General features: G+C 32.6%; 6 protein-coding genes across 9 annotated transcripts in view; 4 read left to right on the top strand and 2 right to left on the bottom strand.

Annotated features, from left to right (window-relative positions):
• The first annotated feature begins 7,302 nt into the window (after positions 1–7,302).
• On the top strand, positions 7,303–10,191 carry LOC11417969 (phosphoglycerate mutase-like protein 4). Its single transcript, XM_003629538.4, has 7 exons — positions 7,303–7,550; positions 7,696–7,774; positions 8,709–8,759; positions 8,872–8,982; positions 9,319–9,450; positions 9,542–9,617; positions 9,899–10,191. The coding sequence occupies exons 1-7, from the start codon at positions 7,516–7,518 to the stop codon at positions 10,075–10,077; spliced, it is 663 nt and encodes a 220-aa protein (XP_003629586.2). The 5' UTR covers positions 7,303–7,515; the 3' UTR covers positions 10,078–10,191.
• Positions 10,192–14,356: 4,165 nt separating this feature from the next.
• Positions 14,357–19,542, top strand: LOC11406747 (phosphoglycerate mutase-like protein 4). Of its 2 annotated transcripts, none has more exons than XM_039829437.1 (7): positions 14,357–14,659; positions 14,816–14,825; positions 15,864–15,914; positions 16,185–16,295; positions 17,251–17,382; positions 18,781–18,856; positions 19,120–19,542. In XM_039829437.1, the coding sequence occupies exons 1-7, from the start codon at positions 14,613–14,615 to the stop codon at positions 19,341–19,343; spliced, it is 651 nt and encodes a 216-aa protein (XP_039685371.1). In that variant the 5' UTR covers positions 14,357–14,612; the 3' UTR covers positions 19,344–19,542. The 2 variants fall into 2 exon arrangements, with proteins under 2 accessions (XP_039685371.1, XP_003629588.1); XM_003629540.4 differs by having other exon boundaries at positions 14,358–14,659; positions 14,744–14,825.
• Positions 19,543–21,458: 1,916 nt separating this feature from the next.
• On the top strand, positions 21,459–25,638 carry LOC11408294 (CDPK-related kinase 5). Its single transcript, XM_003629541.4, has 11 exons — positions 21,459–22,128; positions 22,216–22,346; positions 22,706–22,747; positions 22,901–23,009; positions 23,164–23,242; positions 23,328–23,624; positions 23,703–23,815; positions 24,245–24,352; positions 24,432–24,494; positions 24,592–24,759; positions 25,055–25,638. Exons 1-11 carry the CDS (start codon positions 21,631–21,633, stop codon positions 25,190–25,192), a joined length of 1,746 nt encoding a protein of 581 aa, XP_003629589.2. The 5' UTR covers positions 21,459–21,630; the 3' UTR covers positions 25,193–25,638.
• Positions 25,639–28,399: 2,761 nt separating this feature from the next.
• On the bottom strand, positions 28,400–34,590 carry LOC112417553 (uncharacterized). Of its 3 annotated transcripts, XR_003008145.2 has the most exons (9): positions 34,349–34,590; positions 33,869–33,911; positions 29,810–29,984; positions 29,572–29,725; positions 29,364–29,474; positions 29,184–29,265; positions 28,994–29,089; positions 28,786–28,900; positions 28,500–28,631 (listed from the first exon to the last, which is right to left on the bottom strand). XR_003008145.2 is itself a non-coding variant. In XM_039828675.1 (8 exons), exon 2 carries the CDS (start codon positions 33,512–33,514, stop codon positions 30,275–30,277), a length of 3,240 nt encoding a protein of 1,079 aa, XP_039684609.1. In that variant the 5' UTR covers positions 33,515–33,555; positions 34,349–34,590; the 3' UTR covers positions 28,400–28,631; positions 28,786–28,900; positions 28,994–29,089; positions 29,184–29,265; positions 29,364–29,474; positions 29,572–29,725; positions 29,810–30,274. The 3 variants fall into 3 exon arrangements, 2 of the variants coding, with proteins under 2 accessions (XP_039684609.1, XP_024629630.1); XM_039828675.1 differs by lacking the exon at positions 33,869–33,911 and having other exon boundaries at positions 28,400–28,631; positions 29,810–33,555; XM_024773862.2 differs by lacking the exons at positions 29,364–29,474; positions 33,869–33,911 and having other exon boundaries at positions 28,400–28,631; positions 29,810–33,555.
• An 8,779-nt stretch (positions 34,591–43,369) lies between these two features.
• Positions 43,370–45,888, bottom strand: LOC11406748 (very-long-chain 3-oxoacyl-CoA reductase). Its single transcript, XM_003629542.3, has 5 exons — positions 45,454–45,888; positions 44,999–45,264; positions 44,836–44,929; positions 44,585–44,696; positions 43,370–43,958 (listed from the first exon to the last, which is right to left on the bottom strand). Exons 1-5 carry the CDS (start codon positions 45,581–45,583, stop codon positions 43,802–43,804), a joined length of 759 nt encoding a protein of 252 aa, XP_003629590.2. The 5' UTR covers positions 45,584–45,888; the 3' UTR covers positions 43,370–43,801.
• A 10,842-nt stretch (positions 45,889–56,730) lies between these two features.
• The window catches only part of LOC11405197 (uncharacterized), an 18,135-nt gene continuing 3,343 nt past the window's right edge, over positions 56,731–71,522 (top strand). Inside the window, exons 1-22 of the mRNA XM_003629543.4 lie at positions 56,731–57,123; positions 58,662–58,771; positions 59,608–59,773; positions 59,875–59,975; positions 60,092–60,164; positions 60,269–60,404; positions 60,557–60,717; positions 60,975–61,099; positions 61,188–61,287; positions 62,635–62,731; positions 63,370–63,421; positions 64,357–64,458; positions 64,543–64,689; positions 64,823–64,985; positions 65,072–65,302; positions 65,445–65,605; positions 66,550–66,678; positions 66,787–66,904; positions 66,986–67,181; positions 69,990–70,101; positions 70,180–70,334; positions 71,471–71,522. The exon at positions 71,471–71,522 is cut by the window's right edge and continues 1,365 nt beyond it. Of these exons, the coding sequence (XP_003629591.3) occupies positions 56,991–57,123; positions 58,662–58,771; positions 59,608–59,773; positions 59,875–59,975; positions 60,092–60,164; positions 60,269–60,404; positions 60,557–60,717; positions 60,975–61,099; positions 61,188–61,287; positions 62,635–62,731; positions 63,370–63,421; positions 64,357–64,458; positions 64,543–64,689; positions 64,823–64,985; positions 65,072–65,302; positions 65,445–65,605; positions 66,550–66,678; positions 66,787–66,904; positions 66,986–67,181; positions 69,990–70,101; positions 70,180–70,334; positions 71,471–71,522 (2,820 nt within the window). The 5' untranslated portion in view covers positions 56,731–56,990. The remainder of the gene's footprint in view (positions 57,124–58,661; positions 58,772–59,607; positions 59,774–59,874; positions 59,976–60,091; positions 60,165–60,268; positions 60,405–60,556; positions 60,718–60,974; positions 61,100–61,187; positions 61,288–62,634; positions 62,732–63,369; positions 63,422–64,356; positions 64,459–64,542; positions 64,690–64,822; positions 64,986–65,071; positions 65,303–65,444; positions 65,606–66,549; positions 66,679–66,786; positions 66,905–66,985; positions 67,182–69,989; positions 70,102–70,179; positions 70,335–71,470) is intronic.

A 71,522-nucleotide genomic window follows, 5' to 3' on the forward strand; every position in this document is an offset into this window, starting at 1 on the left:
GGATGGAAGTTACCCAACTAAAGGGGAGAATTTCACCTTAGGGATTAGAGTAACAAAGTAAGAGGAGAAACTCTTCGAAAGGTTAACATTAGCAAATAGTTCTCAAACATAACCCCAACCTTAAGGATGAGAAGTGATCAAAACCTCTTCAAGAAAACAAATTTAAACTCACATGGGCCTGGAATTTTATTACCATATGATTCATAAAACCATCACCTCTATCTCTAAAGGACAAAAGGGTGCGGTCAAGGCCAGCTTGTCTTGATCTGAAATCTGAGTGTTGTCTATCGTTGGCCGATCATAAGCAGTTTGGTGAGATAAAAATCGCATAATCTCTTCCCTCACCACTCCAACATTTTCACCCACACGAATAGCGAAGATGGTGTTTCTCCTGCACCTAGATAGATCATTAGATGATCTGAGAGTTTCTATGCATAAGGAGTGCCAACAAGTCCGTAAGCGGGATATTACGATCTCTGAAAACATAAATTACCAAACACCTCCTTATTTCAGCTTTTAAGATTGTATTTCAAGACTTTAAGCTTCTCTTTAAGGATATGGGTCATCTTGTAATGATCATATTTAAAAGAAACATAGTTTGGGGGAGAAACATATAGATTGGAGTTGATAAGAAGGTGAAGAGCTCAACATTTTTTCTAACAAAAAGTAACAACTACCTATTAACATTGACCATTTAAAAAATGAAATAAAATTATATATATATATATATATATATATATATATATATAGAGGTTTGCTAACTTAGATCAATAAAAAACATGAAGGTCCAAGTTAGCAAAAGTGCACATTTTTATTTGGACAAAAAACCAATATCCACTAGTGTAAATCAATTTAAATTAAAGGATAGTTTAGTAAATATAAAATAAAATAAAAGTGGGTCTAAGTTAGCAAATTGGTGCAAGTTAACAAATATGTTTTAATGAAAATTACTAAAGTAACCCTCAAGCTATTTGTAATAAAATAAACGGATATTTTAATAATTTATCTAATTTATTAGTGGATACAAATATCAAGAGACACATGTACCATCAAATCTATATTAATCTATAATATATATAAAGAAAACAATCTCTTTCAGCTCTTTTGATATATAAAGAAAACAACCCCTTTTAGCTCTTTTGGGTTGGATTTTTCTTTTCAAAAATGCCCTCAATTTTCAATCCAAATAACACATGTAATAAATAAATCTATACTATATATAAAGAAACTCCTTTCAGCTCTTTTGGGTTGGATTTTTCTTTCCAAAAATGCCCTCAATTTTCGATCAAAATAACACATGTAACAAATAGATAAGAATAAATTTAAATATTAAAATAATAGTGTAACAAACACAAATGTCAACTGTTTTTCTTTATCATTTAAAAAGTGTAACAAACTAGATGAGTATATTTGTACTTCTTTTTCATTATCCCAATTATAACCTTAAACAACAACTTTTTCTATAATAAAGATTGTTGTTAGTGTTATTAAAAAAAATAAGAATTTAGATTTTTTTGTTAAATTATTTGTTTCATTGAAATAGATAATCATGATTAATTTGATTTGTTATAATTTGAAAGCAAAAAATATTTATATTTTTACCTTTAATCAAGATTAAAATTTTATAAGAAAACACCGTTCATAATTTACAAACGTTAGCGTAAGAAAAATACCGGAATGACGGGCACGTGAGTGTCCGTCTTTTCGCTAGTATTTATAAGGTAACAAGTGGTTAAATATCCTTTTATTATACATGTGGATACCCGTTAAACTACCCGTTCCCTACCTTAGAAAACAGTTAAGAATTTTATAAATATTAAGTATTTCTCAAGAAAAAATAAATTTTACAATTTTGAAAAACAAATTGACATAGTTTTTAATAGAATATTTATATTTTGGTACCAAACATTTGCTTTTATGGCACATTTTAGCATTTCGATTACTCCATAGAGGTTAGTAAAAAAAAAATTACTCCATAGAAGTTAACCAAATATTTTGGAGTATTTAATTGATATATTTGTAAATAAAAAACAATCATTAATTGTGGAATGAATTAGAGAACAAAAAAGATCGGGTCAAAATAAAACTAAACATATGTATAGTATTTTCCAGTAAAAAATAAATATGTATTAAAATATAAGTATAATAATTTGAAACATTTTGCGATAAAAATATTTAAAACATCTTGCGATGAAAATATATATATATATATATTTTTTGAACAAATCAAAATGAGATAAATTATGAAACCAACGGTGATACCTCCTGTACAAGGTGTTCAAAAGGAGAAACACCGAAAATATTTACAGAGTTAAGGTGCCAAACAAAGGGCACCAACCAAAAGACAAAAAATTACATAAGAACACCCATACAAAGAACAGGGTGTTTCCACCAATCGTGATAAGAATAAACAAAATTCGGTTGCTTAGATTTAAGCCAAAGGAAGGAGCGATGAAAATATTTAAAACATTAAATTGGCAAAATACTACTTCCCCGTCCTATATATAAGAGAAAAATCTTTTTTTAGGTTCATTGAATAATGGTTTAAATATGTCTTTAGTCCTTGCACTTTCATCAGATTTTGACATTGGTCCCTACACTTTTTTTTGTTTGGAATTGGTCCCTGCACTTTGTAAAAATATTGGTATTGATCCCTCTATTAACTTTCTATTAAAAAAAAAAAACACAAAACTATTGGTATTGGTCCCTGTACTTTGTAAAAATATTGGTATTGGTCCCTGCACTTTGTAAAAATATTGATATTGGTGCCACGTGGCACTCCGTTGGTTTTGTGTTTTTTTTTAACAAAAAGTTAACAGAGGGACCAATACCATATTTTTATAAAGTGCAGGGACCAATGCCAAACAAAAAAAAGTGCAGGGACCAATGCCAAAATCTGATGAAAGTGCAGGGACCAATGACACATTTAAACCTTGAATAATTTATGTATATAGACTATAATATAAACTAAATACATCATTTATTCAATGAATTTGAAAAATGAATCTTCTCTTATATTTAGGACCGTATAATGAAAGACTACGCATAATGATTGACAATAAAATGATTTGATAATACCCGTGAGTTTAGACACCACACTTCTCCACATTTAATATGTGTGAGTTCTAGCCACTAAGCTATTTAACCCAAAAAAAAAAAATTGATTTGATATCTTTTACATGGTAACTTGGTCAAAAAAATATCTTTTTTTATGGTAATAAAATAATGTGATATTAAAAGCTTTTTATATTGCATTAAAAACATTTTATTTTAACTAATTAATATTAATATTTGCAATGTTTAAAATTAAAAAATGTCACTTTCATTAGTTTCAACAATATATATAACAACTAGTGTCAGTGCCATCAGTTAAAATATTGAGCAAGTATGGTGATTTCATTCTCCAAAATTGTGTTTTCAATTTCCATGTTGCTAACAATTTTTGTTGCTTTGCAGTTTCAGGATGGTGAAAGTAACCCGTTCCGTAAAAAAAGAGTATTTGTTTACATTACCAGCAACCTAACCGATACCGAGCTCGGTCTTCACTGCAAAGACAAAGACACTGATTTTGGGTATCACACACTAAAATTTGGAGAAACTTACAGTTTTTCTTTTAGGCCTAGGATCTTTTTAGAAGCAGAATTATACTTTTGCGGATTTCATTGGATGAAAGAAATTCAATACTTTGACATTTATGTTGAAGTACGAGATGACAAAACTTGCAAAGGAGATTGTCATTGGACAATAAATAAATCAGCACCATGTAACGTAAGGGATGGTGATACTGAATGCTTTAATTGGAATCCTAAAAATGCCACAGAAGGAATGCAATTTGGTGAAGACAATGGTACTCTTAAAGTATAATTTTTTTCAAAGGATGTGTAACTTGTTCAATACAGTCCTTCAATGAAATTTATGTAGAAGGAAGAATAAATATAATGGAAGAATGTAATATAAGATTTTTCTATATTTTCCATTGATCATTATAAATTGTGAGTTTGATCTTCCTTTCTATCTCAACACTCTTGTTTTCTTATACAAAATCTGGTGAATATTACATCTCTTATCTATTGTGAGAAATGAAAACTATCGATGACAACAATTAGATGAGTGACCTTATAATAATAACCTTCCGCCTTGTAATAAAGTTGTTTAACCGCTCCTCCTTCCTCTTTCGGTTTAAAGCCGAGTATTTCAATGTCGAATGGCCTGACTTATCAATCGAGTCTCTTAATCTCTACCGCTAATAGTGATCTAACTGTAGATGACAATAATTCCCGTTTTTCACAATAGATATGCGTTCTCATTTGATACGCTTCCTATTTGTATCTATCCATACAATTAACATAGCAAGACTTGCGTTTGAACCCTGACACCCCACTTATTCACCTTAAGATGAATTCTACCCATTAGCCTACCTGATTAAAAAAAACATAGAAAGACTTGCAAAGTATATTTTTTATTTTTTTAACAAGAGTTACAAACTAAGTCGGTTAATTTACTAATCAACATTAACTCCTTTTAAGGAAATGTATTGTGCGCATCGCTTTTCCTTTCACAAGGAATGGTTTCTCTGTGCATAAAAGACATTAGTTAAGTTCGTGTTATTTAATGCTAAAAATATAAAACAGCTGTACATTTGGTAAAAAAAGTTTGATAAGAATGAAATAAAATACTCATACGCTTTTAAATAAACCACTTAAACTTCCTTAAAAAAAAAATAATAATAAACCACTTAAACTATGTATTTTTGGTATGTTTTAATGTGTAATAATGATTTTAATTGTATTGGTGTTCTACACAAATACTAATACAAAATAATGAACCTAATTCGCATTTCCGTCCAAATGCATTAACTTATACAATATTTAAAAAATACAAATCAGAATATCCCTTACCGTAAAAAAAATACAAATCAGAATATTCCTTGCCGTGTATTATTTTTTTTTCTTAATCAAACTAAACTAGAGATCGGCGACCTCGAGTTTTTTTTTTTTTATCAAGATGAGTTTTTTTTTTAATAATAAATGTTATTGATTAGTTGTTAGATTATTTTTTTCTTAGTCATTTGGGTTTATATCTTAAACCCAAGACCTCCAAATACTTAAACTCGGCCTCGAGGGTGAGTGATGATAAGAAGAGGTTGATGAACTTATACAACAACTCTTCATTCTGTCCGAGAGAAGTAGTGATTCTGAAAACATATTGACAATCAAGTAAAAATGTGTTGATGTGATATTTTTTAGGGTAAAAAATTGAGGCTATGTGTTAGTCTTTATAGTAGTGAATTATAGTTTTGGGTTCTAATTTGGACAACTCTTAGCAGACACATGTGATCATATTATAACAACATGCCCTTGGATTCGAAATAGACGATCCAAATTGTCTTGAGCGAGCCCGGTTATTATATGCATTTAGATCAAGTTTATGTGATGATCTGTGTGAGAACTAAGGCTAAAATTAGGGAGAACGCAGTGGTGGATGATGCTTATAACTAGGATAACCTAAAAGTATGTCGAATACATTTGGCATAGAGGCCACTTGAGGCAGTAAGACACACTGGCATGCTACAAGTTCCTCCTTATGGATGCACTTTGCAGTCGAGCAACATGTCTTACGCTGGAGGATACGCATGCGGCTCAGTAGTAGGAATTTCACTTCCAGTTCAGGACTATTCGATGGAGCAACCATGAACATGTTTTCCACCTAAATCTAATGGTCCTGCAACATATCTGCCACAACCCGATGTGTCTGTACCAACCATGGTGGGTTTGATGAATCCTTAGCTAGCAATTATGTTGGTGAAAAGCCATGAATCATGAGTGCACTTCACCAAGCGACTTAATGGAGAAACGATGGCGGGCTGAGCTTAGAGCAGCCATGGGGGATTCATCCACGTCAAGTTCAGGCATAACAAGGTTTCCCAAAAAAAAAACCTAGAAAATATGTGGCGACATCCAGTTGTAGTCGAAGCAAGACCTCCAAGACAACAACTATTGGATCCCAACCTCATAGCCAATACAATCAAGAGGTATTTCATGATAAAACTTAAACTCATGGATATATTTATGTATATGAAGCCATATCCCAATTGGGTAGGCATAATGGTGCCATTAACCATGTAAGACTCCTGACTTTGCTACCTTCTTGAGGGAAAATGGAAAATCAACTACGGAGCATATCGAAAGATTCACTGTATAGTGCGATGAGGGGAACCAGAACGAGTTCCATAAGTTGCAACTATTCCCTTTATCATGGATAGGAACGACCTTCTCATGGTACTTTTCCCTCAAACCAAACTTGATCCAAACATAGGCAGACATGGAAAGGTGTTTCCATGTCAGATTTTATTAGCCAAATCCAAAAGTAATTGCAATAGATCTGATTAATCTTAAAGAACAAGTGGATGAATTGGTTGTTGACTTCGTTGAGCGGTTAAGAAAAATTGTTGAGAAACGTTTCATCCAATTTCTTGACGCGGAATAACCATCAATGGTCATCAATGGCATGCACCTACAACTCATTTCAAGTTTATTCACTCGTTCCTCTATTATGCTTAGGCAAATTGGCAAGCCGAGGCGACCAGCCAAATCATCATCGACATAATCAAGAAAAACATTATAGATCAACCAAAGAAGTGGCGTGAAACATTGGAGGAAGTGTTATAGGATGTAAACAAATTCTAAGGCGGCTACCACTAGAAATTTATGTGGCTTCATTAAGGGAGCTCTACTCCTTGGATGAGAATATACAAATGGCGTTAGGAAAGATAGAGAAGTCTAAACAGAAAATGGTCATATCTTACAACAAAGAATATTGTCTAACATAATAAGAAGGTGACATGAAGAAGGGAGGTGAGGTGACAAATCGTGGATATTTCAAATGAGTTTTCACAATTTTATTGTATGCAAAAAGATATCTATCACCATTCTCCAATGAAAATGATCTATTTTGGGTCTATATGTTTGACAAGAGAGGGGTTAATATAACATATCTAGATAAATCTTGTAAGAAAACAAACATAAACTTATGACAAATACTTGCAAAATTTTCTGCCCAATTTATGGGATTGTGTCGATGATATTGTTTATGTTCCTGTGAATTTTAATTGTTGTTTCCACGAAGTAGCAGTTTTCTTTTTGTTGATAGATAAAATGACAAGAGTCATTGAAAACTTAAACGCATAAGTGAAGCAGTCGGAGTTCAAACCCCAGTCATTGAGATGGTTGTTGTACTCTTTTAATAATTTTTTTTTGGAAAGGAGTTGTTATATAGTCTTATAAACTATACAATATACTATAGAGTATGTCAACCAAAAAATCATATAATATAGTCTGGTGTGCTGTATATATGTTATTACAAAAATGTAAGTAAGCCAAGCAACGAGGAAATAAATCTATAAATTACATTCTCCTTCCTCTTGTTAATCACCATTCATTGGTTCCTTCTTGCTTTTCAAATTCTTAGTTATTGTAACCAAAGCAAGACCTTAGGTCAACTCTTCACTCACTTAGAATGCCCGAGTCTTTCATCACCGATTCTCTATCCAGGTTATTTTCATTTTGATTAATTAATTACTTGTGTTGTGTTCTTGTGATGATAATTGATGTAATTAGTTAATTTTGATTTGCTTTTCCTAATTCTGTAATTAATTAATTAGTCATCAAACTAATTGGAAAATGATGTTGGTTATAGTTATCCTCATCCAGATTATGCTGAGATAGTTGTGGTTCGTCATGGTCAAACTATTTGGAATGCTGCAAAAAAAGTTCAGGTATTTTTCTTAAATGAAAAAAACATAGCATGTAAATTTGTTCTATTTTTATTAAAAAATAAAATTATGCAAAGTGGCTTCATGTTTTATTGATTTCTTTTATAAAATGATAGATGCAAATTATATCATATATGTTCATATGTAATTGATCAACAACTATGTGCTTTGGGATTAGAAAGTGTGTAGATGTTACACACACTTGCGTTGAAACCAATCAAAATATAACCTCTACCCACTAACTATTTTTTACAACTTTTGTGACAACTTTCTCTTTTATACTCACATTATCTTTTTATTTTCTCTCTCTATTACTTTGGTTTTTGTGTCACTACCTCATTTCCTTTGCAAAATTTTGATTGTCACAAAAGTTGTCACATGTATGGATGTTCAAATAACACAACTCTAAGTAATGTAGTTGTCACCTTAGAATTAGAGATGATTAGAGAACAACATGATGACTATCTTTTTACCGTCTATGTTGTAGGATTTAGGTTTCATCTGTCCAATGAAAAAACGATTAAAGGAAATGTTAATAAGTGTTTTAAGACATTTGAAAAAAGGTTTAAAGTAAATTTTTTTTTTTTTGAAATTTGTGTATTCAACATATTGAATCATAAAAAACAATTTTTTACATGAAAATTATCAATTGTTTCCATTTTTAAATCTTTAACAAGTGTCCTTACAAAACCCAACAATTAAATCGATAAATTAATGTCCTCGATCACTCGAGCTTAATTGAATGATCCAACCTATCACGGTTCATTTAAAACCAAAACTCAAACAATGTATCAATAATTAGTGTTTGATAACATTCATTTCTAATACAAATATATTTTTTCTTATAATTCTTTTTTTTTTTAAGAATTCTTGTAATTCATTTGTGTACGTCCAATATTAATTAAAAATTCATATATATACTTGTATATATAAACAGGGACACTTGGATGTTGAATTGAATGAAGTTGGAAGAGAGCAAGCACGTGCAGTAAGTTGTTTTTGTTGAAATTTCTCATTCTTTATATACGAACCAAATTTTGCTCCTTAATTTGTTTGATTACGTGATCATTACACTAATTCTTGTAATTTTTACAATGAAGGTGGCTGATAAACTATCAAGAGGACCAAAGATCTCTGCCATATATTCTTCTGATTTGCAACGTGCTTTTGAAACTGCACAAATAATTGCTTCTAAATGTGGAGGACTAGAGGTTTGATTTATATCCATAATTTTATTTTATTTTTATAACAAAAACTTATTATAGAAAGTACAAATGATCCTCTAGCTATCCCAAATACAAACAATTTACCCCATTTAAGTAATTGGACCGACGCAAAAGTTATTGAGCAAGGAAATCAACACGAGTTAGCCTTCTTGTAAGTATGCTTCACGATACACTTCAATTGGGAAGATGAATTCGACGAAGAATATTGAGTAAGAGGGGTTGAAGGGCCGCATTATGAGTTGAAGTGCACTAAACAATCTGAACAACATCTTGAAAATCAATCAAAATGTTAATTAAACTTACGTTCGATGTGAATCTCAGGTCGTCAAGGATTTTGACCTACGGGAAAGACACAAAGGAGATCTTCAAGGCCTTCCTCATCATGAAATAGAAAAGACTAATCCCATTAGTTACAAGGCTATGATGTCTGATAATGAAGATGAAGAAATCCCAGTAAGTACTATGGATATACTATACAACTACGATTGCTTTAATTTTGCATATACATAACACAAGATGCATAAAAACTATTATATATGTGCAGGGTGGTGGAGAAAGTATTACTCAACTTCTTGAACGTTGCAAATCTGCATTTCTGAGAATTGGCAAAAAATATAAAGGTAGCTCAATATTGATATTTTCTAAGATCTTTTTAGCTAACCCAAAAACTTCATTCTCATATATGATACTCAATATTGGTACCTACTTCCTCCGTTTTAAAATATAAATAAATTTGACTTTTTAGGTTCATTCAATTAATGATGTATGTTATTCATATTATGGACCACATACATCATTAATTGAATGAACCTAAAAAGTAAAATTTATTTATATTTAAGAACGGAGGGAGTAACTTACAAGAACATAATGATGATGTTATTTGTTCTAATTATTATTGCAGGGGAGAGAGTTGTTGTTGTCTCTCATGGAGCATCCATTGAAATACTATACAAGTGGGCTTGTGTAAATGGATATGAAGGAAAAATACACAATGCATCTATCAGTATTTTTCATTTGTATGATGATGAAAAATGGACATTAAATATGTGGGCTAATGTTAGCCATTTGAGCCAAAATTGATTTCTCTACAATATACTCTTGGGGTAATATAAATTCCGGTTAGGATGTAATGCATGTTGTTTCCTATCCAAAGTTAATAAAGAATTAAAGAGAGCAGAGGAAAAGAATGTCAAAGTGGTGTTAGTGTGTTACTAAATATCTTAATATATAATACGAAGGTACATAATGCATACCCTATTTGATCAAACCCTAATTTCTTGGGCGGGAAAAATGCTCATTAAATTTGAAATTCAAATCTCACAACACCTTTTGCAAAATCCCAAAGTACATTTATATCTTTGTCTCTCACATTAATTTCTTTTTCATTTTTCAAAGAAGCAAATTTTATCTGTGTCATCTCTTCAACTTCAATCCACCATTTCTTCATTGTTCCATCTCCTTCTCTCTCTTCAGAAACCCTCTTTCTAGATCCTCTCATCCGTTATCATCATCTACACATTTATATGCTTCTACCTTTTTCAACTACTACCGATCCATGGCTCCGACCTCCGAGTCGCTGCGGGTCGGCCGTCGTCACTTTGCCGCCGGAGTTACAATCCTCCTCACTCTCTCCCATGGCTTGAAATCGAGCAGCGAAGACAACAAAGTAAACACATTCCATTTTGTTCTAAAAAAACAACTGAAAACAACTGTCATCTAAACACGTTGTATCCATACGTCATCACTAACCAACCATCATCGGCATCACCGTTAACAAACCATCGCCGCCGTCAACTTTCATCATGTCAACAATGCGATAGCAGGGCTCAATACGATTGGTCCGGTTGAACCAAAAGCAGTTTGGGATGTGGGTGTGAGACTCATGCGCTTGACACTACCACCCAAAAGTAAGTTACTTTTCTGAGTTTAAAGTTTTAAATGATGAATTGTTGTCTCCAAAGAAATATTGTTTTTGAAAGTTCATCGTCTCCAAAGAAATTGATGTGGGTGATGTTGGCATAAGTCCATCTATGAACAATAGATTGCTTTATGCTCTTTCAAGGAAGTTATAGGGCGGACCAATTTAAAACTTGCCTAATGTTTTACCTGAGATCTGCTAATACTATTATTAGTCTTGATTCAGGATCATCTATTAAAAAATCATTATATAATGAAAATGTAGATAAAACCTTTTCGAGAAAACCTTTCTCCGAGTTTCTCTTCTAGCTTTCTAGTGCTCATTGTTTTTTCTGAGAAAACTTTTTATACCTGTACATGATTTTTTTTTATTCTATCAGGCACCAGACAACTGGCCATTGAAAAGGTTGGCAATACAATTGTTTAAGACCAATTTGGTAAATTCAAATTGGGTTTCTTATTTTACTACAGAAGGCCATCAACCAAGAAGTATGAGTCCAACCAGTACCCGCTTATATCCTATTTCTCTATATATTCTATTTGAATCTATTTTTTTCTATTATCGAATTCATTATTCTTATCTAAATGAGTTCATTTTTTTAAAGAACAATTTAGTCTTATTCTATTTAGAATAATTATTCTAAATATATTCTCATATTCTCTCTCATATTCTCATAGATAGAGTCTTTTTTAAGAGTATTTTTTAGGATCCGACTTCTATCATTGATACTAATAGGAAATGAACCATCATGGCAACGAAAAGTTTGATTGAGAGGGAGAAGAAGAGGCAAAAATTGGAACAAAAATATCATTTGATTCGAAGATCTCTAAAAAAAGAAATAAGCAAAGCTCAGTCGTTAAGTGAGAAATGGGAAATTCAGGGAAAGTTAGAAGCACTACCCAATGCAATGTGAATTTTTCCATTTTCATGTACAACAGCAACCTCAGGGAATGCAACAGTATTTGATTCTGGTGCTGCCGCTACATCTACAACTACTCTCGTATCCGCGGTCCATGAAACATGCTGTAATATTTTGCAAAAAGATACGAATATTGATGACACATCAAAAATTTTGATAATGAATGTCTTAAAGGAAAGGGACATTATGAAGAATTTCGCCACGTGTCCTGCAAACTTAAGGGGGGCATTTGTCAAAACAATAAAGGATATTTTCTCTTAGAATTCTATTATAAGTATTCCTAAACTATTTCACAAGGAGGATGTATCATATGAGAATGAATATCTTATATGAGAATGATGAGAATAATAATCAACCATTAGATTAGAAAGGGACAGACAACAACAACAGCAGCAGAGTAATTGTTTAGGAATACTTATGAAATTAGCAGAACAACAACAACATCAACGTAAAATCATAGAATAGTTCAACAGCAACAACAACATCAAAGTAATTGTTTAGGAATAAGATTGTTAAAGTAATTCTTTGTTTTTTTTTTCTTCTGAAAATTGCAGAGGGAGCATTAAGAGCATGTTTGATTCACTTCGGATAAAAACTAAAAACTGGAGAAAAAAGAATAGATCTATGGATGTGTCTGGATGTTGTTTTGTCAAATCCGCTAGGATCATATCAGATTTCGGGTCACTTTCTCAAAACCAAAACAAACCGAACCACAAAAGTAAATATTAATACTTATTTATTATTTTATTTGCATTATTGCGATACTTGTTGGTATTTATTGTTATACACTACATTAATATAATGTATATTATTATTATTATTATTATTATTATTATTGTTAATTCATATGTTTAAAAAATAATCGATAATTTTCATATTTTAATTTTAATTTTTTTAATATATTTTGCATCAAATCTATTATTTTACCGTGTTTATGTAATATTAATCTTAATAAAAAAGGATAAATAGTGATTTACCCCTGTAATATATATCATTTCTGAGTTACCCTTATAATTTTATTTTTAGATTCTATCATTGTAACTTAAAGATTCTTTGGTTTTTGAACATTCATGTCATCAAATTACAAATTTCGGTTTACCCCCAAGTCATATCATCGATTTTATACAGTTAAAATTCACGAAGGAGGTAACCCAGAAATTTTCAAATTACAAGGATGAAATCTAATTTTTTTACAGGGGTAAACTAGAAATCATCTATATTACAGGGTATACTTGGGATAATCTGCCTCATTAAAAACCTTATCAGGGTATAACTGAAAATGATCTACATTTGTGTCTCCCCCTCGTAAAGACAATTATATATGAGAAGAAGAAAGTCAAAAAATCATTTATGCTAGTTACCCAAAATCTTTACTTGACGGTGACTATATAGAAAGATTTGATATATCTCCACGCTCTTCTCCAAATTAACATTGATTAAGATATTATCTTCATATTGAGTTGTTGAAAGAGCATTCTTATAGAATAAGAAAACTCTTAAGTTTTTTGTATGTGTAAACTCGTAATCCTTAATAAAAGAGCATCTTCCACATCCATGATGTAATGTTAACATTTCTAAATGATCGGATGATATTGTTGTTTCTCTAAAATACAAATTATAAGTTTGCCTTTGCTCCAATATCTGTGTTTACTAATACTCACAAATATAAAATATCACGATATATATATATATATATAGTTAGCAAAACACATTTTTTCGAGGACATGATATTTATTCACATCAAGTGACATTGTAATCATTCTCGTACATAATCGACTTGATTTGTCTAACACACTAACTATATAAGTTTTTATGCATAAAATCTAATTTAAATAGTAATAAGTTTACATATTATATTATTTATTTGTGCGATGGAAGCAAATATTATTGTAAACCAGAAGTTTACAAATTATATTAAATTTATCGTTGACAAGATCGGTTGGGTTATCCCGGATCTATTATGATGCATAAACTAGTTAAAAAAAATATATATATTGAAGAGCAAGAAGATTATTCAATCTATATTTGGATTTTAGATATAAATGTTTGTTGCTTTCAAGTTATAATAAATTAAACTAATATGATTACTTATTTCAATGACACCAACAATATAACAAAAAATATATATATATATATATATATATATATATATATATATATATATATATATATATATATATATATATATATATATATATATATATATATATTATAATGACACCAACAACTACCTTTATAATTAAAAAAAAAAAAAGTTGATTAATATAAATATTAGTAGGAAAATGTTAAGGAAAATGTTAACCAGTGTCCCCGAGTACTGGTTTGTTTTTGACAAGTCCCGGGTACTGGTTAAGGTCCTAAGAATATGAAAAAGGAAATTATATACTAGTTAATGCATTGAAATTGTGTAATTAATTTATAATAAAGTCAAAAATAATTTTATTTTATGGTATATTTAACTAGTGCTTCGGGGCATCGATTAGCTGGACCCATATAATAATTATAGTCATTCTCTCCCCCAATCAATTCACGTTCTCACTCGTTCAGTCGTTGTCTCTCCTCAGCACTTTACGTTTTTTTCATCTCAACGACAGCGATTCCGTTCCGGCCATCAACAACTCTGATTTTGTCCATCTCTCTCTCTCGGTCTCGTTCATCTGCGTTTCGATTGAGTATTTTCAAAATCGGAATATTGATCACTGGGTTAGATTCCTCTTTGCAGCTCCAATTCCCAAAGCCCTTTTCACTAAATCGCTCTCTCACAGTCACAGCATAACAATGGATGACTTTTCCAGCGACGACGAATCCATCAATAATAATTCCAGGTTTCAAAACTAACTTAAATCAATTCATTCAATTCTTCTTATCCAACTAACTTATTCCAATTATGTTTATTATTATTATTATAGCTCTCCTACTCCTTCAGATTACGCTGAGATTGTTGTTGTGCGTCATGGTGAAACTGCTTGGAATGCCATCAGTAAAGTCCAGGTTAGGTTCTTTTGCTTTTTTAATCTTTTCAGCTTCAGCTTGCTAATTATTTTCAAATTTGTATCAGTTAATCATGTTAGTTTCTATGATCGAATGTGTTAGATATAATGTTAGCTTTGCCTTTTAAGTATTTTGTCTAGATTGTTTTACTTTAATAATGTTAGCTTTGGTAGAATCCTTCGATCTTGTTGGGAAAATTACTTTGTGCTTTTCCTTCTAATGGCTCATTGTTGGGAAAATTGGATTGTTGCAGGCAATGATCAAAGTTATGGAATTCAAATAAAATTTTACCATAAAAATTGTAACTAGATTATATTGAGTTATGCTGTGACATTTATGTTTGGTACTAGTTTGGAACTGGAGACAATAATCTGAAGCCATGTCACTGGCATAGTTTTGTATGAATTTCTTTTGGTAGTTCAGCCCATGAGAATTTGAGTCATTTTGAGTCTGGATTTTGACTTGTTTTGCATTATCTCAGTCTTGTGTTTTGTTTTTGTTGTGTAATTAATAGAGTGAGTCAGTATAGCTAATAGAGTGGCTGGCGGAAAGAGGCTTATGCTTGTAACTGATTGTAGGTTTAGATCAGGTTAAATAGGTATAAATAACTACCTACACTTGTCCGGGTTGCATCTTTATAAACTCTAATAAGTCCTTATCTTTATTCAGTGCGGGACTTGGGTTTTCCTCAATAATATTGAGTGGTAGCTGAACTGTAATGTGTTCTTTTAAGTAGTGCAGGCTGTATGTGTATGACTTTGTGGGATAATCTCTGTACTTGTTAAACTTTGGCTCAAACAAACAATATTGCAAGTGACTCGTAGAACCTTAGACTTTACGATTAAATAGTTTTTCTTTTTCTTTTTCTCATGCATAGCTATGACAAGTTGCGTTGCTTTCCATGTCCAACTATTTATCCCTGTCCTTCACTCAATTAGATTTTTTTTCTTTCTTGTGGGCATTATTTTTTATGTTTGCTGTTTGTTTTGAGTTTTCTGGCCCTGATTATGTTCATTTTCCACTAATACATGTAAACAGGGGCAACTGGATGTTGAATTGAATGAAACTGGAAGACAGCAAGCAGCTGAAGTAAGTTGTATATGTCTGTGTTTTCTACTCCCTCCGTTTCAAAATATAAGCAAATTTTACTTTTTAGATTCATTCAATTAATGATGTATGTGGTCCATATTATGAACTACATACATCATTAATTGAATGAACCTAAAAAGTAAAATTTGCTTATATTTTGAAACGGAGGGAGTAATTTCTATATACAAACCAACAAGACGGAAGCCGTACATTACATTTTTGTTCATTTATGCTTTCATGATCCTAGTTCCTGTAAATTTTCCAATTTAGGTGGGTGATAGACTCTCAAGGGAACCTAAGCCTTCTGTGATATATACTTCAGACCTTCAACGAGCTTCTGAAACAGCACAGATAATTGCATCCAAATGTGGACGGGTGGAGGTTAGCAACCAGACTCATTTTTCTACATGTTGCTTATTATCGATTCAATTGCTATAAGATAATAACCTAGTAATGAGTTTTTTAACTCGATTCATGCTTGAAGCCAATGGTTTCTTTGGTTTGCACAAACATTCTTTAGTTTTTTTTTATTTGGTGTTAACTCTCCCATTCCTATAAGAATGGGGCCCTGGTAATCTGGAGTACAGCCGGGAGGTAAGTAAAGCCTGGCCAAAAATTGTTCCTAGTAGGAATTGAACTCGGGTTCTCCCAAACGATTCCCCGTAGAACATTCTTTTGTTTTGTCATTATGTTTCTTAGTAATTATGGAATACAAAGGGATGAACAATTCCTTCCTTATATAGTGTTGAACTTACAGGGTTTAGATAAGGAAGGAGTCAGAGAGAATAAAGATTGAGAACAATAGGATAAATGGTTGATATATGGTGTTTTCAGTGTTATGATATGATATAAAATACCAGTCCAATGGTCCTATTTTACTAATAATTTGATTAAGTGCTAGCAGCATATTATTATAAGTTCGTGCCCAAATAAAGTAAGACCAGTGATCATAATTTAATAAAGAAAAAAAGTTGGAAATAACGAATTGACAACTGCGCCTAATATCGCTTCCTCAATCAGATTACTAGTCAATTGCACTGTATATTCTGAAGCCCATTAAGACATTGTAAAGACTTTGTTAAATTCTCCGAATACTAAAGATATTGTTTGAGATTTTGTTGACCTTGTAATAGATGGCAACAAAAAGAAAAACTTATTGCTTAAATTTAATAATTGGGTATAACTGTATAAGCAGTTCTAGAACTTTCTTTCTGTGTTCATAATTAAGTCAAATTATGGTTGCATTGTTTTTGTTTCATAACTCTACTCATATTTAGTACAAGTGGTGTATTACCTATTCTTTTTCTGAAAATTATTTTCCTTATTGAAACTTTAGGTTGTCAAGGATGCTGACCTACGGGAAAGACACCTGGGGGATCTCCAAGGCCTTGTTTATCATGAAATGGCAAAAGCTAATCCCAAGGCTTACAAAGCATTTATGTCTAAGAACGAAGAAATGGAAATACCAGTAAGTACCATATAAACCAACTTTTAAGCGTAAATTTCCTCGGTAACAATGTAATAACATGAGACAGAGAGTTGGGGTAGCACCTATAGTAGAAAAAACAGTAGAAACTAGACTTATGTGGTTTGGGCATGTAGAGAAGACCTGGGGATTCTGTACTAAGGAGAGTGCACCTATAGTAGAAAAAACAGTAGAAACTAGACTTATGTGGTTTGGGCATGTAGAGAAGACCTGGGGATTCTGTACTAAGGAGAGTAATCAGATGGAGGGAAGTCAAATCACTAGAGGTAGGTAGGGGAAGACCTGGAAAAACAATTGTGTTTGGATTGAGGGATCAGGAGGGGAAGGGAGGGGGGGGTCACTTTAATTTTTTAAATTACGAACAATGTGAAGTGTTTTTTTTTTTAAATAAATAAGTGTTTTTGAAGTATTATATGATCGTTTATCTTGTTGTTAATTCAATTTTCTAAAAATCATTTTATAATGTCTGTAATTTAAAAAGAAAAGTAAGCCCTCCCCCCCTTCCCCTCCTAAACCCTCCATCCAAACGCACCCTAAGAGAAATTGTTAAGAAGGATCTAGAGATTAATGATTTAAAGAAAGACATGATGTTTGATAGAACACTATAGCGTCGTTTGATTCATGCAGGCGCGCCCTCTTATTGGGGATAAGGCTTAATTGTTATTGTTGTTGTTAAAGATGTAATAACATGAAGAGCATTACTTTGGACTAGGCTACCAAATAGAAAATTCTTCAAGTTTAATGGGCATGTCCAAAGAATTTATCATTGTCATAACGTGGCTGCATGTTGAACCTGAAGAAGTAGCCAACATATGTAATATCATACGACATAGTAAAATATGAAATAAGATCATTTAGATCAATTAAACTCATCCTGTAATTACTTTTTTAGAGATCTCAAATTAATTATTTTATGATCAGTTATATAAGATGATCATCCATTTTGCAAATTATAGACATGCTGGGAATGACATGTCAGATAACTCTAGCAAATGTCATGGAATCTACTTTATTTTGATTTAGAACTTGCCTATTTATCCATGTTGTAGTTGTCTTATTGTTATATATTGTAACCAAATTGTCATGTAGTCTTGCCTGTATCTTGGAATTGCCTTTCTACTCTAAACTATTTCTGATTGTATGTCATGGTCTCAAATATGAGTTATGACTAAGAGGAGATTTCAGATTATAAAAGTAAAGGTTAATACCTGCTGCCTTCTGCTTATTGCAGAAACAAGGGTACATACTTGTAGATAACAGTTTCCTATTCTGACTTGATTTTTGTGATTCAGCTTATGTATGGTTTATGGATTATATAATTATAATGATGGATGCATCTTGCATATATATAAACCTTGATCCATATACCATTATGTGCAGGGTGGTGGTGAAAGTATTGTTCAACTTTTTGTTCGCTCCACATCTGCGTTGGACCGAATTGCCATGAAGCATATAGGTAGGCTTATCAGTGAAAGTCCTTCCGTCGTAACATTTGATATGTGATCTTTTATTTAGCTCGTCCAATAGCCGCAGTGCAAGACCCTTACTTGTCTGGCTAGATTGGTTTAACATACTACTTACTTTGCCAAAAAGACACTTGATTTCTCTTTCAGATGAAATACATTCTGAAAGTCTTGTTCTGTGTGCGTGTGTGTGAGAGAGAGAGAGAGAGACATTTCCTAAAATACATTCTGCTGATATTATCTGTATTATTTGTAGGGGAGCGAGTAATCATTGTGACTCATGGAGGATTCATTAGACAACTCTACAACCGGGCCTGCCCAAATGGAGGGCCTTGTGGGAAGGTACTCAACACATCAGTTAGTGTTTTTCACTTGGATGCTGATGATAAATGGATCATAAAAATGTGGGGTGATGTTAGCCATTTGAGCCAGTCTGGATTTCTACAGTCTGGATTTGGGGGTGATAAAAATTCTGGTTAGGCCGTTGTATCTCATCCAGAAGTTTGATTGTTTCCCAACCATTGTTAACTAAAGTTTGACTCACTATGATTGTTTGAGGTCTATGTAGAACCTTGAGTGTATGACTCTCATTGCACTCTTTATAATTAACAAAGAGTAGAAGTACAGAAAAATAATCATTAGCTTCTGTTTCAAAATGTTGAAGAATGAAGAGGTTTATGGGAGACAGGAGGACCAATAGAAATACTTATATTGTCAAACTCCAGATAAATTTCATTGCAAACGTACAAATATATATAATTTAATTATTTAAAAAATATATATTATTTAACTTTTTCTACATAGATAAGTTAAATACTTAGTTTATAATTTTCATAATTTAATATGAAAGAACTTTGAATAACTTTTTTTATTATGTAAAATGATATGACGTTTTGTGATTTATCCATATTTGCTTTAGTTAAATTGCGGGTAAGAGGTCTGGTTACGATGTTATGCAATATTCATCATGGAATTTGCGGAATTGAAAGTGACGCTATGAATATTTTATTCCATAATTTTGTGGAGGCGTGCGAAAAGTGAGTTTGAAAATTTTATGTTTTTTATTTGTTGTATTTTGGAAAGTTCATATAGAGTTGTAAGTGTAGGGTATGACAAAATTTCCTTATCATATGGAGCCAAATTTGATGTTTTAGAGTCAACCCTTTCCTAATCCGACCTCTCTCCACTCTTATTTTGTAGTTCGGCTTCGTATTGCACCTTTCTTCGTACGTACTAATGGAAGTATTCATGTTTTTATTTCAACTCAATCACAAATTCATCTTTTTAAAGTAAAAACCCTATCGTAAATATTATATAGAAGGAAAATGTTAAAATGTGTCTACTAAAAAATTTAAGGCAAAATTACATTTTTAGTTCTTTAACTTAATTTCAGGTAACAGTTTGGTCCTTTATCAATTTTTCATTTCAATTTGGTCCTTTTTGTCCATTTTCATATACATTTTCAAGCTTCAAATTTAATATTCTTATGCAAACATAGAAGAGGATCATAGATTTGAAGACCGAAAGACTATAAGAAAATAAAATCATGAATTTTAAGCTTAAAGATTCATATGAAAATGGACAAAAAGGACCAAATTGAAATGAAAAAAAGATAAAGGACCAAACTGTTACCTAAAATTAAGTTAAGGGACTGAAAGTGTAATTTTGCCAAAATTTAAAATAAAAATTTTATTTTTGAAATTGTGTATTCAATACCTTAAAGTACAAATAATTAGAATAAAGAAATAACAAGTAAACATTAAGTGGCAACCGGATTTCCAAGTCAATAAAAACTTATCCATGGTGGAATATATTGCCAAACTGATCTATAAAAGAAGCCGTCTAAGATCTCATGTGAATCTCACCATTTTATATAAAATTTTCAAAATATATGACTCACATGTTCTATCGAATAAAAATATGTTAGAGACTGTTAATGTTAAAATTTACGTTTACATAACACTCCTCCCATATAAATGGTTTCATCTTGAATCCTTAACAACTAAGTGTTAGCACACCCCTTCTTATAATTATGGATTCTTTCGGTAAGTAATGATTTCACACTGTTAAGTTTTCTATCACACCACCAAACTAACATCAAGGCAAAGGAAGAAAGTGAAATTAGCTGTCTCCAATCCGTGCAACACAACAAAACAAAAATAACGAAACGCTTCGTCGTTTTCATTTCACTTACGTTACTCGGATCTCTCTCTTTCTTTTATTATCTTTTTCATTACCCAAAAAAACAAAACTAATTAAACGCTAAAATACACTACATGATAGCTCTTCTAACTTGTCCGATTCGAATCCAACCCTAAACATACACCAACGAAAATTTCGTTGTCTACTATGACTTTTATCTGACTCAAGAGATTAAATCTCAGCGGTTACACACACTAAAACAGTAATGCAATACTAAAAAACACTATATAATATCTTTCAATTTAACTTCTTTCAAAAAAAAAAAAATCTTTAAAACTTTCGATTCAAATCCAACTTTAAGAATGTACACGTAAAAATTTTGTTAATCATTGCGATCTTGTCTGACTCTAGATGTTAAATCTCATCTCTACAGTTGCGCGCAAATAAACACTTTTCATACACAAATATAATAATATCCATGATCAACGAACCTAACCTTAACTACCACATACAAAATCCCCATTTTTTCAAATCCTCTCCAAAACCCAAAGATCCAAATCTTCATCGTCACCACCACCATTGACTTCTTCAATCTTCAAAATCACATTCAAATCACTGATTCAAAATGGGTCTCTGCACTTCAAAACCACTCTCTTCACCCAATTCTGAAACCACTATTCACATTCAATCACAACCAGAACAACCCTCTTCCACCAATGTAGTAGAAATTCAAAACCCTAAAAAATCACCTTTTCTCCCCTTTTACACACCAAGTCCAGCTCACAATTTATTCTCCGGCAAAACTCCGGCGACACCAAGAACTCCGAGGAGATTCTTCCGACCACCATCGCCGGCGAAGCACATTAGGTCACTTCTAGCTCGCCGTCACGGCTCCGTAAAGCCGAACGGTGCAGCTAGTATTTCAGAAGGAAGTGAAGGTGAAAGTGTTGCTCCACTTGATAAGAATTTTGGGTTTTCGAAGCATTTTGGTAGTAAGTATCAGCTTGGTGAAGAAGTTGGTAGAGGACATTTTGGTTATACTTGTTCTGCTATTGTTAAGGTTAATTATAAGGGTGAGATTAAGGGTCATCGTGTTGCTGTTAAGGTTATTCAGAAAGTTAAGGTTAGTTAAGGGTCATGATTTGTTGTTGTTTGGTTTATGTTGAAATGAAATTGTTTATTTTAATTTTGTTTGGTTTTTGAATTGTAGATGACTACTGCTATTGCTATTGAGGATGTTAGAAGGGAAGTGAAGATCTTGAGAGCTTTGAATGGACACAAGAATTTGATTAAATTTTATGAGGCTTATGAAGATCATGATAATGTCTATATAGTCATGGAGTAAGCTTCTATCTTTGTATCACTGATACTTCTGATCAAAGATGTGTTCGGTGTCTGACACGTGTCAGTGTAGTGTTCTACACCAACACTTATACATATAATTACATTGAATTATGTCATTTTCTCAAATTATTATTAGTGTCAATGTGTCGGTATCTGTGCACTGTGTCCGATGTTGGTGTCTTCGTCCGCGCTTCATAGGCTTCTACTGCAATGCTTACACTTTTATTTTTCATCTTTTGTAACTGTTTGGTTTATAATTGTCAATATTCTTTGTTGTCATCTTCTTATTTAGTTATTATTAAGGTCATTTTTGGTGAATTTTGTAACTAATTGTCTTAAATTCTTATGCATTGAAGGTTGTGTGAAGGAGGGGAGCTTTTGGACAGAATACTATCGAGGTAACGATTTGTTTATTTTGTAAATGTTAATTCTTTTGAATATTTAATATTTGAATTTTGAATTTGTTTTTTTGATATTGGTTTTGGGATAAATATAAATTGTGATCAATAGAGGAAACATATAATGACTTGTGACAATGTGTCTTCTTTCAGAGGTGGGAAATACTCGGAGGAAGATGCAAAAGTTGTCATGACACAAATACTGAATGTTGTTGCATTTTGCCATTTACAAGGTGTTGTTCATCGAGATCTTAAACCTGAGGTGAAGTATATACGCGGTTTTATCATCCTTTAGGATGGTATTTGATAATCTATTAAAATATGCCTATGTTTTTTTTCCTTCACGGGCCTCGTGTCGTGTAAATATAATTTCTTATCAAGTATTAACTTCAGAGAATTGGTAATTTCTGGCTCAGAACTTCTTGTTTTCAACCAAAGATGAGAACTCAGAGCTGAAGGCCATTGACTTTGGTTTGTCGGATTTTGTTAAACCGGGTATGTTTTGTGTCCATTTTTGTAGGATTCCTGTCATTTAGTATGTTGGGTATGGATTAAGTTTTGACTTTATTGCGCTTTACAGATGAACGGCTTAATGATATCGTTGGTAGTGCATACTATGTGGCTCCCGAGGTTTTGCATAGAGCTTACAGCACAGAGGCTGACGTATGGAGTATTGGTGTGATCGCATATATTTTATTATGTGGAAGTCGTCCATTTTGGGCACGAACTGAATCTGGGATCTTTCGTTCCGTATTGAAAGCAGATCCAAGTTTTGATGAACCTCCTTGGCCTTCTTTGTCAGATGAGGCACAAGATTTTGTTAAGCGATTACTAAATAAAGATCCAAGGAAGAGAATGACAGCAGCACAGGCATTGGGTGCGTTTCTTGTCTACCGTTGGTGGGTCTTGGGTGTTTCTTATATTTTGTTATGTTCCTTACTAGTGTATACTGCAGGTCATCCATGGATTAAAAGTTACAAGATTGTAAAAGTACCGTTGGATATTCTAGTGTTCAAGCTCATGAAGGCATACATGCGTTCCTCCTCTCTAAGAAAAGCAGCTTTAAGGGTATGCATATTTTTTTTTAAATGACTTCACAAACCTTGAAATGGAATAGAATAGAGTCTTTTCGGAACAATATATCTGTTGGTATCTTCTGGTTTTTACTACTATATATGTGCTTTTGATTGGCTTCATACTCTCTACCATCACTAGGTGTTCGTGTACTACTTGTTTAAGAGTTTAATTTTCATAATATTTTAACCAGGCTTAGTTTGTTGTTTAATGATTAATTTGAGTTGCAAACTTATCAATTTTTGTTTAGTGTTTCGACTAAGCAGGCTTAAACTTGTATTTAGATATAACTGTCATTGCTTGTTGCCAGTGATGTTTACTGTAATTTTGTGTGCTACTGTTCCTCATTTATTTCGCGGATAATACCGCATTTATATTTCCCAATAACTTACTAACATTTTATATTTGTGGGTATTGGGACAGGCTCTGTCTAAGACAGTAGCTGCTGATGAGCTGAATTATTTGAAGGAGCAATTCGCACTTCTAGAACCAAACAAAAATGGCACCATTAACTTGGAAAATATAAAAGCGGTTGGTTTCTTCCAAACTCATTGTGTACCATAATAAGATAACGTTGTTATAATGATTCTCATAAAATTGAGCTGGTTAGGTCTTGATGAAGAATGCAACGGATGCTATGAAGGAGTCACGAATTCCTGATCTTGTGGCATCAGTAAGTGCTTTGACTTAACTGTAGAGTGCATCTATTTAAGATCCACATGATAATTTTTTGCATTATTGAATATTGATACAAATGGTTTTTTTGGCAGCTTAATGCCTTGCAATATAGAAGGATGGATTTTGATGAGTTCTGTACAGCTGCACTTAGTGTTCATCAACTCGAAGCACTTGACAGGTGGGAGCAACATGCACGCTGTGCCTATGAAATTTTTGAAAAGGATGGAAACAGAGCTATAATGATTGAGGAACTAGCTTCGGTATGCTTGATCTGATTACTTGACTACCTTTAGAATACTTTATGCAGATAGTATTACTATATCAACTATTCTTTTAAACTGAAGATATATAATAATTTTCATCTTCAGTGTGTCATAATTTCTAGCATCCTAATAATCTCATTTAATAAAGCATTAATTTTCAACATTAGAGTGGAGATGCAAGAAACTAGTTTTGGTTGTTATAAAGTATGAGTTAATCTATTAGTTTCCTATTATCAGTTAGGTACTATATATGCAATACATTTCTCATGCATGGTTTTAACCAAATAATCAGGAGCTTGGCCTTGGTCCATCTGTACCTGTTCATGCCGTTCTTCATGACTGGATTAGGCACACCGATGGAAAGTTAAGCTTCCTTGGATTTGTTAAGTTGCTGCACGGTCCATCTCGAAGTCTTGTAAAACCTCAATAAAAAAGTTTGGAACCCCATCAGAGTACTTATGAGAATGCTCAACTATGCTATGATTATGATTATGATTATGATTATCCGGTCAATGAAATGTCTGTCCACACATCACATTCCTACAGCATCAAAGGGTCTTTACCGTTGCTGGATTTGTACTCAGCATAAATCATCAGGGTGTGTATATTTACCATTTTATAAGGCGAAGCTCTTCAACACGAAATCCAGGAGTTAAACTTGTTCCTACAGATTTTTTTGTTTTTTTAGAAATATATTTTCCACTGTAAAGGTGTTGTGTGTTAAGGTGCAGGTGATTATATTATGTGATTGTTGTTAAATGGTTAATATTCTTACATGTTCTGAGATTCACAAACAATTGAGGAGTATCATTCTTGGTGAAATGCAAATTCATTGCATTGCATTCCACAGTTAAATGAAAAGAAGTTTTTAGTTTACCTTTCCATGTTGTACCTTTTGAAATTTAGTCTTCTTGGACAAATGTCTCATTCATTTGATGGTGCTAACTACCTTGGTAGTTGATGATATATTGAGGATCTAGCATAAGCAGCACGTGAGGTAGGTATATCCTTTATTGACTTCTTTTTTTTTTTATTACAAGGAAAAGAGACCATTGACTTCTGAACTAAGGTAGTTATTGACTATGCTATCCTTATCCTATGCTAGGTTCCCAATCTACTTGATCACATCAGCAATGATAAACAGACAAAAAAAAAAAAAAACACAAATATGACACCAGGGATAAGTTTGTAATTTTCATCAAAGTTTAATGGCATAATTGAGATTTCAGGTGAAAATGATAGGTATTTTTGCTCATTTCCTTCTCTCTTTTCTCTCTCTCTCTCTGAACCGCCACCGTCATCCACCTTCCTCCGTCCACCAACCAACGTCACTACCAGACTGTCCGTCCACCAACCACCGTCTTTGTCCTCGTCACCAACTGTCTTCGCTCCTCTCCACCATCGTTTTCATCCTCGTCAATAAATTTCGGAAATTCTAAATTTGTTGCCAATAAGTTTCTTTTTACTTTTATCATTAACTAAGTTTGTTAGATCTTGTGTCATACACCTTGACCATTTCTTTCAAAGCTTATTTTCATTTTGAATAATAAGATTGAAGGCACATCAAAAGATTGAAGCTTTTCAGTTTCAGTTGGTCCAAGACAATAATTAGTATACAATATCTATGCATCACTACTTTCTTTCTCTTCTGAGGTTTCTTGAAACTTTTCTTGAGCATTAGACATTCAAGCTTAATTAGTTCTAGCTTATTGCACTCATACTATTATAACTGGTTGAAAAGTCTTCTTGCCTTTACCTTTCTCACGAGCATCCTTTGTAGTTTCTTAAAGATGAAGGATTAATTTGTAGTTTCTTTAATATGAAGGGTATGTCATATCTTTATCTTTACAAATAGAGTCATAATTTTCATCACTCTCTTTTTAAAATTGAGTCCTTCCCTTGATATGATTCTTCATGAGCAATTTTCAATGGATTCCAAAATTCTTGAGTTGAGGAGCATCCTGCTACTTTTTCAAGTTATTAATGATGGATTTAAATATAATTGTAGCAATAATAGATACAAATTATAGCATATTTGTATAAAAGATAGATAAGAATTGTGTACCTATAGATTTATGAGAGAAGATGATAGTGAGATGATTAAACATTGGTAGAGAATGAGAGTCTACTACCTCTTAATTTGTCGTCTATTTTTTGGGTTAGGTTAACGATAATAACATATTACAACCCATCACGTTCCATTAAAAAACAAAAATCAACACATATTCATGAACTAATTAGTACTTTTATAATATTTGATCAGAATTTACATTAATAATAATTCATAATAATTTATTATTGTCAATGCATAAAATTGCCTTTGAGTTCCATAGTACTTTTTTGTTTCTCCTCTATGGTTCATGCTTGCTTTGGTTTGCTCTCTGGAGATTCTTCAACATTAGTGGATATAGGAGTGCAAGGACAATTTTCTACTATGTCCCAAAGATCAACATCCTGAGACTAAAAAGATTTCTTATCTAGTGACCGATTTAGCCGTCGATTAGAGAGAGACTGAGAAGTGAGAATGTCAAATGAATCTAACAAATAGAGAACTCTAAATCTAGCAATCTTTCTGAAATTACTTCCAAATTTGTAAAGTTTTTTTTTAAACGTTTGACTTTTAGTTATATGAACGATATTTTACTATTAGACATTATTTTAATAAAAAAAACCATTTAAATTAAAATAAAGTAACCGTAAAATAATTGTAAAAGTTTTGTCTAATGGTAAAAAGAACAAACCTTGAATTTAGATATTTCGAGATCAAGCCTCGCTACTGCATTTGAATGGAGGTAAATGTGAATCCTCTTCTAAACTTTTTTTAGCTCGAAGATATTTCCTACTTTAAACTATGGCACAATCACATCACCATAAATCTGTGTATTAAAAAAATAATTATGATGTTTGACACCCGTCGCAATAGGTGTTTTAATAAAATATTAATTGAAGTTTACGTTGAGTAGAAAATCATCTTCAAATACATCTAGTTGCGATTGTGATCGCCACAAAAGAAATTTGGGGGACAAATTAACTATGCCTATTACCACTACTACAAAAATGGGCTTATATAGCGCTTTTTTTTGGCTTTAGCTAGCGCTTTCAAAGCGCTACTGTAAATGGCGCTGGTAAAGGTAATATAGCGCTTTTTTTTGTATAAAGCGCTATCTAAAGTAGTGTTTAAATAGCGCTTTTGTTAAAAAGAGCTAGTAAAGTTTAACCTTAGATAGCGCTTTTAATATTAAACGCCATCTAAAAGGCTTTTAAAATAACGCATTCACTTCAAAAAATAGCGTTTATGTTTGAAAACGCTATGTAACACCAGGTTTAGATAGCACTTTTTGTCAAAAAGCGCCAGCAAAGATAATCTTTAGATAGAGCTTTTAATAATAAACGCCGTCTAAAAGGCGTTTGAATAACGTTTCCATTAGTAAAAAATAGCGTTTTAATAAAAAACGCTATGTAACACTATGTTTATATAGCGCTTTACACATGAAAAAAGCGCTAGGAAAAGCATTAAAATTTTTTTCAGGATTTTTTTTTTTTTTTTTTACAATAAGATAAAATAATATATATATATATATGTATATTTTTTGCACATTAAAATTGAGACTATTATTTATCAAATAAAACTTAAAGATATCATAAAAAATGTATGTATATATAGCATAAATGTCAGAAATGTACATAGCCACTAATACATAGCCACTAATATGGTAACATGGATATCTGAAAGTTACAACTAATTAATTAGTTAATATAAGATCAAAATCTTCTATGGTAGCATGTCTTCATCTATCTTCTTGGTCGTCTCAAAATTTATATTCACAAAAAGCAGGCAAAATTTCCAAATTTTGTTCACTCTCCACCACCTGCATATGGCAGAAAACCCCATTAAGCAATAAGCAACTATATTATATTAGAGACAAATTCAAAGTACTGCTGATCATAGTACAAATTAAAGCAAGATAATAAATTAAAAACACTACCACTTCTAGCAAATATATTTTGAAACATGAAACTCACCCTTATCATAAAAATATCATATAAACAAAAGGCTCATCATGAACTGACACCATTCTTCTTGGATTTCTCTTAGTTTATCATTTGAGTATGTCGCACACTTGAAACCCTCAATGTACTGCATATATTATAACAAAAAATAATCATGTTACTTAATAAACTTAAATAATATATACAAATATTATACTTTAATATAAAAAATAACATATACCAGCTTTGGAATCTCATTTAGTTTCGAAATGAGAATCTCTTTCATAAACCTCATCACAAAGTACCCGCAATCTATACCATTTTCTTGGCGAGGACACTACAAAAAATAAAATAAGTTTGTATAAATAAAATTATTTATATTATATTCATACACTAATTGTTTAAGGTTGTTATATGTTATATTATCAAACCTGTACTCGGACCCATGATATGTTGTTAAATTTATTCTTTGATACTTGAGCGTTCCTTGCAGCGCGAAATACCTTTAGAACTCTACAAAATATAAATGTAAACTTTGATTACATACAACTGACCATATATATAGTTTTCATATACAACAACTGACCATAAATATATATATATATACTTACGTGTCAAACATACTCTTCATTTTTGGGTAATTCATATAGTCATTGAGTAATGGATCCATATAATATATGATTTCCGATATGGGATTAATGACAAATAACACCCAATGTCCACTACACAGATGTCAAAGTTAATTAGAAAATCTTCTATAAACGATGGTAAAAAGTGAGGAAAAAATATTCAAAAACAAAGTTTCAAAGAAAATCTTACATAGGCTTATGTATATAAAATGGTAGAATAAATAACTTGTGCTCTTCCATTGATCACAAGTGATTGGAATGTGTCTACGAACATCGGCACCAACGAAACTTGCAAACGTTGCGGAGTAAGTCCCAATTGGTTGATTACGAACATTCCATGACACCTAATAATTTCATAAAACAACTGTAGGTATGTCTAGAAGAAAGAAACCACATATAATTTAATTTTAAACAAATTGTTGAACAACCTCATATTTGACTCCTTTATCTCTTGCGCGGATGACATTCTTCATAAGGGTTATCCCACGCGTGATCTCACGCTCAATAGAGTTGCTTCCATCATTTCGGGAGTCACTTTCCTCATTGTCACTTTCCTCATTGTCAGGATCATAGTCGTTGTCTTCATCATAATACTCCATTGATCTGCAATAAGAAAATATAAAAAATTACATAAATGCGTTCATGGTTTAACAAACATTCATAATAGAAATACATTCATGATCATGGTTTGACAAACATTCATAACAGAAATACGTTCTTCAAACAAAAAGTAGAAAATAGAAGGGTGGGTATACTTTAATCACAACGAATTATCAAGATTTAATGATCATTCAATGAATACAGTGAATTTTATTACACAAAGAAGCTACTAATTAGAAGAGTACTTATAAAGAAATATTATCTTCAATAACAACCGTAGAACTTAAGAGTTTTTAGATCTTTTTTTTTTTTTTTTTTGCGGCAATACATTTTTTCTTTTTTTTGACTACATGGAATGATGGATCGATGGAAATTCCCTCAGCATGATCATCTCTAACATAAAAATCATCATCTATAGTAGGACCAGTTTCAGGTGATCGTGGATTTGCTAAGAAAGGATCATCCTCAACGTCCTCATCATCTTGATTTGTATTGTTATCATCTCTAACTTTGTTGGTCAAAAGTACCATGGACCATTTTACATTAGCGGGATCAGTGACATAGAATACTTGTTTAGCTTGTGACGCTAAAATGAAAGGCTCATCTTCGTACCCCACTCTATTAAGATCCACCTTCAAAAAACCAGGCTCATCATTCCGAACACCATTTTTATTATCAACCCACGTACACCCAAATACAGGAACTCGAAACATTGTGTAATCGAACTCCCGAATGCACTTGATAACCCCAAAATATGATAGATTTGTGTATGCTGGGTTTGTCTCCTCGGCACTTGAGATGTGCATCGATTCAGCTACTAGGGTGACACTACTATTTTGCATAGTGCTTTTATCATCTTGTTCTTTGGTATAAAATGTGTAGCCGTTAATTGCATATCCAGTGTAAGAATAGACATGTGAATTGGGACCACGTGATAAGAATGCCAATCGTTCTGAAACTAAAGCAGGATCTTCAGACAACTTCGAATAAATATGATTTTTAAACCATGTTACAAAATTTCGATTGTGTTCCCGTGCTATCCAATTTTCACTTCTATTTGGGTTCAAAGTATTCAGTACATCCTTGTGTTTTTTAACATACGGCTCAACCTCATCATCATTGTGCAAAATATATAATTGTACTTGCTCCAATTCAGTCTTCAATATTGTCACTAGTTTTTTTCCACGTAGCCCTTTTCCAGTTATTCTTTCTGACGTATGAGACGTATTAGGAAGTCCAATGGATTCAACGTTGGACAAATATTCAGTGTGAAATTCAATAGCTTCTTCAACGATGTACCGTTCAACAATACAACCCTCTGGCCGACTTTGATTTTTCACATAGCCTTTTAATATTTTCATATAACGCTCAGTAGGGTACATCCATCTCATATAAGCCGGTCCACACATTTGTGTCTCTTTCACTAGATGAATAGTTAGATGAACCATAATGTCAAAAAATGAGGGTGGGAAGTACATCTCAAGCTCACACAAAGTAACACTAATTTCTCTTTGCAATGTTTGTAAGCTCTCTGGATTGATCACTTTACTACAAATCGCCCTGAAGAAGAAACAAAGTTTAGTGATTGCACTTCTAACGTTTTCAGGCAAAATGGAACGTATACCTATTGGTAACATGTGTTCCATCAAAACATGGCAATCATGAGACTTCAAACCCCTTATCTTGAGGTCTTTCATAGATACAAAATTACTAATGTTTGATGAGTACCCTTCTGGAACTTTAACTTCATGAAGAAACTGACACAATACTTTTTTCTCCTTTCTTGATAAAGTATGAGCCGCAGGTGGTAAAAATGTGCGCTTTCCGTCTTTCACGGGTGCCAATTCAGTTCTAATTCCCATATCCATTAAGTCCAACCTCGCATTAATGCCATCCTTCGACTTTCCAAGTACATTTAGTAGCGTACCAATAATGCTATCAAATACGTTTTTTTCAATATGCATCACATCAAGGAAATGTCTTACATATAATGACTTCCAATATGGGAGTTCAAAGAAAATTGACTTCTTCTTCCACCCGCTTTTAACAAGATCTTTTGCAAAAGGTTTGCCAAATTTATTGCTCATGTCCTTCACCTTTTCAAATAGTTGATCACCCGTTAATGCAACTGGAGCTACACCTTTTTCTGGTTTTCCATTGAATGCTTTTCTCCACCCACGGTAGCGATGATTAGAAGGCAAGAATTTACGATGACCGAGAAAGATATTCTTCTGACAATTTTCCAACCGCAACGTTTCAGTTTCCTCTTCACAAATAGGACACGCTTTCTTACCTTTAACACTATATCCTGATAGATTTCCATATGCTGGAAAATCATTAATGGTGCCAAACAACATCGCCCTCAAATTGAAGTTTTCTTTCTTATATCCATCATAAACCTCCACTCCTGTCTCCCACAAACGCTTCAAATCATCAATTAAAGGTGCCAAGTACACGTCAATATCATTCCCTGGTTGATTGCGCCCATAAATTAACATCGACAACATCATGAACTTACGCTTCATACATAACCATGGAGGCAAGTTATAAATCACCAAAATCACAGGCCATACGGTATTTGGGATACTTTGAAAACCATGTGCGTTCATTCCATCAGTAGACAGTGCCAAGCGTAGATTTCTTGCTTCTTTCCCAAAATCAGGATAATCATGATCAATTTTAGCCCACTGTGGCGAATCTGCAGGGTGCCGAAACTTCCCATCTCTAATTCTATCATATTTGTGCCATGTCAAATGTTTTGCATCAACTTCACTACTAAACATGCGCCCGAATCTCGGTATTATAGGAAGATACCATACGACTTTCGCAGGAATAAATTCTTTCTTATATCGAGAGACATTACATTTAGGACACTCATTTAACGATGCGTATTCATTTCGAAACAAAATGCAATCGTTAGGACAAGCGTGTATCTTTTCATAACTCATGCCAATCGAGCACAACATTTTTTTGGCTTCATAGTTTCTACTAGGAAGAACATTATCCTTTAGCAGCATATCTATCAGAAGGGTTAACAAGTCTGTGAAGCTTTTATCAGACCATCCATTTCTCGCTTTTATATTGTACAACTTCAATACTACAGACATTCTTGTGAATTTGCTGCAACCATCGTATAATGGTTTCTCTGAATCACTAACCAATCTCTCAAACATTTCAGGACAATCCCGAAGATCTTCTTCAACTACATCTAGCATTTCGTCAACTCGATCATGGTCAAATGTATTTGTGTCAAATTCATTTGATTCATATGTCTCATTATTCTGAAAATCTACGTTGTTGTTACTCATCTCACTATGCATTGTCCAACATGTGTAGCTTCGATCAATTCCGTTCGCCAGTAAATGATTTCGCAACACAACCCCATTACCCCTTCCTCCATAACAACAATTTAAGCAAGGACAAATGATTCGATCGCGGTCAGTGGCATGTTTCACAGCAATCTTAACAAACTCTTCTACTCCATTTTCATATTCCTCTGAAAATTGGTCCGCAAACATCCATTTTTTATCCATTGTTTCTTAAAGTTAATCTAAGAAACAATTGATTTTTCTATCTACAAAAGGGTTACAAAACTATTACGCCTACAATATTAACATCTTCTGCCATATATAACAGCACATGAATATATTCTAAAAACAAATTTGTAAAACTACCATCAACAAAATCAAACTTCTGTAATACAAAGCAGCTTAGCCTTAGCATTTAGAAAATGGAAATTTGTAACATTAAAACTATATTTAGGGGATTAAGATTAACCCTGAACTATGATTTCAAAATATATAAACAAATAATGTTAAAACTCATTATACAGTGTCGGACAACATTTATGCTGTGAAAATATCATTTCTGAATCAACTTTGACTCACATTTTCTCATAAGCTCCCTCATTTAACTTCTTTATAAACACACCTAAAAACATAAAAACAAGCCCTTTTCATCATGAGGTAAAACCTAAATACTTATTGTAGTTGAAAAGTTTCCATAGGGTAGAAGCTTATCTAAACTTGGCCTCAATATCTACTAGTACTAAAAATACAAATTATATGGTAACTACAGTTTACAAGTCTAAGTCTAGATAACCTACTTGCAAGATTGTACTACAAAACAATTTCTTTTTCATTAACCCCAGCTTACAAACTAATAAGCTGTCTGATTAACATAATTTAGAACACCCCCTTTTCAAATTTGATTATTAACAAATTCAAATATTCTAAGTTTAAAACTCAGCCAAGAACTAGGGGTAGAGCTTCAAAGTGATAATCAAAGGCAATTAGCAAAGACAAAAACCAAATTTGTAAAACTACCATCAACAAAATCAAACTTCAATTTCACATTAACTAATTTACCTTACAATTTACAAGAACTAGGGTTTGTGGAGAGAGATGGAGATAGCTCTTTAAACACAACACAGAAGATGGAGGAGGAGGATGAGGAGTAGGCGAGTGGTCGCGGCGGCTGACCGGCGGTGGTGTGGTGGTTGTCCGTGGATTGGATCACGATTTGCTTTGTTGGGGAGAAGGAAGAGAACACTTTCCTCTGCTGCGTTTCTCTGTTCTGATCACTTGCTTGAAAGAGAAAATTGATACCAATTGAAAATTGATAACAAATGAAAATTGGATTGAAAAATATTAGTTTTAATGAAGGGCATAATAGTAATTTCCATAAAATTAGTATGTGATGCTCATTATTTATTTTTGATTACGACTTATATATCTCACTAACTAGTATTTAATCTAACTATTTGTTCATTATAATGTTTAATTTATGATAAAATTACACTTTTAGTCCCTTAACTTTATTTTAGGTAACAGTTTGGTCCTTTATCTTTATTTAATTTCAATTTTGTCCTTTTGATCCATTTATATATGAATTTTTAACCTTAAAATTAATGATTTTATTAGCAAGGACCAAAACCATATTTTAGCCTTATTTTTAGCCAATTTTATTAGCTCTCTATGATAACTTACGAAAACAACTCATAACTTATATGAAAGTAGTTTGACTTTATTTTATAGGGTTAATTAAGTTTTTAGTCCATATAAATATTTACAGTTTTATTTTTAGTCCCTACAAAATAAAATCTCACTTTTTAGTCTATGTGACATTTTTCTTAAGCATTTTAGGGACCAAAATTGTTGAGGGAAAGGCTTAAATATGCTTTTCATCCCTGCAATTATAGGCCGTTTGATTTTTCATCCCTGAGCTTACTAATCCTCCTATTTTGCCCCTGTAAAAGTTAATCATTTGAAAGTTCGTCCCTCTTCCCGGTTAATCACTGCCACGTCATCAAATTAGCAAAATGGCATGGGAATTGACAAAAATACCCCTGGCTTAATTTTAAAAATTTAAAAATCTGAAAATAATTTTAAAAAATTAAAAAAATTTAATTTTTTGAAATATGAAAAAAATATAAAATTATATAATTTTTTTAAAATCTGAATATATAATTTCGAAAATTATTAAAAAATCTGATTTTTTTAAAAATCATAATAATAATTTCGAAAAAATTTACGATTATATAATTTTAAAAAATATATTTTTTGAAATATGAAAAAAAAATGGAAAATTATATATATTTTTTTAAATCAGAATATATAATTTCGAAAATTATTAAAAAATCTGATTTTTTTTTAAAGATTTTTTAAAAAATCAGAATATTAATTTCGAAAAAATCTGATTATATATTTTTTAAAATTATGTGAAAAATTATTTCATTTTTTTTCGAAAAAATTATTTTCAAAATATTTTTAGAATTTTTTTATTTTTTAAAATTATTTTCAAATTTTTTAATTTATAAAAACAATTTTCAGAATTTTAAAAATAAGCCAGGGGTATTTTTGTCAATTCCCATGCCATTTTGCTAATTTGATGATGTGGCAGTGATTATTCGGGAAGAGGGACGAACTTTCAAATGATTAGTAATTACAGGGGCAAAATGGAAGGATTAGTAAGTTCAGGGATTGAAAAATCAAACGGCCTATAATTACAGGGATGAAAAGCATATTTAAGCCTTGAGGGAAATTTTTGACAGGGACTAAAAGTGCTGATGGAAAATTTTATAAGGACTAAAAATGCTGATGGAAAATTTTATAGGGACTAAAAAGTGTGATTTTATTTTGTTGGGACTAAAAACAAACCTATGAATATTTATAAGGACTAAAAATTTAATTAACCCTATTTTATAGTGTTGTAGAAATAGCTATTGTATAAGCAATTTTATGATAAGTGTGTATGTTTTTTTCTTAATTAAGTTGTTTATAAAAAAAAACCGGTTGGTTTCATACAAAAAACATGGGATATCTTTTTTGGAAAATTTTGCGTGTAAATAATATTTTAAGTGATATATATGAAGAAAAAAAATTAAAAAAATGTGTGTTTTGATGTAACAATTGATTTTTCATAAAAATTGAAAACAAATCTGAAATATGTGTTCTGCAGGGATCGAACAAGGGACCATTAGTTCAAAGTGTTTCTCATTTAAAAAAAAAACAAAAAAAAAATCAGCAGAGGGAATCGAACAAGGGATTTGAAGGTTATAATGTTAATGCTTGTATTTGCATAAATAGCGCTTTTTTTAAGCTATAAGCGCTATCTTTCAAAAGCTTTCAGTAGCGCTTATTAAGCGCTATTTAAGGTTGTATTATTTATAGCGCTTTCAATCAAAAGCGCCATATAAAATTTATCCTTTTTTTTTCTTAAATTATTTACTATTTTTATTTAACCTATACCAACTCTTTCAATACAAAGCGCTATATAAACTTAAAAGAATAAATGGCACTTTTTTGAAAAAGCGCTAGCTAAGACCTCCTTGTTTTAATTTATAGCGCTTTAGTGTTAAAAGCGCTATTTATGAGGCGCTATATTTTCCCAATTTTGTAGTAGTGTACGACGGTTTGAGCGTTTGACGCTTGCACTCCTCTTGCTGACAATAAATAATCGTTTGCAACACAAATTATAGCATGGTTCAAACTCTCTTGTTGTTACGAAGTAAACCGCCAAAATCAATGTCACCAGAAGTACCACAACTTCCATCAATCTTCAACTCAACACATCCATCTTGAGGTGTGGTCCCACTTAACTATGTGACTATTAAATTAATGTGGTGCTCATAAGAGTGAATATTAACAGAAGTTAGGTCAGTACACATAATGTCTATAAAATGAATGACATTTTGGATTTTCCATTGCTTTTCACCAAGACTATGATTATTTATAAAGCGTTAGATCTACCAAACAGCTATTGCAAAAATTTTACCAAAAAGTCCTTTAGACATAGTTTGTAACCATATTTTCAAGGCTGTGAATCTGAAGAAATATGAACGGTTAAAACTACATATTTGCGGCCAAACTTCCTTCGATGAAGCACAATCCCTAAGACAGTGAAGCACAACTTCATCATGGATTCCACATCTTTGACAAAATGAGAAATAAGGTGCTTAGAAATTAGCGTGGATGCAATAGAAAAATAATCAATTTCTCCACATGACCACACCTATAGTATGATAGTTTCTTTTGAGTTTATCGGGTTCAATAATCAACTTTAAAATCATATCACATATATCCCTTCTAGTAAACAATTTTCTAGCGAAGATAAAATTAATTAGTGATCTTTTAAAAATGTTGGTGAAAATTAGAAAGTATATTGTTTAGCTTATGATGTTAAGCGATCTTCAATTTTTTACATTTTGCATAATGATAATGATGATTTTTATTTTGTCACTTTTATATTTTTTTATAGAAATATGTATATGATTTGGCTCCTGCAAGTCAAATTTTTTGGATCCGTCTCTGTTAGGTGATTGCTTATTCAATGCAGTAATCTCTAATGCTCCCATCATGTCCTAACAATTCTACATATTTTTCTTAGGTTGTTTTTGAGAATAATAAGAGTGTGTTATTATTTTTCACATCATTGGAGAAGGATGGTGTGAAAGACAGGGTGGAGACATATGGTCCTATAGGAAGAACCTTGACAAAGGCATAAAAGGTGGAGAGAAAAGAAGAGCACAAATTGAATTCTACAATGGTGGGATCCATAAGTAATAGATTCTAGCATTAGAATAAAAAATGGAAAATATTGTTAAGTTTTACTTGGCTTCTTGATTCTTATTGTCCTAAGGACCACTAAAAGAAAGTTAAAACACAAAATTAGGTTTTCTCCAAGGGAAGATAAATTATGAGAAAAAAGTGCTCATTTTCAACTTTTGTTTTTCCATGTCATTGTGTTTCTTTCCCCTTTAGAGAAGAGAAGATAAGAACAAGACACGAGATAATCCCAAGAAAAGGATTCAAGCTGAAAATGGTAAGCAAAAGAAGCAACACACTAGGTAGGGGAAGCCCTATATATATAGGTGCTTTGAATTCTTTCCATTCTTGTACTAATGGGACCATCTTTCTAGGGCTTGAAAATGGTCCTTCTACATATATCGTATCCACTTGGGAGTGCATGCTAGCTTTCAACAGTTCAGCAACCGCATAAAGAAACCATTGCATGACTTTTAAGAGCGGAAAGGAAAAGGAAAGAGAAGGGTTTAGAATCTCAGCCATTCCTTTTTTAAGCAACACTTTATTATTTTGAAATAAAGGATTTGGTTTGACGGAACAAAAATACTGTGCATCCAATAAGTTCCTTGAGGAGATTGATTAATATTTTGTAGAGTGAAAAGTCAAACTTATGAAGTATAAGGGCAAAAAGAAACATATATATGGATTGTGGATTTGGATCATCTCATATGTGCAAAAAAACATGAGGTTTATGTTGATGATTTCTACATTGCTATTCATCCCGACAAAATTCATCTCGAGCGGTTCACGAAAAGCTTATAACCAATTAAATTGTTTCCTTACCCGAAATCATGGGAGGTCATGCCGTCATGGCTATAGGTCAAGAATAGATGTTATGTAAAGTATTGCTTGGGAAAACATTGTGAGGTTTTTTGTCGCTATAACTAGCATATTCCTTTCTTTATTAAAAAATGTATTGGATTCCACTTGTAATGTTGAGATCATTTACATAATCCTCTCATTTTTTTTCCCACACATGTGAGGATTCAAATTCAACAAATTACTTTATAGAAATGTCTTCTCTCACATAAAAATTCAAATACTTCAAGTTAGCTCTCTCCAATATTAAAAAAAAAAAAAAAAAAAAAAAAAAAAAATCTTATTTTGCTGTTAAAAATAAAAACTTCAAGTCAGTGATGCATATCGATCATTTGGTTTGGCTTTAACCTCTATTAGTTTGAGATATAGGTAGGTAGTTAGTTAGTTACATAACTAACTTATTCTCTATTAACTATACTATACTATACAAGCTAGTTATACTAATAAGCTATAGCTATATCTCCAATAACCTCGTAACAAGAATGGGAAGAAATCCAAGATACTAAAAGAAAATTTTCTCAATAAAATAAAATTTTCATCACAAATTCAACCTTGAAAACAAACATTGGCTATACTCTCTAGTTATTTGAAGTTAATTTTAGGGCACGCTCAAATGATTGTGATTTTCCCACCACAAATATTACATCAACCATGACATAAGAGGGTACACTCATCTTTCTCTTAGTACACATACACAAACCAACAACAACATTAATGAGAATTTGTCATTAGAGAAGCAGGACACGTTACTATAATTAAACTTTTGAGATACAACCCTAAGGGACCACTACAGTTAAGCTTGAAATGATATGTTTGAATAACATAACCAATCATCATATGGTTGTATGAACTATAAATAAACAAAAGCACCAATCATGCAACAGACCAATTGGCACCCACCATTTGATAGGATTTGTGGATTGTGGAACCCCCTTCCTCGTCACGAACTTATTCCAAGTAGCTGTCACTGCACAGCTGCAATGCCCTAACAACATGTATATTACGGCTACTCCAATAAATTTCACCAACTTGATCTCATTCATTGGTTGCTTTTTGACCCCATAAACCTTTCTCCAATTTACTTTTCTATGCTTTTTTCTTTTTCTTTTTGAAATGCCTAACGCCGAATAAATGCCATGACATGACAAGATTAAGGCTATGGTTGAGAGTTTATTACGTTCAGATCAGTTAAGAGGGGAGTTCGAAGGATGATTCATATTAGGTAAGAGAGGAGCTCGAAACACCACTGATGCTAGATAAGAGCAAATACATAAGTGAGATAGACAACACGTTTTTATTCAAAACTTTAAGACAATGAATTTATGTGTTATCTCTCTTATATAATGTTCAACATCCACTTTTCTAATAGATATGAGACTTCTAACTCACACTTGTTACAAAACAATCTCTCCATCAAATGCAAGTCCATCACTTCATCATGCTTACCCCTTAAGCGAAAGCTTTTTCACCCACACACACTTGCACTTGTATTTTCACCACCGTTGTTGCTTCCCTCATAATGAACCTGTGGCCTAAACACCTAGTCAGGAAGACTTACGACACAAGGAGTCGGTCAAACAGTTGAACCCTTGTCAAACCTCGACTCTGATACCATCATTGGTTCATGAGGGGAGCCTGAGGGACCACTCATATTAGGTAAGAGCAACCTCGACTCTACTACATTTTTATCTATAATATAACCTCAGGACAATAAGTTTATGGATCCTCTCTCTTATAAAGTGTTCAACCTCCACTTTTCTAACCGATGTGCGACTTCTAACTGACATTTGCTGCATAACATATAAGAGTGAAAGATTTTGAAGAAAAAAAAAAAGGAAGGAGGGAGATAAAGGGGAGAGAAGGAATGAATGATAGTTCTCTAACTTGATGAAGGTCACGATCCAAAATCGAAATTATTTGGACAAAAAAATTACTATATTAAAATTTTAGGTCATTCAATTCTTTGTATGTCTGCCTTTTTTTTTTTTTTTTTTGTGTTCCTAAATGATATGTTATTTAATTTTTGCGTGAAAGATACTTTTTAGATGATTTATTTTTCTTCATAATACAAAACTCTTAATATGTCATTTAATTCTTTCTTCTTCTACCTTTTTTCTTTTTGTGCATGTTCCTAACATGCTTAAGCTTTGTGGCCACACAAGACTTTCTCCTTAAGTATGAGATTTAATCTTCCTCATAATACAAAACTCTTCTAATATGAGAAAACTAAAAAATAAATTGTATTGAAGGATAACTTTTAAGGTTAAAATAATTCATAAAATTCTTTTATATTACTATATATTAAAAATATATTATTCATTTTTATCTTTTTATTCTCTACAAAAATATTCTCTCGTAGAAGATGAGATGCTTATCTCTCTTTTCCGTTCCTCCCATTCCATCAAAGCCCTTCCCTCAAATCTCTCAAAACATTGTTTGGGAGTTTAGAGAAAATGAGAGGATAAGACTTTGTAGGGGAAAGAGATTAATGAAGGAAACTCATTCACCTTAATTAATTGAAATATTTTTCAAAGGGATGAAATGAGAATACATTTATAACTAATATTTTATTTGATTTTAGAATGTTATGAAGAAATGGGAATGATTTGAAAATTTATTCAAAGCGCTTCAAAACCTTTTCAAGTCCTCTCTCAATGTACTTTTTGAGTTCCTTCATATTAGAAATTTTGATCAAATCTATGAAACATGGATGCTTGTAAAACTATGAACCACGTGTACATACTGTTATCAATACTTGTCCAATTTCCTCATTATTTCATTTTTGAGTGAAATTTATAGTTTTCTCAAGTTTGAGTTTCTTTATTATTCTAACCAGACACTATTTCTGACTAGCTTTTTCAATTTTTATTGTAATGTTTTTGTTGAAAATTGAATAATTTAACTTTTTTTTTAGAGAAGAATAATTTAACTATCTTGTGTTATATATATTATATGAGAGCTTCTATAATCCAGTCACATTTTATCCAAAAAACAATTTAATTTAATTTTAATTTTTTAATAATTACAATTTCTGCTTATTTTCTATGTATTTAGTTACAATAAAATATTGTATGTTTACAAAATTAGTTAAAAATAATTAAAATGTCATATCAAGAACCACAAAAAATTAGTTTATGCATGAAGGATATTATGTAAGGTGTATGGTTTTTTTGTATAACATTTATTTGCACGATAATATGAAAGATACTTGGAATTGAGATCTTAATCCTTATGGTATGTATGTTGTTAAAGAAGCTTAGAAGTTGATGTCAAATTTTGAAGGTTTAGCAGATTTCCCTTTATATATACACTGTAGTCATTTGAAATAATTTGGTTTCTTTTGAAGATTTTACTGTTTGCTTGAAGATTATTAAATAAGTCGTTTTTCCACTAAAAATAACTTATTTCGAAGAGGGGTGCAAAATTTAACATCGCTTTCTTGTGTGGCTGGTTTTAATCTGAATGAAACAACCAAACGTTTGTGCTTTAATTGTTCAGTTTTTGCAAAATTATTGGTGGATGTCTTATCCATGTTACGAATTAGTTGTGCAATGACAACTAATTTATTGTCATGCAGTTCAATTCATATGTTTGGTTTCTCAAGGGAAAAAACAAGTATATGAATGTTTTCATATGATTTAGTTAATTTGGAAACATCATAACGTTGTAGTGTTTGATAATCAGGATTGCTTAACTCCTACAGCTTTGGACATGGTAACAAATTTATTTTGACCATAAATCAAATCTAAAAGTAAAGATTTTTCATATGATTTTTATCAATAGAGCACTCAACCACTCAGATATCTAGAAGTGGTTTCATCAATAATATGATTTTCGATTATTCTTTCTGCTTGTGTTGAAGACGTTTTTTTTTTTTTTTTTTTTTTTTGTGATTGTGAACTTCGTAACATTTCCATCTACTTTGATTGTTCATTTATGCACCCTTTTAAAAGGGGTCCAAGCATGGACCTTTCATTTTTACCCACGGTAGGCTGTTATCAAATTTTTTAATAATTGTATGAAGTTCCTGTGGCACCTTTTTTTTTTTTTTTTTGGTCTGGTAGTCTAGTGGCTGCATAAATTGTGGTACCCTTTCTAATTATGTAATTTTCTAATCTATATGCCCCAACATTATTCATATGGGATGTACTCAGATAAACATTTCTCTATCCTCAAAGGTCTTTTCTCTCTTGGCCTCTATAAACTTTCAAACAAAGGCTAAAAGACATTAAAAAAAAAAAAATCCCTCAAGAAAATATTCAAAGAACGTCGACACTCGAACTCAAACAATATTGGAGATTCAATTCAACCAAGTACACATAGTTTTCTATGTCCAAAATGAGGACACGAATTCTAGCTTTTATCCATGCAATCATGTCCCCTTCCCAACCTTTGATCCTCTTAACTTTTCCTATATGTTGGTCCCTTAAGACCCCACTCCCATGATCAGCAACAACTTGTCCCATTAACAAACAAATTAGTCACTAATCATAAATAGTTTGGATGCATTTAACTTATGTAAGAAACTGTTCATAGGAATTATTTTGATGCAACATGGAAAATTCAATACACTCTTCTCTTACAAACAACAATATTATCTATTGTAATAGTAGACCCAATAAACAACACAAGTTCTAAGCATCAAGATGCTTAAATGGATCATGTTTTTTTTTTCCTTTCTATAATGATAACAATAATTACTTGAGAAAAACAATAATAGTAACGTGTAATTAATTTTTGTACACACAAAATCACAAAGAGTATAGCACACTAGCCAATCATGAATTAATTCATGGTTCATGCTCTGACATCAACAACGACATGATTGACGGCAAAAGAGAGGCATGAAAATAATGTAGCGACACAAATTACGGATTGGTGGGGAAGATTAGACAAAGTAGTTGTTGCTAGTTGCTACTAGAAGTTCGATGAACGAACATCCATTTCTTGGGTCCATGCATTCCGGTCCTGAACGTGTATATGCCAATATGTTTGAGCCAATGCATCCGGGTCCATAACACTCTCACCACCACTTCCTCCTCCTCGTGACGACGTCGTTGTTGCCGATGATCCTCTGCACCCCATAACATAACAAGTCATTTACACAATAGGTTAAAACCTAATTCTCCTTTATAAAACCTACATGTAAAATAATGATTGCCTTGGTAAACTAGTCGGATAGAGGTAATCTGATAACAAGTAGGGTGACAGAGATAGACATTGATACCATTTTAAAAATTTGGGATAGATTTAACTTAATTCTTACAAAATTGATTTGTTATTTAAAAATTGACGTTTTATCTCGTTCCATGTAGAACTCTTAACAATATATGCAAATTTTAAATCGAATTTACATATATATGATCCTTAAATCTTGTGTGTATGTAGATATATGAAACACGGATATGGACACGGAAATCGGACACGACACGAACACCGACAGCCAACATCGCTAATAATTTAATAAAATCACATAATTAAGTGTAATTATATGTGTCGGTATGGTGTCGGACACGTATACGTCTAATCTAAAGAGTGTTTGTGCTTCATAGATGTAGATTAGTTATAGTGGAATTAGAGTAGGAAATATAATGGAATAAAATATATGCAAGGAGGTGAAATCAAGATCCCAATGAATATGAATGAAAGGAAAAGAAAAGGGAAAGAAGATCTAGGAACAAATAAACAAACGAAACGCACCTTGGTGGGCCAATAAAACCATCGATAATAATATGAGCTACATGCACTCCTTGAGGCTGAAATTCTCTAGCAAGGCATTGTGATAGTGCTCTCAAAGCGAATTTCCCACAGCCTGTCTCATGCATACACCATATGCAATGCAATGTTCTCTTATAAGCTAATTTAATTTAACTTGAATTAAATTAAATAAACATAATCAATCCAATAAATAAAATGAAAAAAATATATATAATTGTATAGTATTTACATACATAGTTCAGAGTATCCAGCAATGCCATTTAAAGAAGCAGAGCAACCAGTGAATAGAATTGTTCCCTTTCCTCTTTCAACCATTCCCGGCAGCACCTAATTCATAATCATTATTTAGCTTCATAGAAACATTTGATATGTTGGATCGCAGAGTAGACGAACTACCTGTTGAGCGCAGTTGAAGGCACCGAGGGATGAAACAGCTAGGGAAGTTTGGAAAGTTTGGATTGGGAGATGTTGAAAAGGAGTTGGTTTGGATTGAAGAGGTGACTCATAATTAGCATTATAAACAAGAACTTCAACAAATCCAAGTGAAAGTACACCTTCAAATGCTTCTCTTACACTTCTTGAATCTGAACAATCAATTCTTATAGCAAACACTTGTGCCTTTTCTTCCCTTGCTATTTCATCCGCAAATCTTGATAACCTCCCTGCATCACATCACATATATCCTTTCAGCTAAATCAAACATGAATAATAGTAATATTTTGTATTATTATGTTTAAGCAGATACAACTGTGTAATTTATAAGAGAAAGTTGAGTCAACTATAATAGTAACGTGTTTATCCAAAAAGTATGTTATAGGATTAACATATAATAGAAGAAAATACATTCATACCTAAGTCACGGGCGAGGATGGCGACGGTGTAACCTTCATGAGCAAACTTGCGAGCGATGGAGAGGCCGAGATTAGGGCCGACGCCAACTATGGCTGCAATATTACCTCGTGAGCTTGCCATGTTTCTCATCGTGCACCTCCACCTAAATAGTGGTTACAAATAGCAAAACTATGGAAGGAGGGAATGAAAGAATAAAGATTTGGCCTGAGGTTACAAATAAAGAATGTATATAGGAATGGGAAGTGAATACTAGCCTATACTATAGGTAGCAAGTAGCAAGCAAAAATAAAAGTAAGGAAGTGGCAAAGTAGTGGTAGGTGGAATTAATGGAGAGAAAGAGATGGGGATTTATACAAGTAGTGGAGTGGGGTGAGATACTGGAAAAGTAGAGTATTTGACATATATTTTTAGAGTCACCTTCTAATTTTGGTATGTTTTTTCATATCCTATTATGCTAAATATAGCAAATTGATGGACAAACACATGTTAACATTACTCTAAAAACATTACAGACAACAAAAATCAGTTTTGGGTTCTCACATAGCTGTTTTTTGTTTTTTTATAAACAAAAACAAAAAATGACTGATAATTAGGAAATAATTAATTAACTTAAAACAAATTAAATAATGGGATGTTTATTTTGGTCGGTTCTGGTTTTCATTTCTACTCAATTGGCAATGGTGAGAGTGGTGGTTGCCAAAGACGACGTCGACATGTGGTTGTCATAGCGGTGATTGGAGCTCAGGCCAGAGTCAGGGATGGATCCAGAAATTTTGAATAGTGGGGGCACTATATAAATTTAACACACTATTTTATTTTTAAATGTATAAAAATACACCATAATTGTGTTCCTATAATTTATCGTATTTGACATATTAAATGGTTTTCTCATTTTTAATATCATTACTCTAGCCAAAGTAGTGGAGTATAGTAGAAGGAATTAGACTCTTGCAACATTGCAAATAAAAATGTCGGGAAGAAACTCACATTCAAAGTCTCACACACCTTAAAATAGGATTACCGTCAATAGAGAAAATTTAAGAGAAACAAAAAGTTATATTCCTCAATTATTTAACCTTGTTTTCTTTCTTTGAATAGACTTTTTTATGTTGGATAAGCAATTTGTAGAGTTTATACTGTGTGATGAGTGTGGGTCATGTTGGTCAAAATGTTTTTTTTAAGAGTCATGTTGGTCAAAATGTTAACATATATCATGTTATAGAACTCACGAAAAAAAATTCCTCAAAATATAGTGCAGGCACATGCCCACTGTGTGGGCTACATAGATCCGTCCCTGACCGGAGTGGTGGTCTAAAATTTGCATTCAGAGGTGGTTAGAGTGGTGGTTGGTAGTTGACGACGGTAGTCGAAGTGGTTGTTAATTGGCAATGATGAGAGTAATGGGCATCGTTCATTGGCGATGGTCGGAGAAGTGGGTTGTGATAATTGGTGGTGGTGGTGGTGGTGGTTGCCGGTAGTTAGATTGGGTTGTGATTACAACACAAGAATTTTGACGTGAAATACTTCAAAATTATAAGAAAAAAAGTTACAATTGTTGTCATTTGTTAAGAACTAGAGAATAATTATGTAAAATCTTTTAAAACGGACAAATTTTTTGGAAGATAAAAGGAGTTTCATGATCAACAACGAGTTATTGATTTATGACCAATAAGATATCAAGACACCACATTTTGACCTAAAGTCTTAAGGTATATATTAATAATATAGATCACCCCTCGTATATATCCAAAAATATTGAATCTATTCATAGTTGATGTGGGATTACCACTTTGACTTGAACACCAACAATCTTTCTATAAATTTTAAATATGTCACACCACTATATACTTGATCCAAATATACTCGCGCTCTCCAACCAAATCAAACCATATAGCTTGATACCATTGAAGTTAGTTGTAAATAACTAACTACCTCAAAAACTTTGTTACATGATATGGGAAAAAAGTTGTCTTGGCAAAAAAAAAAATATGTATGTAAATCTTTGTCATAATGTTTTCTTTTTTTTTCTTGGTTTTTTTTTTGGAATCACTAATCTGATGCAGTTTGATTGTTGTGTACGTAGGAATATTGAAATGGTGATTATTATTTTACTTTTTTTATTAAGAAAAAAATGATATTAATTCATTCAAAACAAAATCACAAATAAAAACACAACAGAAAAGAAAAGAATTGATATATGTGAAACCACTTATTTAGATGAAAGAAAGGAGAAAAAAAAGATAAAGAGGGGTGATCCTAAGTCAACAACGACAACGATCTAAAACCATCCATCCGATGAGTGAAGAGAAAGAAAACTTAAAAAGAAAGTAGAGTTTCACTCATTAAAAAACTAGGACTACGATTAAATTTGAAATGTGATTAATGGTTGAAATGTGCATATATGTGTCTATATAGAGAGATAGATAGAAATAGATGCCCCGTTACATTTCTCAATAATTATATTCATGATTTAGATTTTAATGTGACTAGCTAGCTAGGCCACGACTCTATCTATTGATCACAATCAGTATGCATGTATATATAATTGACACGGTGTTTTGTTCCAGATGTTTATAGAATCAACATGATAGATATGAACTATTCAGAATCCCAGATGGCATGAGGAGGGAAAAGATACACATTCTCTTACAACATTTTTATCCCCAAAAGTAAAAAAGTAATCTTGTGTATAGAATCATATGTACAAGGAAAAATAAATACGCATTAATTCCTCTCAGTACATATATGTATGTACAACAACGTTGTTAACAATATAGATGAAATATATTGATGCTATAAGAATGTTGAAACTAGATTATCTGACAATATGTTTTATTCTTTCTTCTTTTTGCAATACATATGAACTCAGAGAAGGCAAGTGTCACCCTAAATGTGGAGGGTACGTAAACAATTTAAAGTTCTCTGCGGTCATATTCTAGTTTTGATTTGGCACCTTGCATTGTGAGAGACTAACTACCAATTCTGAAAATATACACAAAAGTTTATTAAGAAGCTAGTTAAATTAAAAAAGCTCATGTAAAATTGACATTCATAAACTTTTTTTTTTTTTTTTTTTTTTTTTACTTTGGACAAGGATTCTGAATGTAGTCTATCTATCTAAGTGTGGGAATATGTTAGACCGAACTAAGTTAAGTCTGGTATATTAAAAAATTTAAGATTTAAGTTTGGTTTGTGACCTGTCATTCCATCCATATATATTTCATTAGTAAATTAAGAGTTTCATTTTATAATTTAGGGTTAATAGTGTTTTACCCCCTGTAATATAGGTCATTTCCGGTTTTATCTCCTGTAAAATATTTTTTTTAGATTTCGTCCTTGTAATTTGAAGATTTTTGGTTTTAGACCTTCATGAATTTTGACTGTACAAAATCGAACATATGGCAGGGGGTAAACCAAAATTTGCTCAAATTAACAGGAGGGTAAACCGAAATTTGCTCAAATTACAAGGGGGGTAAACCTAAATTTGCTCAAATTACAGGGAGTGAAATTTTTTCTGAAGGTCCAAAACCAAAAAATCTTCAAATTACAAGGATGAAATTCAAAAAAAAATATTTTACAGGATGCAAAACCAGAAATGACCTATATTACAAGGGAATAAAGCACTCTTAACCCTATAATTTATATAGTATATAAAGGGAACTCAAAATTGTAAAAAAAATGACAAATTTACCCTTAATATCTCATTCTTTCTCAAATTTAAATTTAAATTCACGCCATAGTTATATAAAATTTGAAAACTACCTCCATCAAACAAAAAAAATTGAAAAGTACCTATTTATTTTAGTTGCACTTAACATCCTAATTTTTTTCAAATTCAAATTTAAAAACATATAAATAGAATATAGATATTACAAAACAGAAACAAACGAGTTAATTTAAAATAATATTTTACAATAAAATATAAATATACAATGAAATACAATATTATTTTAGTTAAAGTAAGAGTATGAACTTGCATTAAAGTGACAATAGACATTCCAATCAATGATGGAGTCAGAAATTTTATAGACTTTAGACAAAATTTTAACCGCAAATTCACATGTGAAATAATATATAAATATATATTTTTTTTGTTGAAGAAATAATATATAAATAGTTATAAGTCGAAATAAAAGAGGCTCGCAAACAAAAGTACAATTTGAAATATAACATGTCAATAATGTGATAAATAAAATGAGGAGGTAAATGCAATTTCCAAGACCTCTTTGTGGTAAATGTTCGAATAATATCAACATCATCAAGTGACATTAGGTGTTGGCTCTTCTACTTCGGCTTCCAGTTGTACAACATTCGCATTTTCAATATTTATTCTATCAACCAAAAACATCTTCATCTCTAAAATTTAATGATCCAAAGTTAATATTCAAGACACATAGCAAGTTCAAAAAATAACAATTAAGTTCATCAGGTTTTGTCATGCTTTTAGCTTTTAAACAAAGGGTAGAAATTCATCATATCTATTTCCTTCCTATAGGATTAACAAATGTGATTCAATTACTCATCAACATTAATTAATATTTTAGCATTTAGTTTGCTGAACAGTCCATAGATTAGATATAAGTTTAATTAATTGTAACCAAAAAAAAGATGGGAAATGCTAACCGGTGCCCCGGGGGCACTGGTTAAGGATATGAAAAAGGAAATTATATAGTAATTAATGCATTGAAATTGTGTAATTAATTGATAATAAAGTCAAAAACAGTTTCCTTTTATGGTAATAATTCCCTTTTATGGTATGCTTAACCAGTGCCCCGGGGGCACCGGTTAGCAGGACCCAAAAAAGATATAAGTTTAATTGACTGTGGAAGAAGAAATTGAAATGGCTTCATTAAATATAGTTGGAAAGAATAGGTTCAGGTTTGATAGTTGATACTAGTAACCACAAATATTATGATGATTCACACCTCACTTAAATAATGTACAAAATAACAAAAAGATGTGCAAAACAGAATGTTATGTAAATGATAATTTACACAAGGAAGGAAGGAAGGAAGCAGAAATTGTATAATTTACATATCCAATTTTTCAAGTAAAACAATTCCCAATTCTAAAACCCTAAAACAAGGAAGGAAGAAATGAACGAGAAATTGGAGAATCAATTGACTTGCCTTTAGAGTGAGTGAGAACTGACAAATTAGCAACCAAATAACAAGAGGTTAACAAAACTCAACAAAAATTAAAATTGAGAGACCAAAAAGTTGACATTAAAAATAGGGGGATCAAAACTTCATTTAAAAAAAATAAGAGATCAAAAGTGCATTTAAGCCAAATTTATTTCTCCTCTTTTGACAACACAAAAGAGTATCGATACATAAAAATATTAAAATATATTACAACAAAATTCCTACTCAATCAATAAACAAACATAAGAAAATTAAGTTAGACTTTCTTTCACGTGGACAAGTTTTATATTCAAGTAATAAAATATTTTGGTAATTTTAAAAATTTACCAACGGATACATATATTTATTTTATCCGTAGATACATGTTGTACATTTCTTTTGTTGTCATCGGATAGCACTTGTGTGACATAGAGTTGGATAGCACTTGTGTGACATAGAGTTGGGTGACATTAGTGACATGAGTCAATCACAATGTCAGAATGCTTGTGTTTCTCTCTCTTTCACAAGCATTGTGATATTGTGATTGACCAATGTCACCTAACTCTATGTCACACAAGTGCTACCATGTTGTCATCCCTAGCTATGCATGATTATATATTAAATTTTTAGCCTAACTCAATCATAATTTCCCACTTCTCTAAAATGTTGTCACCACAAAGTAAAATAGAAACAGATAATATGAATAGGACTGTGGAGTAAATGTGCATGTAAGTGCTTACGTTATCAATGGTCCATATCACAGTCTATGTCCTTACCAAATTGCCCATATCCACCATCCCCTATCGGTTCAAATAGTGACTGTTCCATCATTCTTAATACTACACAAGATGAATCAGTTTCTTCAGCTGCCAAGTTTTTTCTTGCTCTTTATTTTAGATTGAAGAAGAAAAGAGACATAAAGCTGAGATGAGAGAGAAGCAGGGAGCTGAAGAAGAAGAAAGTGTTTCTGTTGTACACATATGTGAGAAATTTTAAAATTTTCCATTTTTTAAATGGGTCAGTGGGCTATTAGGTTGGGTCATATATAAAGAAAGTATCAATTGAGCCCGGGCGAATGTTCGAGGTCGCCAGGTGGTGGAACCACCCATGATTCCAACTAGGTCAGCACCCCTAAAACCACAAATCTCTTACAAGTATACTCAAAAATCTATTAATAAAAGAGAAACAATTTAAATTGATTTAAAACAGTTATATAACAGTTTTGTTTTGTTATTTTAAGGAAGTTATAGAATAATTATTATTGCCCTTTTTTAACAATGAGGACCAAAGTCCTTTTTTTTTAATAATAATTTTACTTCATGTTAAAAAAAAATTACTCTTCCCAATTTTTTTAAACAAAATTTATATATTGTAATATTATCCCCAAAATTACCTGTCCTTTGTGTGGGATGATAGATTTGATCGGTCCTTCACCCTAAAAAGCAACTCAATTTAGAATACAAATTCTAAAATATGACAAATAGCTCTCTGGTATATTATGTGCTATTGATATTTATGATGTGTATCAATCTACCTACATACAAAAAGTAACAAATAGTTCCTCAAATAGAAGTACTCCACAAATAGATAGATATCTCTAAAAGGATGTGATTCCTAGCAAGAGTCTTCCTGAATAACACTACAAAATTCTTCTTTAAGCATCATAACCTTTCAAGTTTTATAAGGCTAAAGGATCTGCACCCATTGACTTAAAAACTATAAGAGCTGCTAAAAGAACATATTCTACAAGAGATATCTAGTCCCCACCCGAGATATGTAGAAAACCAGTGAAAAAATAAAAAGTTGGACAATCTTCAAGCTGTCTCTGGTCAACCATTCAATATCAAGCTACCATGCATTTGTAGTTAAAAGTACAGTAGTTTTGCATTGAAAACGATTTTTGAGCTTGTAAAAAGTTGAATTCATCACTTTTCAACACCACATTTCTATATTTGTTTCTTTTCTTCAGCATTTTCCATATTGTTTATAGATAAATGTTAGTAAATTTAATTTTTATTTAACTTTCAGGATGAACCCGAAATCTCGATCGTTGTTTTTAACTTACTAACCAAATTACCTATGTGAGACAATTTACATTTGTATATACACTTTCTATGTTATGCTTTTATCCAATTATATAACAAATAAAAAATGTTATGTTATCTTATGAAATATCATTCTTTTAGTTGCCCAATGTATCTCGATCAGAAACTAGGGATTAATCCTTTAAGATACAAAGATCTATTTAAAGATTGACATCTTCCAACATGTACTCTCCATATGCATCAACCAAAGATCGAACATATGACCGCATATCTAAAGGACTATGTTATCTTCCAATAATGTCACACAATATTCTTTAATGTGTTTTTTACTTTCTGTCTTTTATGATTTCTATATGTAATGTACTATGAGTTGAATTGTGATATTTTTTTTTTATGGGCATGGAAGGGCACACAATGTTAATTTGTGTCCACCTGTACATTATTCTAGATGTGTGTTGCTAACTTTACCATGTTTGATTTAGATAGTCACGAGGACTATAGTGTACTAGGCCTACTCAAAATTAGCATGCTTAAATTTGACACGGTGTTAGTTCATGATCATATAGAATCCCGTTTTTTTGACACAATCATACAGAATCCATAATGTCTATTTATGGATATATATGAACTAGCTATAAACCACTATTCATAATCCAAGATGGTATGAATAGGTGGTAAAAGACACGTCCCCATTCATTATTCTTTTGTCCCTAAAAATATTCTTCATAGAATCTATGGTCATTATCTTATCTCAACATCATTGCATTACTGTAAAGTAAGACTTTCATATGATGAGTGTACACCGAAGATATATGCAGATCTCAAACTTAGGTGCTATTTTATAGGTATTATTTGTGTTGTTCACCAATCACAGCACAAACAATACCTATAAATTGGAATTTAAAATGATTGTGTTCATATTGTTGGATACATACTCTTTGTATGTTATTGAAGAATAGTAAAAATGACACTTAAGAAATTACTAATCAGTACAAATTCAATCTTCTGGTTTAACCAAAAATAATTTCTGCTGTCTGTTTGCGCCTATTGTTTAAGCTGTTTTAGTTTGGCAATGTCTTGCCTTCTTGTATTCATCTGCCTTTTGCACTTCTTGTGCTAGGCTTCTTTAATGAAATATGCCGATTAAAAAAAAAGTAAAGCATTTGAAATGCTCCTGCCTCTCATGTTAACACATACATTAGGGGGAATTTAGTAAAAAAAAAAATTGTTGATCCTCCGGTGTATATGGGAAGAGCATTATGATAATTCGGTGGGAGGTAAGTAAAATATAGTTAAAAACTGTTTCATTCATGAATCAAAATTAAGTTCTCCGATCATTTTCCTTCAAAAAAAAAGTTCTCCGATCATTTGTAGAGAAAACTTGATAATTTTATCTACACATTGGTATCAAATTGAACTTTTTAATTTGTTACCGTTTGTTGATCATACTTTCGACCAATATCCTAAATCATGCCTTTGATGGTTATCGATGCATTCGTAGAATACCTATAATTTTTTGGTTTAATAGCAGTTTTGGCCCCTAAGTATTAGGAGTTGCAATTTTGGCCCCCTAATAAAATAAAATACAATTCAGCCCCCTATGTACTGCCTCTTTTGCAGTTTTGGCCCCCCAGACCAATTTTGACCAAGTCAATGCTGATGTGGACGCCAATTTTTTCGTTTAGTTTGATTTTTTTCTTACATTTTATCTTTATTTTCTAGAATTTTTTAGAATTTTTTTCTGCATTTTATGGTATTTTTTTTAAGTTTTTTTCGATTTTTTTAAAAAGTTATTTATTTTTTGTAATTAAAAAATATTTAATTTAAATAATTAATTAGGTGGATAATAAGATAATATTTTAAAAATCCACATCATCACTGCCACATCAGCCAAAATGCACTCAAATGTGGTTGGGGGCAAAATTCAGAAAAAGATAAAACAGGAAGGGTAAAACTCCGAGTTTTGAAATAGGAGGGATAAAATTCAGATTCAGTCAAAATAGGAGGGCAAAACTGCACTTAAGCCTTTTTTTTTTTTGTGCTTGGTTGTTATGACAACATCCTTGGGATGACAACAAAATCCCATGGACAGCAGCCCCCATGCTAAAGAAATTTTTGAAGTAATAAAAATCTTTAGAGATTGGTGATTCAGTGCTTGAGATAGAGAATTTTTTCGACTAACAAAGAGGAAAGTAATTTGAAGTTGTGGAGATCAACAATGATTATCCTTTGAAGGACCAACATAAAAAATTATTAAGCAATCAAGTGACGTCCTCAATAAAGGGGGGCAAGTATGACATTGACAGTATTGCTACCATAGGTCTTTTATTGGGAATGGTTGATAAACTAGGGGAAAGTCTTATTACGCCTAATGTTTTGCCTTGCAAAACTTTTGACAATATTGTTGAGTGCCTAATGATAGGGATACTAATCAAGGGAATGTTAGTCACCCCATAAATTCTATGAGTGGGAATCATTTCCCCTATCATGGATGGAGGAGTCACTCATATGTCTCTAATCAAAACCCTCCACTTAATCATATCCCTCAACAACTTTCTATGCATATCAATTTTCAAGAACACTTGATAGAAAGTTTTTGTGGCGACACAAATTAAGCGCCGCAAAGAGGTTACTAAACAATATAAAGAGACCGAGGAACACACAATCTCTTGATGATTGATGTCAAGCAATTTTAAGCCTCAAAAGGGGACCTCATGATTAGCCACAAGAAAAATGAAAACAAAATCTCTTAAATTGTCCAACAAGTGGCTTCATCTTCTAAAGACTCTCAATGTTTTCCACAAGATGATGGATTTGAGAAATATTTTACAAAATTAGAGACTAAATTCGAATGTTTATATTATCGAAGTCTAAAATTGGATTCCTTACAAAGTCAAAGACCATTTAATAAACTGCCTACAACATACTCAACAAGCACATCATCACCATCTACAACGTTTAGTCACGAACATTCATATTCTCATAAACAAAATTGATATTACATTTTTGTTTACACTAAACGAAAACACTTTTTTTATTTTTAAGAAGTCAATTCTCATACACGACTTTTAGTAACAAACATTCGGTAAATGATATATTAGAGAAACATTTTTTTTAAGGAAAAATTCAAAAAACATTATACACAATGAAAAATTAAATTAAAATATTCACATTTTCACGGATCAAATTTAGAGTATGATATAAATTCAGAGACAATTTTTTTTTTAAAAAAATTAAACACAATTTTAAGCAAAATTGTCATTGATCAAACTAAATAGAGAATTGTTGTTTACACATTTGATAAGGCTGTGCCACACGAGTAAATGACGTTTTTACCCCCTCGGTAGTTAACTGCCGAGGAAAAAAGAAAAAAAAAAAAAAAAAACCTCGGCACTTAAGTGCCGAAGAACTATCAATTTTTTTTGAAAATATTATGCTATGCTTGGAGTATACTAACTTTTAACAAATAGTCCATCAGCATGACAAACAGAAAAACTAAAATTAAACATTTATTAAAATTGATGAGTTATCATTATCATCTTTACATCAACTATTAGTGTAACAGAATACTTGCTAACTTCTCACCAAAAAAAAAAAAAGAATACTTGCTAACTATCAAATAACATTAACTTAACTTTCTTCCTGCACAAAGAAAGACCTCATTGGAAATTTGATGATATTTAAAAATTGGATCAAAAGTACAACATTGTACTATCCAGGGATCTTAGCTGTAGGATAAACATTATGCTATGCCAAGTCAAATTTAGGACAAATTAATATGATGATTCTTGTTGTATATTTTTATGTCTGTTATGACTGTAGGATAAGCATAGCATAATATTTTCAAAAAAAATTGATGAGTTCTTCGGCACTTAAGTGCCGAAGTTTTTTTTTTTTTTTTTTTTCCTCAGCAGTTAACTGTAGCCGAATTTCTAAAACTTCGGCAGTTAACTGCCGAGTAGGTAAAAACGTCATTTACTCGTATGCACAGCCTTATCAAATGTGTAAACAGCAATTCTCAACTAAATATGATTGGGCTTATCACAAACTAAGTCCAATATAGAAATTTCTTACAAACAAAAACTTGAAATTTCCAAAAACTTCGTCTTCATTTCTCATTCCATTCAACTCAACAGAAAATCAAATTCATCGCACTTTCTTCTCTGTTACTCTCTTAGTTCTTCATTTCACTTCGCGATCTCACAATTCTCTTCTCTTTCAACTCCATAACCGAATCATTCTTCTTCGCATCGTCAAAACTGCGTGCAAGATCTGAATTCTGCATTTCGGCTTCATCATTTTGCGATTTTCGCAATTGGATGAAGTTGTAGATTGAGAATTTAGGTTGAAATTGATTAACGTGATTCGATGGAGTGGAGTACGTTGCAGCATCTAGATCTACGCCACATAGGGCGTGGTGTTAGGCCGTTACAGCCTCACGCTGCTTCGTTCCATCCTCATCAAGCTCTTGTTGCTGTTGCCATTGGAACTTACATCGTTGGTGAGAGAAAAATTTCACTCTATTTCTTTTTTAATCTATTGTGTTTTCCATTCAGCGAGTTAAGTTCACTGTGTTATGCTAATTTGAAATTTGATTATGGTAATTGATTCTTCTGGATTGTGCTATTTGTTGCGGTTTTGGAATGTTGCTTAAGCTATTGTTTGAGACTTAATTTATGAAGCATGTGCAGAAAATAAAATAATTTTTCTTTGTTGATTTGATCTGTGTCATTGGAGCTGGTGGTAATTAACTTAATTTATGTTGCTATATTTATATTCATGTAGTTATGAACTATGGTCCTGTTTGGATAAACAACTTATTTGCAGCTTATAACACAAACGGTTATCATGATAAGCCCTTATGGATAAGCAATTTCTACAACAAAAAGATAAAATAAAGTTAAACTGTTTTGTATGAGTTATAAGCTGTTTTCGTAAACTATCTTGGAGAACTTATGAAAAGAGATAAGCCGAAAATGGATTTTGAACAATGCCATTAGCTGTTTTCATAAGTTCAACGATCCAAACAAGATGAATGAATGGAGGGACGTTTGTGGTGTAATATGTGAATATATGATATAAGAGTACTGCTCATTTTACTACACACGACACCACTTTACGATTTGCCTTTATGAGACTAAATGCCATGCATTGAAAAGCTACCAAGAAAGTAAGTTTAGTATTATAGTCAAAGAAATGAGAATATTTGATAGATGAGTAGTAGTCGGCGAAGACAAGATCAGAGTAAAAATAAACATTAGAGAGAAAGTTAGGGTAATACCTATTGTAGAAAATATGGTAAAGTCTGTCTGTAAGGCCTAGCTCAACTGACAGTCCCAATATTGTTAGGCTAAACGTCTTCACCCGGGACCTCGCAGCTGTGTGTGAGTTTCAGATGGTGGACCACTTCATCTACAAAAAAAAAAAAAAACGGTTCTTAAAAATAGTGGTTGTGAGGTGAGGATTGCTCCCACTTATAAACACATTGTCAGACCATCTCTTATCCGATGTGGCACTCTTTAACAACCGTAAAGTCTCGTGTAAAGTGATTTGGGTATGCGCTAAGAAGACCTGTAAAAGCACTGGTTAGGAGGTTAGATTAGACAATGGATAATCCAATAGCTAGAGTTGGAGAGAGACCATGGAAAGTTGTAAGCCAAACCATTAAGAGAGATTTCGATTATAATAGCCAGTCATTGGACATGATCACATGATTCATGATGGCGTTGTTTGATTCATGTAGCCAACTTCATCTATTGAGAAATAGCTTTTGGTTGTTGTTGTAACAGTAGTGAGCTTGTCAACTACTGATAGCATATATTGGTTTAGTAATCTATTTGTTATTTTTTGTGTGAATTTGGTAAGGATTCTTATATGGAACTATAGCAGTATTTCATAAATAAAATAGTTTCACACATTTTCAAATCACTTGAGTTGCTATGTCAAGTGGACTTATCATTGTTGCATGGTGCATTTTGTTGCTTGCTGACTTAATTTGGCACAATTATTTTACTTATTGGTTTGTTTCCATGCATGCAGAATTTGATGCATTAACTGGAAGCAAGATTTCCGCTCTTGACATTGGCGCGCCTGCTGTTCGAATGTCGTACAGTCCAACAAGTGGACACACTGTGATTGCAATCCTCCAGGTTGGCCCTGCTTGAACTTTTCATCATGTAATCTCTTACTATATGTTAAATCCTAAATGCAAGGTTTAAATGAAAAAGTAATAACTATAGAAGGACCTGGTGCTGCAAAAGATTGTGATTCAATCAGAAATATAATTAAAGGGTTGTAGTTTAGTTGTTCTCTTGATGCCCATAAATGATATCCAGAAATGTAATATGTACTTTTTGGCTAGAGATAGTAATATGCAAACAAAACCCCGATGGATGTATTTTTTTTTTTTTTTGAAAACTCGGTATCCGATCCAAGAATCGACTAATCCGAGGGGACCAATCCCACCGCTCACTTGCGGGGGCCCCGTTTAAAGCCAGAGCAAGCTCTGTATGGACTTAGCCCACCGAAATTGGCACCAGAGGGAATCGAACCTGAGACCTCTGGAGGAGCAAACTCCAAGATCCCAAGCCAACCACTAGGCCAACCCCAAATGGGTTCCTGATGGATGTATTATGTGAGATGGTGGGGACAACATTGTGATTTGCTTAAGTGTATTTTTAATTAAGTACAGAAAAAGAAAACCATATAACATTAGGAAGGTATATTATTCACAAAATGCATATAACTTTTCTTTTATTCTTAAATGACTGGCACAGATATTGTTGTTCTGTTGAACTTTTGTGTTGCTTATTTATTTATTTTTGGCTACCCGTTTAGTTTAGGTTGCTTTGTGAATTTCATTGTTAACATTTATTCACTCTGGTACTTGTACTAACGCCCCTTAATATGTTGTTAGTTTGTAACTTTGTATATTTTGATTAGAGCTCTTTTAAAATAACTGCACATGTTGTTCTTACACTTGTAGGACTGTACAATACGTTCTTGTGATTTTGACTTGGAGCAAACTTGTGTTTTGCATTCACCTGAGAAAAAGTCCGAGCAAATTTCTTCTGATACAGAAGTTCATATGGCTTTAACCCCACTCCAACCTGTTGTGTTTTTTGGGTTTCATAAGAGAATGAGTGTTACAGGTTGGTTCTGGTTTATCATGTCTTTAGATTAATGCATTTGTCGTGGTATGATTACTGATGGGCGTGATTTCTGTTCAATATCTGTTTTTCTGTAAATGAAGTTGTTGGAACGGTTGAAGGCGGTCGAACGCCTACCAAAATCAAACCAGACCTGAAGAAGGCTATCGTAAATCTTGCTTGTCATCCTCGACTCCCTGTACTGGTAATGTGTGCAGTATACTTGTGCAGTAATACATGTCTAGTGTCGAGTCTCTTCTGATGTTATGATAATGATACAATAATACTCTAACTGTTGACTTCATTGTTTTCCCATCACAGTATGTTGCTTATGCAGAAGGTTTGATTCGGGCATATAACATTCATACCTATGCTGTTCATTACACACTTCAACGTGAGATTTTCCCACATTATTTTCTTGTTGTTCATATGGTTTATATTTCTAATTTCACTGTCAATCCTATCTGCAGTATTATTTATATTACGTTTTCTATTCAGTTGACAATACCATTAAGCTTATTGGGGCTGGTGCATTTGCATTTCATCCAACTCTGGAGTGGATTTTTGTTGGGGATCGGCAGGGTACACTTCTGGCATGGGATGTATCAACAGAGAGACCAAGTATGATTGGAATGTGAGTGTAGTTACTTATTATCTAGTTTTCCGTATTCCCAACAGACACCTGGTAGTTTTGTAATTTTTTATTTTGCAGTCATCTTTAAAATTTAGGGTTCAGAAAGTTATTTTACATTTAGCAAGATCTGACATTTCTTATTCAAATTTCAGAAAACAAGTTGGCTCACAACCAATAAAATCAGTTGCGTTTCTCCCCACATTGCGTTTACTTGTGACTCTATCTAAGGATGGAAATCTACAAGTTTGGGAAACACGTGTTACAGTTAATCCTAATAGACCTTCTACACAGGCTAGTTTTTTCGAGCCTGCAGGTTAGATATATTGACCCTTTCTGCCTTTACGTCAAATACGTGATTACTACCAGTTGGTATTTTTAGCTTGGTTAAGTAATAAGTATATTATGATCTGTGGATGATTTCTACTGCTGCATTTCCCCCCTCCCTACACTTCGAAAATCTTTTTGTATATACATATGATACACACACCCCAACTGTTGTCTTGCTTCATTCTTTTACTATTATTTTGAGCACTAAAAGTATTTGGCTAATACGTATACATTCTGATGCAGCAATCGAATCAATTGATATCCCTCGCATCCTTTCTCAACAGGGTGGAGAAGCAGTTTATCCATTGCCACGAATTAAAGCAATAGAATTTCATCCAAAATCGAATTTAGCTGCCCTAGTGTTTGCAGTTGCGTGCTACGTTGCATTTTTATGCCTTACTTTTTAGTGGATAATATAATATGGAATATAAATAAACTTGGTGTTTATTTCGACAGAATGTGACAAGTGCTGAAACTTCAAAAAATAAGGCCTCATACAGTAGAGAAGGGAGAAAGCAACTTTTTGCTGTTTTACAAAGTGCAAGGGGATCTTCAGGTGACTGTTTTCATTTATCTAGAAACAAAGTTAAAAGAGTCCTTATAACATGTTTTCTAACAATTTATCTTGGAGAAAGAATCACTCTTCCTCAAAACCTCTTTGGTAACTGCCAAAACACTTCTCGGGGTTCCAAAATAAGATAATCCAAACATGCACATGATGTTTTCTATCTGAATAAGTGCCTTTTGGTTTGAGAAAATACTATGTTTTGAATTTTAATTTTCAATCACTTCTAACTGTAACAATGCCACTTGTTTTAGTTTGTTTCTTATTTCAAAGATTTCTATAGGAAATTGTGAATACAACTTTTTTTGTTATTACTACTTCCTATACAAATCTTTCAAATAGAGGTAAAATAAGATGACATATTTTGTAATTAAAAGTGAAATCAATAAAAATAGGAAACATTTTCTCAAACTAAAGAACCTCTAAACTAACTACTGATTGCGTCTGTTTTTACTTTGGCTGCCATACTTCCATCCATCAACATAGAACATTGTGTTGTATGAAACTTCTTCTGAGCTTCAATGCTTGTTTTCATGGGGTAACTGATTTACCTCTTTGCTCATTGTAGAAAGTTGAAGATAATAGATATACTTTCCCTCCCCCCTATTTTTCGTAATGTTTCATGTCATTCATTGAAAAATATAGGATAAGGATACAATATGTATATAACAAAAGAATACAATTATTATTGTAATTTAAGAAAATTAAAATAAAAACATTTCTCTTAAACATTAATAAATATAAAATTGAATTTGCATATCATTAGCTACTGGACTGTCAATATATTCCTAAGGGCCTAAAAGCCCTCTGGAAAGGCTTAGGTGCCCTCCAGAAGGGCTCCTGAGTCCCAGGCGCGCCCTTCCAGAGGTGCCGCCTTAGCCAGTGTCTAGAAGCATCTAGAACCGGGTAAAAAGACCTAAAGCCCAGATTGGTTGGGGCTTAAGTCACGTGGAAACAAGCCCACAAAGGGCTATAAATACCCCTCTTGGGATCATTCTCAAGGCATCACACAAACAGTCTAAACCCTAGATTCTATTATTGTACTCACTGCAAGTACAGCTACCAAAAACCAAACTCAGTACACAATTTGTACATTGCAAAATATTAAATAAAAGTTTCATATCTTTGTCTTCAAAAAAAGAAGTGACTGGTCTGTATATCTCAGTCTCTGTCTCGGTCATTGTAGTTATGTCTCTAGAAAAAAAGAAGGAATAGAGAAAATGGGTAGTATAGATGGTTAAATATTAGTTGAGTCATATTTGTCTACTTTTGTATACTTTTCTTCTGTTTCCACCCATCTCTTCAATCAGATATGCTGATGGTAAGAGTACTATGCAGCATCTGTTATAAAGGAAAAACTTTCAGCCTTGGGATCATCTGGGGTGTTAGCAGACCATCAGCTTCAAGCTCAACTCCAAGAGCATCATCTAAAAGGGTGAGTTAGAATCTGTAGTTAGATAGAGGAAGAGATATCAGTTACTATTCTATTATCGTGTTTGCATCCATCTAGTTAATTATATAATGGTGTTTAGACTCTAAACCCCTGCTATTCTTGTTCTGATATATTTTTTTTTTTGGTCTTGATTCTGTAGCACTGCCTATTATCTGAAATTGAACATGATACCTATATCTGTTTGTGGGGTTCATTTGCAGCATGTTGCAAGTTAATTATATGATGCTCTTTAGATTCTAAATCCACTGCTATTCTTGTTTTGAGATTTCGTTCTTGATTGTGTAGCACAGCTTATTATCTGAATTTGAACGTGATACCTATATCTGCATATGGGGTTTATTTGCAACACAATATTGTTAAAAGTTTTTGGGGCAGCATCTAATCCTGGGTACTAGGATCATTAGTAACACGGTGTTGGGGTGCTTGGTTCCCAAGGGGTCTGCATTTCATTTTGACGAAACATCTTTAAGTCACTAGTTTGAGATGTGAAACTAAACAGATTCCTCTGTAAATTGTGCTCAATTACTTTCTCCTGCACTTTACTATTTTCAGTACATATGATTTGTGGCATAAAGTGGTTTAAGTTTTTTAATTGTTGATATCTGATCTCTATCTTGCAGCCACAGTAATATTACAATATCAGACATTGCAAGGAAGGCATTTCTTTACAGTGTACGTCTCTTGTTATTGTAGCGAAGCTTATTCTCACATGAAAATCATCCTGTGCTAGTATAAACCTGAATGTCAGATAAAAGAAGAAATGGAACTCAAACCTTACTGCACTTCATTCAATTTCCTAGAAAAGCTTTTGGGAAGTTGCTAGTTATGTCCTTGAGCTATTCTAGCATTCTAGAGTGCGTTTCCGTTTAAAAAAATCTGAATAGAGAAAATAATTTTGTGACGGAAGAAAAGTAAAACCTAGAAAATTCGCAAGAAAGGGGCCTATTTACTTTGAGAAGATGTTCTCTATTTCAATTTCTGTTTTACTTTTAGCCACAAAAATATCACTTTGTTTTTTATTTTTAAATTTTTTACAGGAAAATATCATACTTTTTATTGTATTCACTGTTTCGAATATACACTTTGAAAAGGTGACATTTTTACAGTAAAAGCAAATACCAAGAAAAACATTTTCTCAAACTAAATAGCTTCTGAGAGATTGAATCTCTCTGCATTTCTAACAAAGAAACACCTCCCAATAGTCATATTGAGCCATTCACAGCAGACAATCTGAGAAAATAACATTGTCCCACATGTAGTATAGAGATGGCAAAGTACCTTTGAAAATCCAAGCTTTCCTTTCCAGAAACAGACACCAGAGAACAGCAAAGACAGAGCTGTGCATAGAATTTTAGCTTCTTTACAAACGCCAAAACCTCTAATTTTTTCAAGGAGAAACCAATTCAAGTCCTTTGGACAGACAAAATTCTCTTCCCTTACAATTTATTCCAGAGAAGTTGCAGTAGAACAAAGCTGAAAAAAATGATTTTCATTTTCTATAGTATATCAGCACAAAACATATAAATATAGTAGGATACAGAGCAGTGGAGTGAGAGGTCTTTGCTTTTCAATTGTTTCTGAATGGTACTTTTGCATGAATCTTGTAGCATTTTATGGAAGGCCATATGAAAATCTCTCCAATATCACGCTTGCCCCTCATCACTGTTTTAGATACCAAGCATCATCTGAAGGACTTTCCAGTTTGTGAGGTATGATTGTGGTGACTTTGATTTAAGACATTCGTTTAGATTTTTTTTTTTTTCAATCACCTGACACTGCATATCCTATGCCAGCCATATCATTTGGAGCTAAATTTTTTTAATAAAGCAAACCGAGTTCTTCATTATCCATCCAGGGCGTTCTATATGGATGGATTGAACCTTATGGCACATAGCCTTTCGTCTGGGTCAGATATTATCTACAGGAAGCTCTATAATTCGGTAATGCAGAGCGAATAGTATTTTTGACAAGTTCATGTATTTGTATTTCCATCAAATTTTCATTTTACATAACATAAATATGTTTATCAGTAGCCAACTCAACTGTGTATTATTGTTCATTAATTTTCTATAGATTCCTGGAAATGTGGAGTACCGAGCAAAATATTTGATTCACAGTAAAAAGCAGCGCTTATTTCTTGTAGTTTATGAATTTAGTGGTTCTACAAATGAAGTTGTGCTTTACTGGGAAAATACTGATGTACAGACAGGAAACAGTAAAAGCAGCACAGTAAAAGGTATTTCTTCCCGTAATGCATTTATCTGTTTCTGCTCGATTTAGTTCTTGCATAATGTTTAAATAATTCAAGTAACTATCTTGTAGGTCGAGATGCAGCATTTATTGGTTCCAATGAAAATCAGTTTGCCATACTTGATGAGGACAGGACAGGGTTAGCTCTGTATACTCTGCCAGGAGGGACCTCCCAAGAAGTCAAGGACAATGATAAAGTTTTTGAAGAAAATCAACCTACAGAGACTAATGTTGGTTCAATTCGTGGCCCGACACCATTTATGTTTGAAACTGAAGTTGATCGTATCTTTTCTACGCCATTAGGTGCTTAAATATGTATACACATAATTTAAATTAAAACTTATCTAACATGCCTATCTATCTATCTATCTATCTATCTATCTATCTATTTTCACATTAGTTTATCAACAAAATAAAGTATTGAAAATGCTTTCTCTGGTTGTAGATTCTACTTTGATGTTTGCTTCTCATGGGAACCAAATTGGACTAGTAAAGCTCATTGAAGGGTACCGCTTATCAACTTCAACTGCCAATGGCCATTATATTTCCACCAAAAGTGATGGAAAAAAGTCAATTAAGTTAAAAAGAAATGAGATTGTACTTCAGGTATGACTGTTGAAGTTATGGGTCGTCAGACTTTGAATATCATAATGGTGTAATGTTATTGGTAATGATTTGATACTAGATTCAAAAGAGTAAACACTAGTTCTTAATTATAGGGACAGATTATTTCTAACCTTAATAAAAGGGAATTCAGGAAATAAATCATGACAATAACTAAGTAATTTGGAAACTGATCGTAGGAGATAATTTAAGGTACTCTGAGATTAGAAACTGATTCTACGAGATTAATTAAGATACTCTTAACATATTATCAAATACATTATTAAAATATTAATTTACAAAAAATGAATTTATATGTAATTAAAAAAGATCTTTGAAAATAATTTAAAATTTATATCTCCAAAAAATTTACATCCAATGAAGTTGTAGCTCACCTTTATGCCTGAGTCTCTAAGATGTGTAATCATGTTGCCAAAGATATTATCCTCCAACCTTTTTCACTTTCGTTGGCTTTCTTTTTGTCATGAATCAACTATAGTGATAAGACTGTCTTGAATTTGATATCCGACTTGATTTTTTTTTTCTTGTCTTTTATTATAAAAATTAACATACCAACAACTCAATCTCAAGTCATTCAGAACCAATTTCAGATCTCTTTGAACCAATCTCAAATAAAGTAGACCAAACTAAATAATTTTTCTCTTTGAGCTTTCTGAGGTGATTGTTAAGGTTCTGGAAATAGGAGATAGAAGGGCAATCATTAGCTGTTTTTAATATTTTACATGGAAATTTAATTAAAGTGCAACTTCTGTAGTACATGATGGTTATAATTATTGTACATGATCCTAAGACTTTAATCAGGGTGTTAAGATCTTATTTCCTTCATCCTTTATTTCCTTGGCCAAAAAGACAATGATTATAAGATTCCTTGTTTGTGGAAGTATAGTAAATAACTTCATTCACTAACGCTTCTTCAAATTTGACAGGTGCACTGGCAAGAGACACTACGGGGAAATGTTGCTGGAATTTTAACGACACACAGAGTCCTTATTGTTTCGGCGGCACTCGATGTGCTAGCAGGAACTTCTACAAAGTTTGACAAGGGACTTCCTTTAATATCCTTTGAATTTTTCTTTTCTTTCTGAAGCCAAGGCACCATTTATTCGCATTAAATTTCTTGCATCACATATATTATCTTTTTTGAAATCTTAACTTGAGCTCACTTTAGATCTCTTTTGTGGGTTGGGCCGGCCCTTCTTTTCTCTACTACTGCCGCCGTCAGTATACTTGGTTGGGATGGAAAAGTGAGGCCTGTCCTATCAATCAGTATGCCATATGCAGGTAATTTTCTTTACTGCATACCGATACGTTATTATCTTACCCATCCATTGTCCAGCTTATCTATATGAATTTTTTTTGTAGTCTTGGTTGGGGCTTTGAATGACAGATTGTTGCTCGCTAGCCCTACAGAAATAAATCCCAGACAGAAGAAGGGGGTAGAGATCAAAAGTTGCCTTGTTGGTCTTCTTGAACCAATTCTTATTGGATTTGCCACAATGCAGCTAAGCTTTGAGCAGAAGCTTGATCTGTCAGAAATACTGTACCAAATAACGTCAAGGTTCCCTTTTTTTATACCTTCGAACTTTGACCTCTTTTCTGAAAAATACAATTTTATTTCCGTATAGCTGAAGTTTTTATGCTCATTTTACCCAACAGATGCAATTTGATGTGAATATTACTAGTTTGGTGAACGTTAAGAAAATTCCCAATATGGTGTAAATGAACAGTGTTCAGTGCAGGTCTCATGACTGTATGACACAACTTATGTTAGTATCTTTTCCAAAAATATCTTATCGAATGGCTAAAGGCTTATGACTTAGGTTTGGATCACTATTTTTTGCTCACATAATTTCCTACTAATGCTGTGGCTCTACGCAATAGTTAAGGTAGATTTTCACCCTAATTGAAGTCATGGCTCAAAGCAATGAAGAGTGTGGTTTCTCTGTTTATAATACTTTTTTTAGTTGAAGCTTTCAATCGTTAGAAGAGTTGAGGTGTCATCTACCTATGCCATAAATGAGTAGAGTCAGCTCCAGGGTCTCAATTCTTTTCAGATTGAAAGTGAAACGGCGTGTGTTGCGCTTCCTCTGTTGGTTTGACATGATCCTTGTATTTTTCTGTTCTGACCTTCTCTCAAACTTTGACCCAAGGATAAATCATGTTCTGACCTTGTGAGACATGGCTCACTTTCATTACTCAGACCCATGTATTTTTCTGTTGGTATTATCCATTTTGATATTATCACATGATCCTTTTTGATTGGGGCTTTTTTATGTTGTTTTGTAGTTATGTCCTATGGCCGCAAGTCCTTTTTGCCCATATACTATGATAATCTTGTCTGTCTAATCACGTGCGTAGTTTTAAATTGGAAATATACGCTCGCATAATTCACAAATATATTGTCACCCCTACCACTCCCTGTCACCCCATGCTGTCAACCTGCCAATCCACTTGTAAGTTTCTTGTTAATGTTTTGAAGGTCGTTGATTTAAGTGGGTCTCCTAGGATGCATTGTCAATATATACTAATTTGATTCTATGGAACTGATCTAACCTTGGTGAACTTCAATGCATTCACATGTGAGGCAAAGATAAGGTGTTTTGCCCAATGAACATCCTGAATGGTTTTCCCTGTAGTTCCTGCTTGGTCCATATGGCACTTGCATCACACCCATCAATATATATTGTCACTTAGTGAGGAGCATGGTTTGATGGTGCTTTAAGAAACATTGCTTCATCTACTTTTTTCTTAAATGTTTTGTTAACCTTCTTATCATTATATTATATTGTGCACACGATCCAGGACTACTTTGTCTCTCCTAACCACACACTAATTACTTCATACAAAGCATTGATTTTCCTTATTTGTATATGTTGTGCGGGGGGGATAAGTTTCACCTAGAAATATTCTTGTCAGTAAATAGGAAGCTGCTCATACTTTGTATTTTGTTGTAAACAAATAGCTTGGAAGATGAAGTTGACATGTAGAATTACTTTCAAGGATAGATAATGACAAACACATAGGCATATTGAAGTTCGAAATATAATATAAGTACATCATCGGGTGACTATCCACAATCATTTCAGTTTGTTCCCTCTACGTCTTAATATGTGGGAATACAATCATCATTTTATTGCCCAATATAATACCCCACTTCAACTTTTGTAGACGGACCATTGATTTCAGATTGTTGTCCTACTAGGGGAGTGACTATAATATAGCATACTAATGATGAACAAGGATGATGACGACGAACATACACCACTAAGACAAATAGTGAGAATTAGAGCTGATGCAATTTGAACAGGAGCAGTGGCATGTTAGAACAAGGGGAGGAGGAGGAACCGTAACTTTAGTAAAATAGTATTAAGAAAGGAGCTCCAAACCTAAGTTATGGCATTTGGCCTCCACTTAAATAAAAAATTACTAAACTAGATTCAATTTGTTATTTGTATTTTTAAGCTGTGGACCTGGAACTAAGTTTTGTTATGCAGCCACAGTTTACATCAAACTAGATTCAATTTACGCCATATTTAGATGGAGAAATGGTATTTGAAAAACCATTTTAGTACAACTTTCTCTCTCTTACTCACATTGTATTCTTATTCTCTCTCTCTTCCTTTTTCTCTTTCTATTGTTTTTGACCAATGAAAAGAGAGAACAACAAGGTTGTCCCAAAAGTTGTCTCAAAAGGGTTGTACAAATATCATTACTCATTTAGAAATAATATGCAACTTGCACCAAACTTGTAACATACTTGTTGGAAATTCCACCTTTATTACGATCCGCCCCTAATTGCGACATTTGAGTTGCCTTGTGTTGGCTTTGAGGGGGGTGGATTTAGTCCCACATCGGTTAGATAGGACTCTTGATAAGAGTTTATAAAGAGGAGGCACTCCTCACCTTACAAGCCGGTTTTGTAAGGATGAGTTAGGCCCCAAATTCTACATGGTATCATAGCCTATCCAAGATCTACTGTTTGGATTCTGCATTGCCACGCTTCTGGCCCATTGAGCCCAAGTGTGAGGGGGTGTGTTGGAAATTCCGCCTTTATTGCAATCCGCCCCTAGTCGCCTAATTGCGACATTTGAGTTGCCTTGTGTTGGCTTTGAGGGGGTGGATTTAGTCCCACATTGGTTAGATAGGACTCTTGATAAGAGTTTATAAAGAGGAGGCACTCCTCACCTTACAAGCCGGTTTTGTAAGGATGAGTTAGGCCCCAAATTTCTACAATACTCATTAAATTGTATCTTTTGGGCAAAAAAGCCAATTTTAGGCTTGGAGAGCACTTTTTGTTTTTTGTTTTTAAATTAAATGTATATTGAGACTGATAAGATTGACACATCAAATTTGCATCTGATTGAAGGTTTGACAGTTTGCGGATAACACCAAGGTCTCTAGACATCCTTGCAAAAGGATCTCCGGTTTGTGGAGATTTAGCTGTCTCTTTATCACAATCAGGTCCGCAGTTCACGCAGGTAAGCATTTAAATTCTGTCTTATCAATTTAGCATTGGTCTCTCTGAGCTACTGAACATGATGAAAATCTGATCACAGGTGATGCGAGGTGTCTATGCTGTTAAAGCTCTTCGTTTTTCCACTGCTTTATCTGTTTTGAAAGATGAATTTCTACGTTCCAGAGATTATCCAAGATGTCCTCCCACATCTCATTTGTTTCACCGGTTCAGGCAGTTGGCTTATGCGTGTATCAGGTAGACAAACTTGGAAATTTCAGTATCCATATGATGCTGCTGTTGTACTTATCAGGATTATTGAACTATGTGTTCCTTTTACTACATATCTGCTTAAATAATTTCTTGTTCCAACTTCCAAGGCCTTAAATGTCTATATTAATTAATATTCTTTACTTTTATTTTCTAAGACCAATCATTAGCTAATCTATAAATGTGTTGATATTATATTAGGCAAGAAATAGTAGTTTTTATTTATTAGTTTTTAAATGACTGTGCATAACAATAGATTCATAACTATAATTCGATGGTTGTGACCTATTCTTGGGTGAATTGAGAATGCAACGATATGAGTGAGTGTGCAACCATAGTAAGCTTTCTGCCTACTTCGTTCCACTCTTGTTTCCCCTACCTATACCACAAACTTGGCCTCAATGGTTTGCAGAATGGGGGAGTAAGTAGAGGGAAGTTGCTTTTTATTTCCATTTCTTAGTATTTTTAGCTTTTGAGCTGGAAAGAAATCTCTCCTGAGGAGCATTACTCTGATTATCTGCATTTCTCCTAATTTTTTTCTATTGAAAATACATTCAACTTCATATTTCTACTACAAAATCGAAATCTCTATTTATATTATAAATTTCTGTTCATTTCTCATTTATTGCTTTATTTGTATTTCCATTATGTGAATGATTCTCGGCATGTGCAATGGTTCAAGTTAGCTTTGACAGACTATTTTCTTGTTGGGTTTGTCTAACATGTGCAATGTTGTACATGATAAGACAGCTAAAAGTATTAATTTTTCATTGAAAAACACTAATTATTTATTAAAAAAGTTAAATATTTAATATAAAATACACAAGTTCCAAGACAAACTTACCATTTCATATTTGCACATGATAGAAAAACCCTTTCTTGTTTCTATGTGGATAATCTTATGAAGGCAAAGATCAGTAATAATAATACTATTTTCCCATCATTGGTTTATTGCTCCTCATGTATCAACTGTAATCTATGACATTCATGTATCACCTATAGGGTTGGAACTTGGAGCTCATAGAATTGGTGATTTGTTGTGCGGTTTGTAGTGGTACTTTAGTTATTAGATGCATATTCAAGTTTGAAGTTACTTTTATAATTTAATGTGCCGTAACTTGCAGGTTTGGTCAATTTGATAGTGCAAAAGAAACATTTGAAACCATAGCAGACTAT

This window comes from Medicago truncatula, chromosome 8 (assembly GCF_003473485.1).
Source record: "Medicago truncatula cultivar Jemalong A17 chromosome 8, MtrunA17r5.0-ANR, whole genome shotgun sequence".
Classification (NCBI taxonomy): domain Eukaryota; kingdom Viridiplantae; phylum Streptophyta; class Magnoliopsida; order Fabales; family Fabaceae; genus Medicago; species Medicago truncatula.

Excerpts from the sequence above, each read along its gene's own strand:
- LOC11417969 (XM_003629538.4), top strand. The coding sequence starts at position 7,516 with ATGCCCGAGTCTTTCATCACCGATTCTCTATCCAG. Across the intron at positions 7,551-7,695 it reads ATCACCGATTCTCTATCCAG|TTATCCTCATCCAGATTATG; the intron begins GTTATTTTCATT and ends TGTTGGTTATAG. Across the intron at positions 8,760-8,871 it reads GAAGAGAGCAAGCACGTGCA|GTGGCTGATAAACTATCAAG; the intron begins GTAAGTTGTTTT and ends TTTACAATGAAG.
- LOC11406747 (XM_003629540.4), top strand. The coding sequence starts at position 14,613 with ATGGATGACTTTTCCAGCGACGACGAATCCATCAATAATAATTCCAG. Across the intron at positions 14,660-14,743 it reads TCCATCAATAATAATTCCAG|CTCTCCTACTCCTTCAGATT; the intron begins GTTTCAAAACTA and ends TTATTATTATAG. Across the intron at positions 18,857-19,119 it reads AATTGCCATGAAGCATATAG|GGGAGCGAGTAATCATTGTG; the intron begins GTAGGCTTATCA and ends TATTATTTGTAG.
- LOC11408294 (XM_003629541.4), top strand. The coding sequence starts at position 21,631 with ATGGGTCTCTGCACTTCAAAACCACTCTCTTCACCCAATTCTGAAACC. Across the intron at positions 23,625-23,702 it reads GACAGCAGCACAGGCATTGG|GTCATCCATGGATTAAAAGT; the intron begins GTGCGTTTCTTG and ends TGTATACTGCAG. Across the intron at positions 24,495-24,591 it reads TTCCTGATCTTGTGGCATCA|CTTAATGCCTTGCAATATAG; the intron begins GTAAGTGCTTTG and ends TTTTTTTGGCAG.
- LOC112417553 (XM_024773862.2), bottom strand. The coding sequence starts at position 33,514 with ATGGATAAAAAATGGATGTTTGCGGACCAATTTTCAGAGGAATATGAA.
- LOC11406748 (XM_003629542.3), bottom strand. The coding sequence starts at position 45,583 with ATGAGAAACATGGCAAGCTCACGAGGTAATATTGCAGCCATAGTTGGC. Across the intron at positions 45,265-45,453 it reads CATCCTCGCCCGTGACTTAG|GGAGGTTATCAAGATTTGCG; the intron begins GTATGAATGTAT and ends GATGTGATGCAG. Across the intron at positions 44,930-44,998 it reads CCTTCAACTGCGCTCAACAG|GTGCTGCCGGGAATGGTTGA; the intron begins GTAGTTCGTCTA and ends ATTATGAATTAG.